This window comes from Elaeis guineensis, chromosome 2, assembly GCF_000442705.2.
Source record: "Elaeis guineensis isolate ETL-2024a chromosome 2, EG11, whole genome shotgun sequence".
NCBI lineage: Eukaryota > Viridiplantae > Streptophyta > Magnoliopsida > Arecales > Arecaceae > Elaeis > Elaeis guineensis.
Genome location: NC_025994.2, coordinates 107785802 through 107857890, shown reverse-complemented (window position 1 = coordinate 107857890; position 72089 = coordinate 107785802). Strand labels below are relative to the sequence as shown.

At 37.5% G+C, this 72089-nt stretch overlaps 3 protein-coding genes across 6 annotated transcripts in view; 1 reads left to right on the top strand and 2 right to left on the bottom strand.

The window, feature by feature from the left end:
- Positions 1–883, bottom strand: part of LOC105047616 (homeobox-leucine zipper protein HOX3) — a 3797-nt gene extending 2914 nt beyond the window's left edge. The window contains exons 1-2 of the mRNA XM_010926617.4: positions 657–883; positions 192–385 (exon numbers count right to left, since the gene is read on the bottom strand). Coding sequence (XP_010924919.1) covers positions 192–385; positions 657–819 — 357 coding nt within the window. The 5' untranslated portion in view covers positions 820–883. The remainder of the gene's footprint in view (positions 1–191; positions 386–656) is intronic.
- A 26332-nt stretch (positions 884–27215) lies between these two features.
- On the top strand, positions 27216–51971 carry LOC105047600 (protein transport protein SEC24 A). 3 transcript variants are annotated; one of them, XR_012139052.1, is made up of 15 exons: positions 31889–32103; positions 32834–32913; positions 37457–38609; positions 38694–38832; positions 42356–42546; positions 42710–42817; positions 42992–43195; positions 43337–43568; positions 43666–43815; positions 43936–44092; positions 45473–45600; positions 45686–46008; positions 46340–46525; positions 51107–51475; positions 51671–51971. XR_012139052.1 is itself a non-coding variant. In XM_010926603.4 (14 exons), exons 3-14 carry the CDS (start codon positions 37494–37496, stop codon positions 51335–51337), a joined length of 3165 nt encoding a protein of 1054 aa, XP_010924905.1. In that variant the 5' UTR covers positions 27216–27444; positions 32834–32913; positions 37457–37493; the 3' UTR covers positions 51338–51664. The 3 variants fall into 3 exon arrangements, 2 of the variants coding, with proteins under 2 accessions (XP_010924905.1, XP_010924896.1); XM_010926603.4 differs by lacking the exons at positions 31889–32103; positions 51671–51971 and adding an exon at positions 27216–27444 and having other exon boundaries at positions 51107–51664; XM_010926594.3 differs by lacking the exon at positions 51671–51971 and having other exon boundaries at positions 51107–51664.
- Positions 51972–57061: 5090 nt separating this feature from the next.
- On the bottom strand, positions 57062–62486 carry LOC105047592 (uncharacterized GPI-anchored protein At4g28100-like). Of its 2 annotated transcripts, XR_012139051.1 has the most exons (3): positions 61724–62486; positions 59398–59936; positions 57062–57472 (listed from the first exon to the last, which is right to left on the bottom strand). XR_012139051.1 is itself a non-coding variant. In XM_073252603.1 (2 exons), the coding sequence occupies exons 1-2, from the start codon at positions 62372–62374 to the stop codon at positions 59586–59588; spliced, it is 1002 nt and encodes a 333-aa protein (XP_073108704.1). In that variant the 5' UTR covers positions 62375–62486; the 3' UTR covers positions 58515–59585. The 2 variants fall into 2 exon arrangements, 1 of the variants encoding a protein (XP_073108704.1); XM_073252603.1 differs by lacking the exon at positions 57062–57472 and having other exon boundaries at positions 58515–59936.
- Positions 62487–72089: the final 9603 nt, after the last annotated feature.

Below are 72089 nucleotides of genomic sequence, written 5' to 3'. Positions count from 1 at the left end.
ATAAACATCATGAATAGATAGTCGATATAAAGTATACAAGGTATAAGAGATGTTGGACCACTGATTTAAAATAAAAATAAAACCACAAAGATTGTTTCATTGATTAAGGGGCTAAAAAGAAAACAAAAGAATACTAGGAATATAAGGGGGCTGATTATTTTATGGTGCAAAGTGGTAAGATAAGCACTCACAGGGTTGAGGGTGTGATTCTGCCTGAAGCTTTCTTCCAGCAACCGAGACTGCTCCTTTGAGAGCCGAAGCTTCTTTGGCCTGGGGGTCCCCCCCTCTTCCTCCTCCTCCTCTAAGCTTCCCATGGGGAACTCCTCCTCGGCTCCACTAGCAGGTAGATTTATGTCCAACTCCCTCATATTGCAGCCACCCCCTTCTACACATATGAGGTACAATAAGATCAACTACTTGTCCCAAAAGAGAGAGAGAGAGAGAGAGAGAGAGGGCGGTTTGGATTATATATGATCAAACCAAAAAGAAAATAAGAGACACGAGAGGTCTCATATATCATCAAGAAATGGAGGAAGTGAGGGTCCAAGGATCATCATCCATATATAATCATGCAACAGCACATAGATCAACAAAAAGCTCACAAAATCTCTCATGCATTCAACCAAAAACAGAAGAAATTTCCTTGTCGATCTTACCAGAGCCAGAAGAAGAGCTAAGTCCAGGCACGGCAATGGTCAACTCCAGCCCAGAAGGGCTCCCCCTAAAGTCCCCCATCCGAAAGAACTCCAGAGCACAAAGGAGAAAGAACAGAAGAACAAAAAGATCGAAAACTTTCACAATAAGAAAAAATAATACCATCAAGGTGAAAGAGAGAGGACGGGGTTGGATGGGGTTATATACAAGGGATAAGAAAAGTATCGAAAGGAAAGAGAGTAGTTAATAAAATTTAATGGAGGGAGGGGGGGCAACCATAAAGGAGAGACTGGGTGTGGTCCCCTAGGTAGGGGTATGAGTCGAGTCGTCACGTCAAAAGGGTAGGAGTAGGGGCATGGTGCAAGTGGGGGTGGAGGGCGACACGTGTCTCGACGCATGGTGGGTGTGCAGGGGAATAGCCGGCAGGTCCCCCCGTTCGGCGAAGGGGAGTCGGCTTGTCGGGGCTCAGGTCGGCTGCCGTAATCATTGACAGGAGAAAACCTCAGCAGTAATTGACTCCCCACCCACCTCTCTGCCTTCCGCCCTTTTTGTTGCACGCTTTGCACTCCGGGCCCTTCCCCCACCCCTCTATATTTCACATTGCTGTACTGCTGACCATGGTTATCCCAACGTCTTGGTATTTATTTATGGGTGTTGAATTTGTTGGATTTTTCGAGCTTGTTGCATCATCACCACCACCAGTCCAAATTGAATACTCCTGTTAGTCTTGTTTTATCTCGACGTCAAATAGATCGGATACGTTGATCAAGTCATGCATGTCAATTTGTACTAAATATAAGGAGACTGACATCCAACAACTATCATTTACACCACATGTCATGTTGATGCATTATGAAGGTGATGAAATCATCCAAGTTGGCACCGTCACCTAGGCATTATCTACTATATAATTGAAAAGCCTTGCGATGCTGGACTTGGCGCATGTAAACGTGGCATCGCATCGCCTCTTAAGTACGTGTTAAGTTTACATGACGTATGCCTTCTACCGAAATCGATCACAACCATTTGTACTTCCTCCAGATCTATTGGAATTGCCCTAATTGTTATTTGCATTATATTAAAATATACATAAAAGTATTTCGTTTATAGTATATATGCAGATGGGTTATAACTTAGATGTATAGTTCGAGACGTACGTATACTCTATACATTTTAATCCCAAGCCAAATCATTGATAGAAGGTCAAATGTTTGCGAAGATCAAGGGTACTGCTGATTCTGGACGTTTTGTTGATGGAGGGATATTTATAATATAAAATTTCATACTTTATGCAAGATATTTAAGGCATGATTCATCAACTATCGTCATGATATAAAAAATTTAATTCATTATTTTTTATTCTCATATTTATTTATTTATCTTTTTTTGACCGACAAAAGAATCATTTGTTTATTGTTATCCAAAAAAAAAGATATTTATATATTATTTTAATTACCTTATATCTGATCTACAGATTTGTATAGATGAGTCACCTTGCAGCAAAAGGAGTTACCTAACCTTGCAACGTCCACCGTCCTGTTATGTTTATGACATGATTCGAGCTAAAAAACACGTGATTACAAATAGTAAAGATAAACTTATTAGCTACTGTTATAAGATTATATATTATGACATAGATAGAAAATATTTTTAATCTTATATCTTTTAGAAATTTAAAAAATAATTTATATACATTAAAATATTTTTTTATTTTTTATTTATAATATTTTGTAAAAAATAAAATTATGAGACCCAGCGAAACTCATTGACGTTTAAGGTTCTTTTGGACTAGAGGGACCACATCTCAAATTCAATCACGCGTACACCGGCAACGACTCTAATTTGCTTTCTATCAAATTAAAAAAAAAAAAAAAAAAAAAAAAAGAAAAACAACTCTATTTTGCTGGTAAAAAGGCTACACACGTGGCATGACGAGATTCATTAATCTTTGTACTTCGCGTTACCACAAGAAATGCATTGACTTGTAAACTCAGGGAAAAAAAAAAAGAAAACATGCATTGACTGGATTAATGATGGCGTATTAGATTCTGGCCATTGGGCAGCTCGAAGTCAAGTCTCTCTCATGAATTGGAGGAGGGGTATTTCGGGGAAAAGAAGATGGTACCACCTCCCTAGGTCTTGTAACAAGGGAGACGACTTTTTCTGCTTTCCTATGGGTGGGGGGGACCAATTGGCGTTTTGTCGTTTCGGGTACCCATCAAATCGTATCAATGATCTCATTTATATGTTGGTCGTTTCATCTGGTTGCAGGTATATTTAAATCTTCATCTCTCCTTCCCTGCGGTCATGTAGTTTTTTTTTTTTTTTTTTGGTAGAAAGCGATCATGTAGTTTGATCAGATAGAAACTTACCTCGTCCTGTTCACCTGAAATACTTTATTCCGCTTATAACTTAGATTTAGATTATTAAATATTTTGATTCAAATCGGAAACAATAGCGAAAAAACTTAGTATGCCTCTTACAATTCTTCATAAAGTCCGCACAAAATTATTTACTTTATTAAAAATCTCATGTAGCTAATTAATCACTGGTCTATATTGTCAATCAAATCTTATTTGAAATGAATTATTGATAATATTTATTTATTATTTAATTATTTATTTTGTTTCAATGGATGTTTTTATAATTGACTAAATAATAAGAACGGCTTTGTTTGGTCATTTTTGGTGTCCTTCTGATCTCTCTAAATTTAAATAATTAAAAAAATTGATGCAGAAAAATTTAAATCCAATTACAATTAATGCATATGAGGATGAATGGTGCATGGATTAAAATTTTTAGAATCATTCAAAATTTTCAGTTATGCTACATTTATATCAAACCTAGTCTATTTGCGAACCTGTCCTTTAAGCTACTAATTCTCCTATGTCATTATTTAATATCAAAGACATTAGCCTCCTAAAAATTCATATTATTTCACTAAATCTTTTACCCTATCTCTTTGAAGATGGTAACCGGTTAGATTAGGATAACAATATACTGTTTGCCTCAAAAATAGTTTAGAAAATATTATTTGCAAGCTCATCTTGATATTGCCCAATCCAATCCGACATATGAAGTGTTGGTTTCATGTTGAACTATGAGAGTATCTAAGAGAAGAGAGTTATTTTCAGAATGAATGGCAAATATTTCATTTTTACAAGTTACATTATTAATCCACATAATTTGATCAAACTTCTGATTGCCAGTAATCTATAGCTTTGGAATTGAGCATCCAAACCAGTCTTTTTGGCATCATAATCTAAACTTGGTGACTAATAAAACCTAAGTCAACGTAAATTTTATCTCTTTAACACCCCCTCCCCCAACAAAAATTAAAAAAAAAAAAATTAAAAAAATCATAGCGTTATCAGATATTCTTGGTACCATATAATCATCACAAAAAACTAAAAGGACTTCCTCCAAACAAAATCAATATTTATCAACTTTATTTGGAATCTAACTTTTTATTTTTAAATATGACCCAACCCCATTGATTCCATTTAGGCCTAATTGGACCTCGGCCCCTTTCTACAAGGGAAAAAGAAAGGGAGTCATCAATCATGAGAGATATTCCAGGTAGGAGGATTTCAATCCGCAGTTTTGCCGGAGTTCAACGTCTCATCAATTTTAGCATGTTTTTGACAACAATTAAACAATAAAAAGCAAACTAATAAACCGACAATAACAAGATCTGAGACAACACCACCTGAATGACCTGACCTGATCCCGACCCATAAGATCCCAACCCCATCATCCTGACTTGATGGAGCTCCCACTCGTGCCTATCTCACTTAAAATCTACCCTCCACCATGCCCCGAAAAAGGGAAACAAGAACAAAAACTACCACCTTGGAGCCAACCCAGCCCGAGCAATGTGGTCTTACTCACCTACAGTCGGCCACCATGGGGAAGACATGCTGCTTTTTGTCCGATACCTGAGAATAAGGTGGGTCCCACGATGGCTCCCGAGGAGGGGGGAAGACATGGGACCCTGCAACCGGTCACGTGGAACGGCTTGCACCGTCGGTGGCGGACACGTGGACCCACCACGACCTTACTCTTAGCTTCTGCCCTGTAGGGCCCACAGCATCATGATTGATCAGACGCTGGGACCGCGTGGACCAAGGGTTCTGAAATGCAGCAGTCCAACGTGGCGCTCCCGCTGTCCAGCCGGAAGGCGGCCCCGACCGGATTAAACCCAGGTTCCGCGATCAGCCAGACTTTTTCGTACATCCAAAATGAAGGCAATAACCCGCTAGCTTAATCATAAATCGTTCAAAAAACTTCCTGCTATATTCGAGTGCAGTGGAACAAGGTACCGATGTAATGTGATCCACGAGAGGACAACAATAATTGATGACTGGCTAACCATCCTCCCCCTTAAACACCATACTAAACAATCCGTATGCCATCTTAAGTTCCCATTTATGGGAGGGCCTCTCATCTGAGAACGTAAAGGTTACGTATAAAATGCTGGTTTTGATTTGTTTTCTATAGATTTAGTGATTGTAAAGGTGGAGCACATGAGTTTTTGAAGGTTTATTTAGGGGAAGTGGTTTTGAAGTTTTAATAGCTCTGGTCCAGCATATATGTATGATGAGAAGGATGTCAATTTGTTGATTAATTGAATAATTAGGATAAATATAATTAGTGATTAATTGTCAATTTCTTAGCAAGACTCTATTTTAAATTTCTGTTTCCTTGTGCACGAGCCCGAGAGCTTCAGCCTAGGTGTGGTGGGCTGGGATTGGGTCATGAAAAGGTTTTTGGTGCGGTTGGTGGGTTGTGGTGTGGTTAGGAGGTGTAGGATTGTAATCAGGAGCCCACGGCTGGCTAATAAATTTTTTAGGAGTTTATTTAGAAAAATTTAAGAGGATTAGATTGAATTTTTTAAAGAAATCGGCTCTATTAGCCTGTCCGGCCATTTTCTTCCAAAGGCCCATCCTGGTTTTAGACTAAATTCTATCTATGGGTCTGCTGGACTAGGCTACAAAGAGATTGGGTTGATATGGCCTTTCCATAAATAAATTTTATAATTCATTGTCATATATGAAATGAAATCCAATTTTGCTAGATTTTTCAAATAGGCCATAATTAGAAATGAAAAACTAGACTGTGTATGGTTAAACGAATGAGCTTTGATGGATTTATATTTGGTTACGATGGGTCTTGGATCTTGGGCTTCACTCAATAGCTTTACGCTCGCAGATGGAGTTCGATAGTATTTGGATTTGAATTCCTGGTATTTGTTAGCTGGGTTCAAGTTTAGTTTGGTTTGTTAGGTTGGCTAATTAGATGGGATTTAGATTAATTTTTTTAAATTTAATGTTTGGTTACAAATTAAGTAGGTTTTATCTCAAGACTATACTTTAGGGTTTGGTTGTAAGTCAGAGAAACTTGAGCAGAGTAGCAAAGATTGATGCCATGGGCATGGAAGAGTTTAAGATAGCACATTTCAACTTAGATTTAGGATTGAAACATGAATAAATTCAAGACCTGCAGAATTGCCTACATTCCAAATAACATCTTCTGGAAGTACAAAATTTCTAGACTTAGAGGGATAGAGATCAAGTGATGCCACATTAAACATGAAATATTGTGATTACCAAAAAAAAAAAAAAGACATGAAATGTTGTTGTTGCAGCATGATGTTCCGTAGTGAAACTTCAATATATGGTGCAATAACCCTGAGTTAAAAATAAAAATAAAAAAACAACCAAAAGTTCTTTGGAATTTTATATCATGCTTTTTTTCTGCCATTTTCTTAGACAAAACATGCACATCTTGCAGATACTCTTATGTGTTTTAGCTGGATTTCCTTCTGTTTTCTCGTTGACACTCTATTACAGGTATTATGAATGAGGTTTGCAAAAGGGCTTGGCTAGACAGGAGCAGCATGATTAATCCGTTAAAAGTTTAGCAACTTATATATAATTTTATATCCTAGCTTTTCAAACACCTCATATAAATCCATTTCTAGTCTTGAGGGTGCCAACCAGCATAATTGGTAAAATCTTTCAAGGTTGTTCCAAGGGATTGCTATGGAGGATATAGGGCTGGTCCCGCCCTCAGCTATATTTCATGTACGATTTCTATTATACTTGTTCTCAGAAAAAAATTCAATTTCTAAACCACCCGCATTTTAGAATTGGGGCAAGGTAGGTTTATGTTTAGGTATTCCCGAGATAAGGGATAAGTGAAGGGAAAAAACTGCTTTTTTTCTTGTAGGATCTTCCAGATCTAATAAGATCTGAGATGGAATATTTCAAAAAAAAAATTATCCTACTTTATTTCAGATCTAAAGTCTATTAGATTTGATTCTTATTATCTGATATTTAATGTAAAATTAAATCTAAAACTTGAGAATTAGAGAAATACCTCTAGGATAACTAGATTACCCTGTAGATAACGCAGCAACGCCCGAGGTTCTAAAATAGCCACGCAGTCGCCTGGCCTCTACCGGTATCTACTCGAGCAGGATCTGGATCGTCTTCTCCTTGCAAATCTTTGCTCTAAAAATCAGATCTGGATCTGATCTGGAAGATTTTCAAAAGATCTTCTGAAGCTGGAGCAACAGCTTCTCGACAAATCCCTACAGCCTTCTGATTAGGGAGCCACCACGCCTTGGACAAGCACCAGATGGATGCCCAACTTCTTGGACGTGAAGAGGGGAGAGAGAAGATCAGAAGAGATGTAGAGAAGTGGAGGGATATCAGGATTTTGCTGGAGATTGAGCAGATTCACTAAATCCTAGGCACTAACAGGGTTTAAATAGACCCTGCTGCGCCATGCAGTGCCACATCATTCGACCAATCAGAAAATTTCAATTAATTCTGAAAAAATTTTGATTGATGGAGTGATATCATCTGATCATACCAGATAAGAACCCCACCAAACCCTCCTACTGTTGGCGCCAATACTGGATAAACACAGTGAGATTGGCACCCAACAGTTTGAGTCGATCAAGGCATAGAGTCCTCATCTCATGGGATCTATCCTTGTCCACTTGGGATGCACGTCCAATCTGATCTTGGCGTCCAATTTGAGGCCTAATTTAGCAGATGGACACTCCATAAAAACTCTCCAATGACCTCTTGCCAAGTGGCCTTCAGTTTAAGATCCATAAGTCAATATTTGACTGATATCCTAAAACGAAAATGGTAGGTGACAGAAATTGGCAAGTGTTGTCTTAAATTCATCTCATGAATTAAGACAAGACTTTTCTGAGCTGAACTGGCTCCAGTCAGACTAAGAGAAACCTTCTCAAGGTTCTCTGGGTGAGTCAAATCACATTTGGCTCAGTCGAGATGAAAAAAAATGTACGAAGAGAAAGTTAGGCTCAATCGTGTGCTAGCACGATTTTCTTGAACCTAATTGAATCTAATCCAAATCAATCGAACTGGACTAGCTCAATTGATGACATCTAGATCCTAACTCTTATTTGTGTGATCCAGTTAGGTTCATTTCCGTATGGTAATGAGACATATCGTAATCTCATCATCGACATCATCGAAACTCCTTTCAATGGACCAGAACTCTTCTGATTCAGACAATTAGAATGATCGATCATCAAGATCATTCTAATTACTTCCAAAATCCATCAGTGATACCTAGCAGTATATGGTGGCAACCCATCAGAAATGAAGACGAACCTCTCGGTGCAGCTACCTGTGTGATTGAGTTCTTCTATCATGAGTCTCGATTGAATTAGGATTAAGGTGAACTCATCAAACCCAACATCAGTCATATGAATCAATCGATTGATCCGAGTTCGATGTGAAACCCCAATGAAAATTTTTTTTTCATTATTTCACTCTGCCATGGCCATGGGCTTAAGGACTCGATCTTTCGATCATCATAGGACTACTCCTCTTATCTACCAAGATTGATAGATCCCATCTTGGTGCAATTTGGTTCCTACAATGAATATGCTATAGCCAACATACACCTCAGGATTTCGAATGGCTAGGAGACCGAGTTATGGTGTAGTCAAACTATAACACACTCAAGGTGAACTGTCGATGCACCTCAGGTCAAAGAACTAGACACACAACTACAGCATCGAGCTAGTCATCGACGAGAAGGTAGATTTTCTTATGACTGCTCGAGGTGGTCACGCTCAGTACTCTCATTCTCAACGAATACCTGTACTCTCGTTCTGATGTCTCTACACCGTAGACTCAAGACACATCTACCTTAAGGAAGCGATCGTACACCAACCTTCCGGATCGATCACCATCCTCACAATGATCCTATGGTCAGGAGCTGTTTATGAGTTAGTTATGTAAATTCATGTCTTAAATTTTCAACTCTTGAAAATATGAATTAACATTCCTACTAACTCAAAGGATGTATCACAGACATAATGTACACAATGTGATAGTAGAATAACCTTTTTATTTATTTATAGTCAAAATTATAAATTTGCTCTTACATTTGTACAGAAATGTGTCAGCCAATCTGGCATCTAGGACACACATTTAACAAACTTCCACTTGACCTAATGCCAATTGGCTACATATCTAAGTTTCATCTTCTCAAGGTGGGCTTCGATCTTCTGCTGGCCTAATGGCTTTATCAGCGGGTCTGCCACATTGTCTGTGGAGTCGACTCTCTTAACCTCGACATAATCTTTTTCAAGATAATCACGAATCAGATGGAATCACCACTCGATATGCTTGAACTTCTAATGAGATCTTGGCTCCTTAGCTAGGGCTATGGCACCATTGTTATCGCAGTAAAGAGGGATGGCATCCGATGACATCACTCCAAGCTCTGTGGTAAACTTCTTGTATCAGAATGCCTCCTTCACATCTTCCGATGCAGCAATATACTCTACCTCCATGGTGGAATCAGCAATCACCGTCTGCTTGGAACTCTTCCAGCTAACTGCACCACCATTGCAAATGAACAAACTTTCAGATGTCGACTTTCGATCATCTATATCAGACATAAAGTCTGAGTCTGTAAATCTCTGAACCTGGAGTTCTCCATTTTTAAAGACTAGAAACATATCCTTAGTCCTTATCAAGTACTTAAGGATACATTTCACAGAAGTCCAGTGCTCTTCGCCTGGATTTGACTGATATCTGCTTGTGATACTCACAGCATGGGCTATATCAGGTCGTGTACATAGCATGGCATACATGAGGCTTCCTATTGCCAAAGCATAAGGGATCTTGCTCATGCTTTCAATCTCCTCAGGTGTGCTAGGGCACATCTTCTTGGAGAGATGAATGCCATGTTTAAAAGGTACTAAACCTCTTTTGAAGTTTTTCATGCTAAACTTTTTTAGCACCTCCTCTATGTACATCTTCTGTGAGAGTCCCAGCATCCTATTTGGTCTATCTCTATAGACCTTAATACCCAGTATAAAGGATGCCCCTCCTAGATCTTTCATAGAGAACTCCTTAGACACCCATATTTTGACTGAGGTCAACATGAAAATATCATTTCCAATTAGGAGGATGTCATCTACGTACAGTACGAGGAGGACAACTGCACTCCCACTGACCTTCTTGAACACACATAGTTCCTCCTCATTCTTGATGAAACCAAATATTTTGATTACATCATTGAAACGAGTATTTCAGCTTCGAGATGCTTGCTTAAGTCCATAAATGGACCTTTGCAGCTTGCAGATCTTGTGATCATCATCACTGGATGTGAAACCAAGCGGCTGTTCCATATAGATATCTTCCTCAAGATATCCATTTAAGAACGTTGTTTTCATGTCCATCTGCCATATTTCATAATCGAAATAGGCTGCAACAGCAAGCAATGTGCGGATGGATTTTAGCATGGCTACGGGCGAGAAGGTATCCTGATAGTCAATGCTTTCGCGCTGACTATAACCTTTCGCTACGAGCCTAGCCTTGAATGTCTCCATATTTTCATCTGCACCTATCTTTCTCTTGAAGATCCATTTACACCTAATAGGTACAATACTTTCAGGTGGATCTACCAAGGTCTAGACTTAGTTTGAGTGCATCAAGTCAATTTCTGATCTCATTGCCTCTAACCATTTTTCGGAGTCGATATCTGATATCGCCTCGTCATAGGTCTTGGGTCATCACCATGAGTCCCATTTCTCGTGAGGAATATTTTCTCTACTTCCTCTTGTACAGTACCTAAGTACCTTTCAGGAGGACGGAAAATCTTAATCGATCTACGAGGTGGAAGAGGTTGTGTTAGGACTGATTTTAATTGATTGGGTTCCTCAGGTTCTTTAGCTCGTTGCTCTTGAGAGACATTCTCTTTGAGCTTAATTATTCTTCCGATACCACTATCTTGAATAAACTATTTTTCAAGAAAAATAGCATGTCGATTCACAATCACATTGTGATCTTCCAAAATATAAAAATAGTATCCTAATGACTCTTTAGGATATCCTATGAACCGAGCTCTTAAAGATCTGAACTCTAACTTGTCCGCCTGTTGTCTCTTGACATGAGCCGGACAATCCCAAACTCTGAGATGACTCAGACTTGGTTTCTTACCATGTCATATCTCATATGGTGTAGTAAGAACGGTTTTAGAGGGAACCCTATTCAATATATATTGCTGTCATGAGACAATATCCCCAAAGAAACTCAGGAAGGTCCGTGAAGCTCATCATGGAACGGACCATATCTAATAGGGTCCGATTTCTCCATTCTGAAACCCCATTGAGTTGTGGCATTCCAGGTGGAGTCCATTGAGAGACTATGCCATTGTCCTTAAAATAGTCTAGAAACTTCTGACTAAGGTATTTTCCTCCTCGATCTAATCGAAGAACCTTAATGGGCTTTCCTGTTTGTTTTTCTACCTCATGCCTGAATTTTTTGAACTTTTCAAAAGCTTTAGACTTATGTTTCATTAGAAACATATATCCGTACCTAGACATATCATCAGTAAAGGTAATGAAGTAGACATAGTTGCCTCTAGCTGGCACATCAAATGGACCACACACATCCGTATGTACTAGGGTAAGTAGGTCTGTGGCCCTTTTCCCATGTCCCACAAAAAGGAGCTTGGTCATTTTGTCTTGAAGGCATGATTCACAAACTGGATATGACTCGAAAGTCAACAGACTCAATAACTCGAATTTCTCTAATTTGTTAACCTTGTCTTCCGCTATATTACCTAGCCTTAGGTGCCACAAATACCTATCATTTAGACTATCTCTAGTCCTTTTAATTCCTATGGCATTCACATTTTGCTCGATATTAAATACAGGTACATCAATATGTAGCTGATAGAGACCATTAATAAGAAAACTATTTACAACTTTATTATTTTCATAAAATATATTACAATGGTCCTTATGAAAGCTAATCACATAGCCTTCTTGTGCTAAACATGAAACAGAAATCAAATTTCTGCTTGCTGCAGGCACATAATAACAGTCTCTAAGAACTAAATCTAATCCTAACGATAATCGCAGAGGGTAGATTTCCACGGCCACAGCAGCAACTCTTGCTCCATTCTCGATGCATAGGATCATATCCCCATCCCTCAGCCTCTTGCTCTCTTCAAGACCCTGCATAGAAGTGCACAAATGAGCACTAGAACCAGAGTCAAGTACCCAACTGGATGCAGAGGAAACCGTAAGATTAGATTCTATAACGAGCATACCTCCAGAAGGACCATCCTTCTTGTTCTTCAGAGTGGCCGGTACCGAGGACAATTTTGTTTCCAATGGCCATCTGAATTGTAGTGAAAATATTTTTTCTTTTCAGCAGCCTTCTTCTTCGGTTTCATCTTCTTCCTTTTTCCATCCACCTTCTGCTTCTTCGCAGACTTCTTCTTCTTTCCAAAAGACTTCTCTTGGAAGAAGTCCGCTCCACAGTAAAGACTGAGCCTTTTGAACCTTTCAAAGAAAGCTCAGCCGTAACCAACATATTCATTAACTCAGCCAAGGTACACTGCATCTTATGCATATGAAAGTTCATGATGAACTGACCATATACATCAGACAAGGACTGAAGGATCACATCAATTTAAAAATTTCTGTCTAAGATGACACCGAGCTTCTCAAGCTCCTCAATGTCCTTGATCATTGACAAATAATCATCTTGGACTGACTGCCCATCACGCATTTTAGTCTTAAAAAATCTTTGGCAAACTTGATACTTGGCTGCGCGACTTTGTTCACCAAACAACTCTTGTAGGTGAGCCAACATTTGATGGGTAGTCATAATGTTCTCATGCTGGCACTGTAAGTCATCAGACATGGCACCCAACATGTAGTACTTGGCTTTGTTATCGTCATCCATCCACTTTTTCATAGACGCTCTCTGTTCAGTAGTCGGACGTGCTGGCATGGCAAATGGATCCTGGTCCAAAACATGAGTCAATTTTTTGAAACCCAGAATAATTCTGTCGTTCCTCAACCAGTCCTTGAAATTAGGTCCAGTCAATCTGTGGGTGTCTAGTATTTTGATCAGGGGGTTGGACGCAGACATGTTTTCTGTAGAGAGTCAAAAATTTTTAGTTAGATTTTGTAATCAGACTTAACCAATTTATTTAGGAATTTCATTTTTAAACAAATTAGGCTCTCACTATTTTTTCAGATCTCTACACTCCCTAGGTAGAGATATGAAAATTTCTGTGATTAGTGATTTCTAGTGGATAGTGCGGTCTCACCGATTGGCTCACCACCTCACCTAACAGTTATTGGTGATGGGTCAACCGATGAGTGGATAACTCTTGTCCAATGATTCTCTAATTATGGTGCACCCAAAACTTGGTCTCTAATTCATGAAGCTCACCGTGTCCGGAATATTGCTCCAATCCTTAGTTAAGTCAGACCCACCATTTGCATGAACTAGATTTCTGATTGAGTCCCTCACCGTATCTAGAATATTGAGCACAACCCATCCTCTAATCCGTAGCATCCAATGCCTAATGGACATGGTTGCATCTTCTCGGTGCAACTGAACCACTGTAACCAACCGAGAACAATCAACCTCGGGAAGGGCCCGCACATCCACAATGGTGGGAGATCTTAGACTTAATATTTTTTTAGGAAGATTTAATTTAGGTCTCATTAAACTTGACTTGACATAGTCATAACAATTATGACTAATTTAGTGGCATGGGTTAGTTCAAATTGTTAGCCACCTCAAATCAGAACTAGGTCGACACATATGGTCAGATAAGTGAGACCGGTGGGAGAGATATGCCATTAACTTGACAAAAATGCATTCGAGTCGAGTAGCTCCCAATTAAAAATCATTCGATCGCATCTGCCCAACTTACCTTAGATACCAAATTGTCGAACCAGAACCAATTGGGTTAGTCTACAATTCAGGCTCTAACCACTGAGCCAAATTAGGTCTTAATTTGATTGAGTCACATATGAATGTGATTCGACCTTGACCTAGACTTAATCCTATTAGGCTGGTCATTTATTAGCTTTCTTGATTTCACCTAACCAACTTTTGATTCAGTTTGGTCAACCGCTAGACTTAATTGAGCTACCCATCCGAATTCAATTTTATGAAAATGACTTAGATATGAAATTCTCAATTTTAGACTTAATTAGATTTCATAAGCTTAATTTATTAATTAAGTCTTGAGTTCATAAACAAAACATGTAAAATAAATCTTAGGATTTCAGGATCTAGAATTTTGCAGAAAAGTAAATTTTGATTTCTGATTAAGGATGAACGCTCAACACCCCTACACGCCATAAGAACACCCCATTGAATGGGAGGAGAGGGTTTTAAACCCTACTTTATTCTTATGATTGGACGGCCATGAGGAACACCTTAATCAGAAATATTGATTTAACTACAAAACTATATCTAAGTTACATATCACATATATAATTTCAGATCTAACTTATACATGCTTTGCATACATCTCATGTATTAAAATCTGATCTAATTAGCATACTTTCAGATCTGATGCATTACATGTAACATCTAAAAAATAAGATTTAAATTGAACTATTCAATATAAAATTTATTCTAAACAGTTACTAGAACACTTCTACAACTAGTCTAGGCATGCAGCAGATCAATCTTATGAATTAATTAAATTTTATTTTTTATTTTTTGATCTGAATATAATATTTATAATATCAAAAAATTAGAGAATAAATTAGATCTAATTTATATTTTAATCATATTAAAACATAAAATATCAAGACTATTCATAGTTTAAACTATTCCTAGTCTAGTCATGTATCTCATACATATTAGATCTATTTAGATTTAATTTTAAATTTTTTGATTTCAGATCCAATCACATCTGATGTGACATCTAAAATTTATTAATATCAGATAAATAAAAATAAAAATTATATTTAAATTAGATCTGAAATAGAGCCATCAACCTGGCTTTGATACTAGTTGAAGAAAAAAAAACTACTTTTTTTCTTGTAGGATCTTCCAGATCTAATGAGATCTGGAGCGAAATATTTTTTTAAAAAAATTATTCTACTTTATTTCAGATCTAAGGTCTATTAGATCTGATTCTTATTATCTGATATTTAATCTAAAATTAAATCTAAAATTTGAGGATTAGAGGAATACCTCTAGGGTAACTAGATTACTCTGTAGATGATCGCAGCAACGTCCGAGGTTCTAAAATAGCCACGTAGTCGTCTGGCCTCTATCGGTATCCACTTGAGTAGGATCTGGATCACCTTCTCCTTGCAAATCTCTACTCTAAAAATCAGATCTGGATTTGATCTGGAAGATCTTCAAAAGATCTTCTGAAGCTGGAGCAGCAGCTTCTCGACAAATTCCTGCAGCCTTCTGATTAGGGAGCCACCACGCCTTGGACAAGCACCAGGCCCAACTTCTTGGATGTGAAGAGGGGAGAGAGAAGATCACAGGGGATGTGGAGAAGTGGAGGGATATCAGGCTTTTGCTGGGGATTGAGCAGATTCACTAAACCCTAGGCGTAGATAGGGTTTAAATAGACCCTGCTGCGTCATGCAGTGCCACATCATTCGACCAATCAAAAAATTTTAATTAATTCTGAAAAAATTTTGATTGGTGGAGTGATGTCATCTGATCATATCAGGTAAGAACCCCATCAAATCCTCTTACTGTTGGCATCAACACTGGATAAACACAGTGAGATTGGCGCCCAATAGTTTGAGTCGATCAAGGCATAGAGTCCTCATCTCATGGGACTTTATCCTTATCCACTTGGGGCGCACGCCCAATCTGATCTTGGCGCCCACTTTGAGGCCTAATTTAGCAGGTGGACACTCCACAAAAACTCTCCAATGATCTCTTGCCAAGTGGCCTTCAGTTTAAGATCCATAAGTCAACGTTTGATCGATGTTCTAAAATGAAAATGGCAGGTGACAGAAATTGATAGGTGTTGTCTTAAATTCATCTCATGAATTAAGACAAGATTTTTCTGAGCTGGACTGGCTCTAGTCAGACTGAGAGAAACCTTCTCAAGATTTTTTGGGTGAGTCAAATCACATTTGGCTCAGTCGAAATGAAAAAGATTACATGAGGAGAAAGTTAGGCTCAATTGTGTGCTAGCACGATTTTCTTGAACCTAATTGGATCTAATCGAAATTAATCAAACTAGGCTAGCTCAATTGATGACATCCAGACCCTAACTCTTGTTTGTGTGACCCAGTTAGGTTCATTTCCATATGGTAATGAGACATGTCGTGATCTCATCATCGACATCATCGAAACTCCTTTCAATGGATCAGAACTCTTCTAATTCAGACAATTAGAATGATCGATCATCAAGATCATTCTAATTGCTCTCAAAATCCATCAGTGACACCTAGCAGTATATGGTGGCAACCCATCAGAAATGAAGACGAATCTCTCGGTGTAGCTACCTGTGTGATTGAGTTCTTCAATCATGAGTCCCGACTGAATTAGGGTTAAGGTGAACTCGTCAAACTCAACATCACTCATATGAATCAATCGATCGATCCGAGTCCGATGTGAAACTCCAATGAAAAATTCTTTTCCATTATTTCACTCTGTCATGGCCATGGGCTTAAGGACTCGATCTTTCGATCATCATAGGACTACTCCTCTTATCTACCGAGGTTGATAGATCTCATCTTGGTGCAATCAGATTCCTACAATGAATATGCTACAGCCAACATACACCTCAGGGTTTCGAATGGCTAGGAGATCGAGTTATGGTGTAGTCAAACTATAACACACTCAAGGTGAACTGTCAATGTACCTCAGGTCAAAGAACTAGACACACAGCTGCAGCATCGAGCTAGTTATCGACGAGAAGGTAGACTTCTTTATGACTACTTGAGGTGGTCACGCTCAGTACTCTCGTTCTCAACGAATACCTGTACTCTTGCTCTGGTGTCTTCACACCGTAGATTCAAGATACATCTATCCTAAGAAAGCGATTGTACACCAATCTTTCGGATCGATCACCATCCTCGTGATGATCTTATGGTCAGGAGCTGTTTATGAGTTAGTTATGTAAATTCATGCCTTAAATTTTCAACTCTTGAAAATATGAATTAACATTCCTACTAACTCAAAGGATGTATCACAGACACAATATGATAGTAGAATAATTTTTTTATTTATTTATAGTCAAAATTATAAATTTGTCCTTAGATTTGTACGGAAATATGCCAGCCAATCTGACATCTAGGACACACATCTAACAATAAGGCCCTAACAAGGCTTCTAGCCTTCCCCACTTTCCCTCCTAGACTTTGGTCGAGCGACCTACCGATCGTGGATTGATTCCCGGGTGGGATAAGAACTTGAGTTAAATGGGATCGCTAGAAAAGGTGTGTGTCCGTGCGTGAGAGAGAGAGAGAGAGAGAGAGAGAGAGAGAGAGAGTTAATTCCAAAAATAATTTTACTACTCTTACATCTTTCTTTCTTGACTATAGCATAATTTTGTTATTTTATTATAACAATATATTTGTATAAACTTTACATTATATATTATAATAATACAATATATTATATGAATATATTAATATTAAATAATATTAGTTTTGTTAATATACCGATTCTCTATTTAATTGTTATATGTTTATATTAGTAATATATTTGAATGAATATATGGTGGACTAGATGGTGTCATTTGTTGCACATTACCCTGCTGGCGGGCTTTGGATGGGTATTTTTGATCTCTCGATGCAGTTTCGTGATATTTTAGATAGACACATTTGATAATTATCTCTGGAGGCTCATGTCATCTGCTTCTTTCTTCTTTTTAGATCATAGATCCAACATAATCTGCAGCTGACTTCATCTAAAACCAACATAATACACATCTTAGATAAACAAATGCAAACTGGCAAAAAATTGTTCAGATAGTTTTCAGTGCTCAAGACACAGGTCTGGCTCAAGACACAAGGCTGGCTCAAGTCTGCATACTCCCATATGAGATCCAGACAAACTGCAGTTACAATCAACAGTCAATATGCTCATACTTTGAGGAAATTTGCCTTTTAAGTAGCGATTGGCAGTGGCAGTGCTCCAGTTTCAATAAGCCAGATGGAGGAGTCGTACCAAGAGAGCTAAGTAGCAGCTCAGGGAATCTGTCATCTACTATGGTGTGCAACAACAGGGTAAATTGTAATAACCTGGTGTGCACGTGCTCAGCACGTGAGTGGAAAGGGGGAAGTAGACTTCTGATTGGAGTCTTCTTCTCTCCCAATTCTGATGAGATCAGAGAAAGGGATGATCAATTTAGATTGGGAAAATCCTAGAATTCAGTTTATAAGTAGTCGACCGCCTTTTTCCCTTGGATCTCCATTGTATTTTCTTGAGAAACTGCCGCCAGTCTTCTGAGTTCTTCTTCTCGGAGTTTCTTTTGGGATTTCACCGAGAAAGGCCACCGGATCCCTCCTTTTTAACGTCGCCGGACCGAGATAGTCCCTCCCCTTTGTTCTTTTTTCTTTTTCTAGCAATCTCCTCATCGTAGCTGCTCGGATTTGGCCTCGAGCCATTGGATTGGGTGTGACCAAGGCATTCTCTAGTTTGTCTTTTGCTTCGCCGACTACCTCCAGCCACGGCCATTGTTTCGGTTGCTACTTCACCATCGGGAATCGCTGTAGGTGGTCGGCCCCGAGCCTTCCACTGCCATGGCTGGGAGAGGAGGGAAGGGGAGGATGGCCTCTGTTTTCAAGAAGAAAAAACAAAAGGAATTGAGAGTTTTCCTCCTCTCCCTTCCTTCATTTCTCTTTTTTCTCTAATTTATTTATTTTTTCTCTTAGATGGGTTAGGGATCCCTGGGGAAAAGATTCAGAAGACTAAATGGTAGACTCCAGCGAACCTTACTATAGGATTCTAGACAAATAATTGTTATACTATAGATTTTATTTTTAATATTAATTTTGGATCCATAAGAAAATATTTTTTTAGACAAGAGAATACCGATAAGGTCCTTGATATCGAGATCGTAAATCTAGCAAGTTCAGTTTGACAATAATAAAGATTAAAATTCTTAAACATTGATTACATATTTATGTAAAAATTATTTTGTATATCAGTGAATTTGACCTATATACTTTTGATAGTAACAGGTTATATAAGTATATATTTATTGCTTGAATGATGTTATGTATTTTATGCCACTGATCATGAGTAGATTTGAAAATCATGTGCATCAAATTTTATAAAAAAGTATGATTTTGATATTTAATAAGCATGTAATTGAATTGTATGATTGAAAATTGAGTTGTGGTGCTCTACATTAGCCACATTGGTGTCATACTATGAGCTAAAAATATGATTGTAGTAGTTCAGAATTGAATACTCATGGTCCTCCAGACTAGCTACTATTAGTATCCCGTCACGGACTAAAAACGTGATTGTGATAGTTGGAATTATAATTGTGGTCCTTTGGACTAGCCACCATTAGTACCATGCCACATACTGAAAATATAGTTATGGCAGTTCACTGAACTAGTCACTGTGTTGTGCCTCTCGATGGGCTCAGAATGTAGTGGTGGTAGTCTATGAGACTAGCCGTTCTATTGATGCCTCACCATGAATTGAAAACGTGATTATAGTAGACTGTGGGACTAGCCATTATGTTGGGCTGGAAATATAGTTATAATAATCCAAAGTTGAGAACCCTAATGTTATTTATGTTGCATTACATTGAACAATATATGTCATGATGCACAATCGTATTATTTCTGGCATGAATGTTATTTAAATCAAAATCATATGATAATTTTTTATTTATTATTATCATATTGGTATGGATGTATTGGAATTCTTACTGAACTGAAAAGCTCATATCTTATGTTACTTTTTTTTAGAGATATAAGATGCTTAGTTTGGATAGATTGGACGAGCAGTTCGAGTACCAGAGTTACTAGTTTATTAGTTAGTTCAATTTTGGATATTGTGAAATATTTAAATAACTGTAATTGAATGAGTTAATTATTTGTTTGTGATGAAATCATTTAATTGACATATTTGATCAATTATTATTTTAAATAAATTTTAATTTTATTTGAAATTTTATGAATTTTATATGATTTTTAGGATTTCATTTTAAGATTTATGTGGCTGCATCGATTAATTTAGATGATATATTCGGAGCGTCGTATAAATAACCATGGATACATTCTCAGCTACTCACCAGGTTTGTCACAGTAAACGAGTCCGTGCCTCCTTGTGTTAATCTGCGGTGGTTCATGCCCACTGCACATGCACTAGCACTAGCACTTGGGGATATGAACAAATATGAAGTATAATGCACATGACGTAGGGATGCAAACCCCTGTACCATGTCTTTCTTTTGCCTACATCATATTTACCATACGTCATAGATTAGCATGGCATGATACCTTAATCCATGCTTTCAGCACAAGGTGCCCAAACTATAGAACCTGTTAAAATTGACCACAATATTTCTCTTTTTCTTTTTCTTTTTTGGTCAGTGATGCATCTATTTGTTTAGCCAACGAACACAACACAGGAAATACAGCGATGAGAGAAGGTTAAGGTCACAAATCGTTCTGATACCAAATTATGAAACCTCAACCGACCATTTTTCCAGTGGACCCTCCTTTTTTCTTTTTTTGAAAGAAGGCAGAATCTATATTAAAGTATAAAAGTAAGATGTTTACAGACCGATAGAAGGAAAAAAAAAACAGCAGTTACATTAAGATTTACAATAGGAACCAAAATACAAGACAAGATGAGCCCAGTGAAGCCGACCAGCTGAATGAAATCAAGCTCCATGGAAAATAACGGGCTAAGACAAAAGAGTAGTTATGAAGCCTATTAGATGAAATAGGAATCCATGAGTGCATGAATTGTCCATGAGTCCTGTAATGTGAAGAACTTGCACAGGTACGGCATGAAATAAGTGCTGTCTTACAATAACAGAAGTGAGCTTGTGCAGAAGAACCATGCTTTGTGCTGAACATCCTGTGATCATGGTTTCCTGAATACGAACCATGAAAGAGTTATAACACATTAACAGAAGAGAAACTATAAAAATTGGCTGTGAAGCGAAATATATATCCCATGAAAAATCCATGAGTGCAGACTGAATGTAAACCATGCTTAAGAACCACTGCAGATATGCCAGCTGTAACAGAGTGTTCAATATTGTAATGATACGCCATACAGAGGAACCAAGCTGATTTACTTCAGATGGCCAAATATGCCAATTGACGTATACGCCGGACCTGTAACCAGTATCCCACAGATGTTAGAAACCTGTAACACTGAGCCAACAAACCATTTTTGGTTGTGCCAAGAGGACCAAGATAGATGACATAGTTCTGATAAACAAAAGTGCTCTAAATTGCATTGATGAACCAATAACTTTATGTAATCCATAGAGACACTGCCGGTCCAACGGGCAAGCAATACGCCAGCAATTAAGAGCATATAAAAGAAATATGAAAACCCATAAGGCTACCATCCAAAAGCAAGATAAAGTCGTCCCACTTAAAATTAAACAATCCCATATTATTGCATATATAGACATAAGGATCCACTAGACTAAGTTCAGAGGTAAAAGGCATGAACACAGGCCTGTGCATGTGGAACATCTGATACATCCGACAGCATACAGAAATAAAACCTGATACTCAGTAATGGAGAATATTGGCCTCATAAAAGCAAACCTTTCTGAAACTATGTACCATAACCGAGAACATGTGAGAATATGAACCCTTAAGTCAGAATTCAGAAGAATAAAAGATTGAATGAAATGGTGAGGGACACCCATACAGCAGTGATAGGGTAGCCATACTGGTTTCAGCATCTCATACTGCAGGAACACAATACTAAACTTATCAGGCAAAAAAGGCCAGGACACACACACTACAAAGTCAACTAGACCGGGCGTGCCATGTCTCAGAAAACCAATAGAATAGGCATCAGCCTTTAAAATTCGTACCAGGTCAGGATGTTCATATAACGAAGAAGAAGTGAAAGAGAAATCTCCCGACAAGGCATATGTAGCCGCCCAGTCAGCTGCCTGATTACCTTCACGGTAAGTGTGGAAGATTTTAACAGAGTGAAATATAGATAGCCATGCTTAAATGTCTCGCATTCAAGGAGAAGGTGGCATTCGATTGTTCTGTAATTTTTGAAGCCAAGAGATGACAACAGAAGAATCTCCTTGAATCCAAAGCGCTTGAGAGCAATAATGGTTAATGAGATATTTAGTACCTGACCGGGCATCAATCAATTCTGCAAAAGGAACTGTTGAAGAAGGAAGCAATTTCCCCCCAATGACAAGCAGGGAGCCCTCATGATTGCGTATAACAAAACCACCTATAACTTATGAGGGAGGTCTAAGAAACCTATGAGACAGAAAGGCAAACTTGAATTCACACAGTGTAAGTTTAATTCACACAGTGTAAGTTTAACTTAAATCCCCTTGTTATATCTTGATTCAAATCTTGCATGCTTTCTAATTATATGGGCAGATGAGCCTTAAGAGAGGAATATGTGTTTAAACCAGAGATGGTAGGTATTTGATTGTCTTATATCTAACTCAGTAATTTATTGATTAAAGCTTGCACCATGAGAAAGGAACCAAGTCCCGATGACAACTTGTTATATATGATAGAAGCCACCTTTGAGAAAAGTTATCTTGGAAGAGTTCTATATCCAATCTCAAATATAAGAACCCTGTTTACTGGGGATACAATCAGTAAACTATTTCACCAAGTTGAGCAAATAAAGATCTATGGGATACATCAACCAAGCGAACTCTCATGGCGTACAGCAATAACTCTATTCTGGCGGCTTCTGTCTCATCTGTGCCAAGATATTTGCCCTGTTTGCCTTTCTGTTGCCTCACTAGCTTCCTTTCCAGTATGCTAGTTGTGCAAGGAATCTACTGCCTGACCATTCTGCGGTAGATCGTGCCCCTCGCAAAGCTTATTTTCTATGTTTCGCTCCTTATATTTCACTATCTGCTGTTCCTTTTTACTTAGATATATCTGGTTTCCGGAAGAATATGACTGTGTGCCTGACCCTCCATGTTATGGAGTTGTTCCCTAATTTTTTTGCCGTTTATTCATTGAACAATGATGATATGGGACTCATTTCTGTTAGTAACATTCTTCGATGCCTCGTCACTTGCCTCCCTTATTTAAACTATCATATGCACGAGTTCTCTTCGCATGGGAGTGCACCTTTTGTCTGTGCTCATGCCTGCCACGAATCTGAGTTCAATGCACCATGGTTATTCCCAGATTACGACTTAGTTGCAAGGTTTTTGTAGCACCCGACTCATTTGGGCCTTAGACCTAGCCCAAAGGCCCACAAAGCCCAACAAAAAAAAAAAAGAAAAAGACTTCCGAGAGTCTTCTTCTTCCTCCCGACCGGCTCCTAATCGAAGTCAGCAAATATCTCGGAGAAAAGTTAAACTCCTCCCCTCCGACCCTATTTAAAGGGGAGACTCTTCTCTCTCCCCCCACCAAAGAAACCAAGAGCCAAAATGGCGAGAATTACCAGAAATCGCTTGCAGAAGCCGTCACCATGCTCGTCTCGATTTCTCGTCGGAGAGGTCACCGGAGCTCAAGATAAGCTCCGGCTTCTCTTTCTCTTTTCTCCCCCTTCCTTCCTTTGCCTGTGTGCACGATCGCCGGCGATCGAACTCGTCGAATTTTATTGGAGAAAAAGTCTCCTATTTCCGCCTCTCTTTTCTTTGGTTTTTCGGTGCCGATGGTCACCACCGACCGCCGGTCTGACTTCTTCCGAGCTGCACCGTCACAGCCCCTCCTGCCGTCGGCCACCGTCGTGCCGGCCATGCTTCTAATCGGTCGAACAAGGGGGGACCACACGATCTCTTGTTTCGCCCAAAAGAAACCACGGGAAGAAAAAGAAAAAAAGAAAAAGAGAGAGAATTTTTTCTCTCCTCTCTCTCTCTTCAGCCTGAACCCTATTTTCTCTCTCTAGAATTGAATTTTCTCTCTCTAGATTGTTTTTCCCTCTTCATGGATTTTTCTCTCTCAAGTTATCTTTCTAAGATTAGCATAGTGAAAGATTTTCTTTTGATGATTTTGATCGAGTTTAGTGAAGAGTCCAATTCTAAGTAGAATTTTGATTTGAGATTTGTTAGATTTAATTTTGAATTAAAATTAATATAAAAATATAATTTTAGATAATAGGCACTAAAGAATCTCTTAGAAGTTAATCGATCTATTCGTTCAGTGGTCTGTGAAAGGTAAGTAATGAATCATCTTCTCGAGATATTTCATATTTATTCTGAAGTTAAATAATTATTTTTTAAAATTATACATAATTTATGAAAATATATTTTGAACGAAAAGTGATTTTGAAATACTATGAATTATTGATTATGCATATATTCAGTGAAAATTATGATATGTTATGATACAAAAGTGTTTTGATACAGATCGGATTTATGCTTTCAGCCTAACTATATTTCAGTGGGCCCCATCAATGGGGATTATACGTTGGTACTCAGTGGATCCTGCTAGTGGAGATTGTACGCTAATGTTCAGTGGATCCTGCCAGTGGAGGTTGTGCATTGGTATTCAGTGGACCCCGCCAATGGGAGTTAAATATTAATCATAGTCGAGGCCGTTGAGTTACAAGTATTTTGATTCGAATCAGATTTATGATTATATTACATGTGAATATTTAAAAATGTTGAATTTGCATTGAATTAGCATAAAATATATTTTTATATTTATTCACAGTATTTGTTTTTGAATATCATATAATTATCTGAAATGTCTAGTTGAGAAATTTTTGTTACTTACTGGACTGTTAGCTCATTACTTTTTTTTTTAATTTTTTAGATTCAGATAATTAATTGCGAGCATGAAAAATAATATTAGGACAGAGCTTTTAGAGGTGAGATTTAGCATTGTTAACTTCATTAAAATTAGATCTATTATTTTATTTTTAATAAAATTTTATTGGATGTAAGATATTTGATTTAATTATTTAAATTAAAATTGAATAATAATTATTTGATTTTATTCCGCTGTGATGCATTAATATCGTGATGAGATACCTTGCATGCTTGTGGAGAGAGTTTTTCATAAATATGCGGTGGTTGCTGCGACTTTAGACTCATGATCTCGGATCAGAGATGTAATAATTTTGTTATTTTATAAAGTTATTCCGGATGTTCTCCAATCTTCTGTTCACCTTTCTTCAATTGCTGCTGACCTGGTTTCATTTTGTTGGATCTTATATTCATTTTGTTGCCTATTGGGTCTCTATTGAGAGGTTGGGGCATTGCCACAGATACTTCATCATATGCCCATGCAATTTCCTTCAAACAGATGTTTGCTGCTATACTTTCATGTTTCCTCCAGTCATTTTTTCAGGATGCTACGAATATCAGTCTGAATTTGCTACATCTTATTGATTCCAATGTTCTGCCACATAACTTGGACTGGGGCCCTATAGTCTGTGCTCAAGTGATATTCGCTTTTATGTTTACTGTTGCTGTCAGTGCAACCAGCAGCAAGGTTCTTGAATGTGGGAAGCAGCTGTGGAAGGAATTGGATATTCAATGGGTTTTAAAGATTCTTAATGTTTTGCTACAAAAGCACTTGATGGTCCAGCACAACCTGCTCCATAGCCGTAGTTTGCAGTTTGTGTGTTGGGCTCCTGCTGCTTTCAGGCAGATCTTAAAGGCTACAGAATTGCTTCCACGCAAGTTACTTTTTTTGTCTACACTCCTTCGGCTTGGGCTCAGCTCCTGTTATTCTCTGCACTCTCTCCTTCAGTTAACGCGCTATTACTTCTCAGTTATGGCTTCTATTTTGTATTCCTATCTACCACACTGTTCATGCTATTGTAAATTTCCTCTGTGTACAATTTTCCTGCTGTTATGTGAAATTACTCTACATCTAATATAGCTTTTGGCTCACTTTATTACCAAAAACCAAGTGAACTCTCAAGTGGACTCACTCAATGTGGTCACCTTGATAATGAGCATAAGCAGCATGATAAAGAATTTAAAGACAAAGGCCATGATGATGCACTTCAAAATTATGAGAATGGAGGTCTCATCACATGATAGTTGATTTTTTTTCAACATGAAATCCAGAATTTGTTGTCACATTTAGTTAATCCAAAAAATTATGAGATGAGATGAGATGATATTACAGTTCATGATCACCCATACAAAGTTCCAGCCATGATATCAGTGTGTCAGAAGAATTTAATCAATGAATAGATTACCCTATTCAATGTTCAATTCTGGCTTGTGGAAAGACATAAGATCCTTGCTTGAAAATCTTCATATACGTAGAGAAGTGGAATAACAAGATTTATAGGTATGCGATTGGGTGATAATCGAGCTCAATCACTTCATCGAACCTTTAGTTTTAGTCATGTCTTCATATTGGTCCTCATCAAAAATCTGATAGGGTCTTCTCGTTTGAGACATTGAACTTTGCTTTGAAATGGGCACTGATCCTCACCTAGCTCACAAACCATATGGAATCCATTCCATAGCAAGAGGCTCCAATTGTGAGTATTATTTTTTAAAAATCTGAAACTAATTAGGGGAACAAAAAAGGTAGAACTTTTCTTGGCATATTCGAACGTAATGAGAGGTCTCATTATGTCGATGAAAAGGAAGGCAGATCCATATAATTCAAAGAATACTCGAAAACTTAATCGGGTAAAATTTGATACTGCTGAAAGTATTTGCTTGTTTTGCTATGTTTAGCATGTTCCTAGTGGCTAGTTTGATTACTAATTCTAAGTTCGAGAAACATTTCCGCTTCCAGTTATCTTAGACACAGATAAGACAGTAGTTAAACTAAAAGTTCTTCATATGACATGACTGGAATGAATGCTTTAACCAAATACTTAGCGAAATCTAACAGGTCATATATACTGCAACGACCAGGTTTGGTACATGAGCCAAGTGAAAATTGGCCAAACAACTCCAATGTTTCTGATCAGGTATACATTAACTGAGTGAAAATTAATGGGCAAATGATGAGAAAAAAAATGATGTTGTCACATTTCTTCCTTTCGAAATTGACAGATGTGCATCTCTAATTATAAAGTTTTATGCCTATGGCTACAAATATTAAATAAATCAAGCACACTAATTGTGATAGCCCAGTTAATTTGGGCCTTTAGACCCGGCCTAAAGGAAGAGAGCCCAAAGACTCACGATGGAAAGGAGGAAGGAGACTCCCAACCGGAGTCTTCTTTCCTCCCGATTTCGTCGAGATCGGCGCGGAGAGAAGTCCCAAATAGTTTAGGAAAGCTTCCCTATAAAAGCCCTCTTCCTTCCCTTAGGTCTTCACCTGGAATTTCTCAAGGTATTCTCCGTGGTTGCTGCCGGGAAAAAGGGCCGCCGGAGTTTTTCTTTGGCCGCTGGAGCAAGGTAGCCTCCTTTCACCTTTGTTTTCTTTATTTTGGTTGATTGCTCGCCGCCGGCATGCGAAGGGAAGCCGCTGGTTTGGGTTCAAACAGAACCGTCCCTGTTTTCATTTTTGTTCCCCGCTAGCCACCGGCAATAGCCGCCGTTGGGGGCCATCGCTGGGGCCGCGGCTTCGCCGCACCGGGAGCGGCCATGGTGGCCGGCCCTCGGTCTTCCATGGCTGCGCGTGGAAGAAGGAAGAGGGGGGACAAACCCCTGTTTCGGAAGAGAAGAAGGGTTCTTCTCTCTCTTCTTTGATTTATAATAATTAAATGAATTATTGAATTAGTTATTTATTTATTTATTTATTTATTTATGGATTATGAAGAATCCAAAAAAAAAATTTGAGACCAGGATGAATCCGGTAAACCTCGATAGAGGATCCTAAAGATTTAAATTAATTTAATTGATATATTTTGAAATATTAATTTAGATGTACGAAAGAATAACTCATCAGACAAGAGGACATCGAATAGGATTTTGACATTTGGATCATAATCCAGTGACTATAGATTATTTTTAATTGAGATAAAAATTTTTGTATATGATCATTATTATTATTATTATCATCATCATCATCATTATTATTATTTATTGATGGATTATACTATTAGTTTTATATCGTTGAACTCCGTTGATGAATTTATCGTATTTGATATGTCATTATTTATTAATTTTTAACGTGAACGTGGACTATATATATATATATATATCAATGATTGATGTAGATATGATATCCTTAATTTGGTCAACTATAAATTGAAAATTGATATAATGGAAGCAATCTAAATAATTAGATGGAAAAGATATGGTTTGGACTAGTTTCATCACGTGGACAGCCGGTTAGGAGCTTATGTTTGAGGCAGTCTCTAGGAGCCTGTGCCTAAGATAACTCGCCAGAAGCTTATGCCTGGGATAACTTCTAGAAACTTATGTCTGGGATAGCTTCCATTAGCTTACGCATGGAATTTTAATCAGACAGCTATTGAGGCATGATCTTAATTAGTCCAAAGTCGAAAAGAAAAAGACTAAGAATTATATGATTATGAAAAAGAGAAATAGAGAACAAGACATGAAACTAATACTAAATAAAATATTTTGCCTGTTAGTTTATGATGATACATCTCTTTTGATTAAACAGATATTTGATACTTAATTATATGGTTATTTGAGTTATTTTGGATATTTGATATGAGATATTATGTTTTATTATTTATTGTTATTTTCAAATTGTATTATAATTTTGGTATAAATGTACAATGATTCTTACTGAACTGGAAAAGCTCGTATCTCTTTTTTTATTTTTTTCAAAGACACAGGATGATTAGTTCAGATAGATTAGGCGAGAGACTCGAGAATTGGAACTTTTAGTACTTTAGCTAGTTTAGTTTCTGATACCATTGGATATTTGAATAATTGTAATTGAATAAGTTACTATTTAATTTGGAGGATTGACTCTGTTGTACATGCTTGATATTTTTTTAGTTATTTGAAAATATTTAAATTTATATTTATTTAAGTCTTACATGATCTCTAGGATATCGCTCTAGGATTCGTGTGGCTGTGTCATATGATTGATCTAAGTATTAGGTTCGGGGCGTGACACTAATTTGGTTTTAGAATTAGGTTAGGAGTACGAGAGGTTTGGATTCTCCCAGCCCAAACACAGCATGCTAACAGCCCTACCTTGATTGTACATGTTTTTCCTTTATGGTTTAAAGACTTGGATAATAAATTTATCACCAATATTCCTAGTATGTAAATCATAAGTGCAACCATTGATTCAGCAATTACCATCAACAAATTGTCAATCAATATTTTGTAACCTTATTACTAACTACATATGTGACTTTGTAATTAAGTGTGACAAGCTTCCCTAAGTTCTAGTATCATGTAATCCATGATTCCTTATCTTCTTCATCTTCCCTAAATGACTCAGCGGCATAACTAGTAGATTTCAATAAATTTTTTGATGAAGCCTAATTTGATAGTATCAAGCATGCTCTGTTCATTACCTGATGATACCATGAGAATATTGAGAGCCTTTACTTTTTTTTAACCTTTCTTATCTTCTATAAGATGTAGAGAAATTTATGATGAAGGAAAGATAATAACTGATCAAGTTTCACATTTATGAGTTAAAAGTATCATAGATAAACAAACTCAATATGATCAAGTTTACCTATAATATTGGCAAGGCAAAGGTATGGCAATGTTACATAGTACTCACTCTAAAGGTTTTAAGGCTCGATGGAACGGGGGGCTTCCCAGCCATCCAAACGGAATGAGGATTGGGTTGGAACTTCGAAATCCATTCACATAGAATAGGAAAGAAGAAGAAAGATGAAAAAAAAAAAGAAAAGATGAAAAAAAGAAAAATTAAAAAAAGAAAGGAAAGAAGAATAAAAGAAAGAAAGCGACGAAAGAAAGAAGAATAGAAATAGAAAGAAGGAAGAAGGAAAAAGGAAAACAAAAATAAAAAAAGGGATACAAGGAATAAAAACAAAATGATAAAAAAGAAAGTAGAAGAAAAATTATAAAAAAAAATAAAAGAAATGAAAAATGAATGGGAGAAAGATGGAAAGTACCTATCAGAATACATAATCGAGACTGCTGTCGGGATAGGACAGAACAACTGAATGTCTTCTTGCATAGAGAAATTGAGACATCTTGTCTATTTAGAACTTTGCTCTCACCTATGATGACGGAGCCATTCTAACTTTCAAAATGCAACTGCTCACTCCCCTCATTGATGTTTATTTATGGTTAGAAAATCCCTATGTTATAGGCTAGTCAGATGGAACCAAATATGCAAGAAAAAGAGCAGCAATCAATATCTAATAGCCTGATTTTAGATTAACATGAGGACAACCAATTGAAAAGCCATATAAACTAACTACTGAAAGACCACAAACAATAGGCAATAGCTAAAAAAAAAAAAAAGTCCAGCTCTTTAAGACATGAAAGGCATATATTACCCTATTATAGATTATCTTCGCATCAGAAAAAACTCAGCTATCCTGAAACGAAACTGAACAAATGGTCATCTCAAGCTTGAGAGGAATCATGAAGATACCGCTCCACTCTCTCGTTATTTCCATTTTCCATAATTTTGGTGAATAAAAACATTCCCTTCCACTAGAGAAAACATTCTGTGAGTGCCGCATCAGATAGAGAGAGAGAGCAAGCCAAAGAGGTGGAGAAGGTCGTCGGAGTTGGCTCCAATGAGCAGTCGAAGAAGGACACTATCGAGGTGAGTGGAGTTAAGGCGGAAGCTGAAGCACGGGGGAGGGCCGATTCTTCCAGGGGGAACATTATGTCGGGTTAGACTATGATTCGTTTGGGAATATGATCGTAACTGGATTGGATCTTAAATCAGTATATATCTTTATATTTATTATCTATATATATATTTATATATATAATAATTTTTTTAATATTTTAATCTTACATACATTACGAATCTATCGGTTAAAAAAAAATTTATATAATTGATATATATAAATTTTTATTAAAAATAATAATTTTTTTAAAAAATAATTATTTATTTATTTTTTAATTATTCTTCAACTTTTAATGTAGAAGAAATTATTGAGATTTTTATACAAATCAAAATCATTTTTTAGATGATATAAGATAATATTTTTTACTTATCTTTATTTATATATAAAATTAAATATTTATTTATATTTTTATAATATTTTTTAATATATATATTTTTTTATTTTATTATTTATTATAAAAATATTTTATTTAAAAAATTATTAATAAATTATTATTTTGTCTTCTCAATATTTGATGTCACGCTCCGCCGCCACTGTCCATATAGATATAGCAAATATATTAAAAATATAGATACAAATCGGATAATTAATTTTTTTGAGCATAAATTCAACTATATTACTAAAGAGGTGTTGAGTAAAATTAGTAATTTGTTAATATAGTTATATATTTTTTAAATTTTTTTTTACTGATATATAAATTATAAATATAATTGAATATTCAGATAAGAAATTATCTACCCCCCCCCCCCCCCACACACACACACACATATATATATATATATATATATATATATATATATATATATATATATATATATATATCTATTAATATATATATATATATATATATATATATATATATATATATATATATATCTATTAATATATATATATATATATATATATATATATATATATTAATAGATATATATATATATATATATATATATATATATATATATATATATATATATATATATATATATATATATATATATATTAATTGAATGTTTAAATTATTCGGCCCACTTTCACCCACTGGGCCAACTATTTGATGGGTCGGTCCGATCATGATATCAGACTCGAGCGGTTCAAGAAACATCCAGGACTCATCCCACTCCCACCTCGTCAAGCTCCTCCTCTGGTGTCTGGACCCCTGCTCTCTCTCCTCTCCTCTCCTCTCCTCCTCCCGGGTTCTTGCCCTCCGACCCGCGGCCGCCAGTCTCTGCCGATCGACGGGGCTCCGATCTCCGCCGCCCACCACTCCGGCCGACCGCCCCCGTTTGTCGACGACGCTATCGCCGCCCCTCGGATCTCCGCCGGCCCGCTCTCCTCTCTGGTGATTTTCCAATTCCTCTCCCTCCAGTTTCCTTTTCCTTTTAGTCTCATCTTTCTTTGGTTCTTTTCGCCCCTTTCTTTCCTCTTCACTTCTTGAAGCCCTAATCCTAACGGAGATCTCCAAGCTGTTGGACCGATAGCCTGCCGATCTCCCACATCTCCTTCGGGCCCTAATCGTAATTCAAGATGCAGATCTCCGACCTTTCTTTCAAGTCCGAACCCTAAATCCAGTTGCTGATCGCCATTTTCTGTTTCATGCCCAAGCTTACTGAATTCTCTTTGAAGCCCTAACCCACTCCCACTGTGGATCTGTGTGCTTGGATTTGTAACGTTTTCTTTCTTTTTAATTGTGAAGTTGTTTTTGTCCAAATACTAGCTCGCTTTGATGCTCACTTCGCTTGTTTCTTGCTATGAATACTTTTGCCGGGATCCAAGTTTTTTTGCTTATACCTATGTGACGGTCCTTTTCTATATGGTGTGCATTATATTCGTTGTGCTCTGACCGTTATGTGAAATTCTTGTCTTTGATGTGGCAATTCATGCTTAGATCTTCAATTTATGCCTTGTTTTGGTATTTTGCTATGATCTTTTTATTTTCTGGTTATGGAATATTCATGCATTTTTCATCTTTGTGGGGGGCAGGGTTGTGTTCTTCTCAAATTATTTGTTTTCGATTTTATGTATCTTCTGTCCTTTGCTTATGATGTCAAGGTTATGATATGTTCCTGTAGATATCAAGTAAGGAAAATAGACTGGCTTTGTGGTGTCTAAGGCAGTGTCGGTGCTTGTGGAAGCGGGCTTTTAGTATAAGGTGAGTTTTTTTCCTCTAACTTTTATGTTTTCTGTATTATCAAATGATTGTTAACCAAGTCCCTTTTTATACTTAAGGTACTTGAAAGTAATGCACGCTACATAAGGGTTGCCCTCTGGTATTTGAAACAAGGACTGTTGTTGTTTTATTTTAACTTTTCTAATTTTCTGGTTATCTGGAATAATGCTTGGGATTTAATGACGGATGCAGTTGGTCTAAAAGGGAGTAAATGATGGATTGCTTGTAACCATGATATAGTGATTTTTCTGGAGTTTGGCATTTTGACACGAGAACATTTTGTGTTAAGTCTGTTAGTACATAAAGTTTTGGTTGACATAGATGTATTCGTTTGCTTAAAATATTATCTATGGAGAATCAGCAGTGGCTTTGATGAAGAATAAAGTGCAGTTTTCTATCCATGAGTTGGGATTGCAACATATATGGTGAAGATGTTAAGAATGCAAGAGTTCCATGAAGAAATTATTTCGATATTCTCACATGTAGGATATTAACAATCATCGTCTTTTTCTAACTATTTAGAGTTGACTTTGATTCTTGTTTTCTAAGTCCTTTGATGTTATTTCAAGATTTTCCATTTATCTAAGACATGAGATGCCCAAATATTTATGAATATCGAATTTGTGCCCAAAGGTTAAAGTGTCTTCATGCTGTTTTGCATGGACTAGCACATATTGTGTCAACATTTAATTATGGGCATGCAGCATAGCTGCCTGGCAATGCATATCTGTCAGTGCATACCAATCTATTTGAGCATGTATTAGGTACAACCCAAGAGGATTCAACACTGCATATGCCGTGCTAGTGTTGGGTCAGCATATGGCAATTTTATCCTTATTTTGATCCAATAGTGTGCGGTCTCTCTCTCTCTCTCTCTTTTTTGTCAGTTGGCTGTCAGCTGAGCATCAACACTCCTTTTCCATCTAGGTTTTGAATTGAGTAAGGCAGTATTATTCTTGGATAATAAGATGCAAGATGACAAAAAAAAAAAAAAAGGAGCCTTAACTTTAAGGAAAGCATTATAGTTTTTATGTTTAAATTCAGCTGTAATTATTATATTTCATAGCAAACTCTTTAGAGACACTGCATGATGATGAAATAATTAAAATTCAAATTAAGCATAAAATAATATTAATAACAATATTCTGATAGAAAAATTCAATTATATAAGATGCTAAAGGATACCCACAATTTTAAGTATTAGAAGAAATCTTGGTTTGACCTGAGCATAGGAGTTTCAGTTTTGGATTCAATCCTGGTCAAAATATAATAAGTCAAAACATTAGAGAAAAATTAAAAATAAAATAATAGTAGAATAATTTGAAAAAGATAACCCAGCCATCATTTTAATTTATTATTGAAGTTGGGATTTTTGGTTGAATCATTTTGGTAATTTTTTTTCAAAAATTAACTTTAATTTTTTTGAAAAATGTTTCACATCATTTGAAGGTGTAACTTATCAATTCATTGTTTGATTGCATTTAACACATGCCTTTATGTATCTTTGAGAATTGAGCTTTGGTATACCCGAACTTATGTCAAACATTTTAGACTTCCCCGATGTTTTTTTTGGGAATTTTATATCAGCTGCTTTCAGATATCTCATATGATTCACATACTATAATCTAATCTTGAAACAAAATGCTTTGTAGAAATTGGAAAAAATGAAGAATTGACAAAAATAATATGAAGAAATTATCTGTATAGCAAAGTTCTGTCTAAGAAATAAGATCAACCTCGTTTTATGAGAGATCTGACCGTGTCAAATTTTTTTCATAGTTTCAAGCAAAATTGAGGACATGATTATATGCATATCTTAGCACTAAGAGAGATGTGATACTAATGATGGAATTTCTGAAAAATGCTAAGCCTTAAACAGAGTAAGTTAAATCTTACCAAAAAAAACAGAGTAAGTTAAATCTTGCATCAGAAAACTTTTGCAGAAGGGGAAAGAAAGTATTAATAACAAAGATTAGCTTATAGAGAAAGTAATTTAGAGTACAAGCAGACTTTCTACAGTCAAAAATAAAAAAGGATGATAATAAGAAAAATGTTATATCCATAAGTTACAGGCTTTAACAAAATCTTGGCCTAATATGAGACTATTCTTATGTAAGATTCGGTTAAACTTACATTAATAATTCCAAAGGATGTACAGAAAAAGAAGCCCCTTCCTGTTTATTCTGGCTTTTGCAACCATATACAACATTCATCATCACCTTTTATGCTTTTTTTTTTCATGATTGAAGTTCTGTGCAAGGTTTGCCTGATCGGTATCAAGGCTTGCATCGGCTAGCTGCCGGTTTGGTACGGTATGAGTCTATATTTGTACTGTTCTAAGGCATGCAAAACAGGGAGAGGGAGAAGGAGAGGGGGGGAAGAGAGGGGGGGGGGGGGGAGAGGGACTTTATTGACTAACAGCATCATGGTTTCAAAGAGGGGGGGAGTGTGAGCATCTGGTGAAGAAAGAGGGAGGGGGAAGAGTGGAGAGGCTCAGCAATGACAGTGTCATGATGTTGAGGAGGGGGGATCAAAGAAGCATCTGGCTAAGAGAGAGAGTGTAGATGCGAGAGCCTTTGAAGGCTCTCGAAGCATCAAACCAGGTTGCGCGCATGCATGTTTTATTTATTTATTTATTTTTGTTGGGGGGGGGGGGGCGCCAGTCGAGTGGATTTTGCTTGCAAACTGACCCCTTGGCTGGACTGTCCTGACTTGGCATTGGTTCGGTTTGGTTCGGGCCGAACCATCTGGTTTGGGCTGGTTTCATTATCACTGGTTTTGTGTTTGTGCTTCCATTCCGAATCCTATGCACAATTTGAGCATTCTAAAGAAGATCATGTTTTGTATTTAGAGAAAGAGAGAGTACTAATGTAAAACATTGAGAGGAAGATATCTACAGAAAATGAATAAAAGGTGCAATGTGAAATGATATCTAGGATGGAGGTTGGTGGATTGAGTTAATGTGTTTATTTCTTTCAATTATTTATTATTTAGTTATATTTTGTAAGATTAACATAGTTACCTATAATTATAGAAGGGGAATTTACAGTAAATGGTGCATAAATCAATTGTAGGAATAAACTTTAGAGATCTTATATAGTTCGGTCTAATGATATTAACTAATAGAGCTATATAAATTTAACTCATCAACCAGTTGCAGAAGTTGGGAGAAATGTTACAATAATGTTATCCAAATCTCAAGAATTTTCTTTTAAGAAGGCACGGATGTAGCAGCTTAGATATAAATAGCGATGATAAGCAATCATGTAAAATTAGTATTTCTTTCTACTATATTCATTTTTATACTGGTGGGAGAGTGGGATGAGACACCATCTTGAGTGTTGGGATGGAACGAGTCAGGAATGGAGCAGGATGGGATTGGACCATGTTGTGGTAAGTCTGAGTTTGACACAGAGTTGAATCAAAGTAGTGATTTGCCAGCACAAAGATCTTATTTTTCTGCATCCGCATACCAAGAATGTGTGCCAAAACTTTCTTGGAGAACATGCGATATATCTGTGATAGAATCCTGGATATTATATCGGATGCAACTAAACTTTGAAACTGGCATAGCTTCCTTAATCCCAGCAATGACTATATTTGCTTATAGTTAGATGTGTATCTGCAAGTGTGTTGAGTGTAAGCACAAGCCCTGCTCTTCCAAGAATACCTTTTCACTGTGATCTGTTATAACCCCTCCAATGCTGGGATGGCCCAGATTACTGAAAGAATTTACTGTTGGAGTTCAACCTGAAGGCAGCCTTTCATGGGAATGGTGGCTGCCTGCCTACAGACACATCTTAATTTGTCTTAGAGATAAAATACCATTTCCCACTTAAGAGTAAGAAAATATCTGCAAATTAGTCTGGATTGTTGCACTAATTGCTTTTGAGCATGAATGGAAGATTTGAGAGGATATTAAGATGCTACTGATTGTTTCTGAATCATCCAAATTACTTAGCTGTGCATGTGGATCATGTGACATATAGTTTTGATTGGTGAGGTAATATGCATTTGAAGATATTTTTGTCAAAAATGGTCCCTGACATGATGTCTGAGTTTTGTTAGGGGTCCCTTGTTGAGCATTCAGCAAAGAGTTGAGATCAGATGATGAATATATTGTGAGAATCTTATGCTTCATATTATCACGGATTATTCAGCTTTACAATGAGGGATTCAATAGCAATTGTATGGAATCACCTTTCTCACCTTCCATTTCTGATTACTCAAACATGTTATTCATGGTGTTGAAAGTAGAGTGCAATCATATCTTGTAGTTTTTCTATTGGATTCATCTACTAATTTACCTAGGTGGTGATAATTGATGGAAATGTAAATGCACAGAGCTTGCATCCTGAAATTAATTTGATGTCTCCCCCATTTATTCGCTATATATTTATTTCATATAAGATGGTTAATTTATTAATATATTGTAAAATGTATTACATTCGATGCACTCAAATATTTTATGTTAATCAGACTTCATATATGTTAAGCTTTAAATGTTTATGTTGTGATGTATCAGGTCATTCCTGCCATAAGCTGAATACTATCAACAAAATATGCAGCCCATGGGAAATGATAAGCCGACCATTGTTCCTGGAAGACCTTTGTCTTCCTTTCCGGCAGCTCCACAGTCTTCTTCACCTTTCATATCTTCGGGTCCTGTTGTTGGCTTGGAGGCATCTGGTGCTTCTCGAGCCACAACCCCCTTTTTATCTTTGGGGCCTAGGACCAGCTTGGGGACATCAGCCCCACCGCAAACCACAGCACCATTTTTATCTCCAGGGCCCATTACTGGCACTCAGATGTCCAATTATAGATCACCACCACAACCACCACCAGTTAGGTATAATGGTCCATCCAGTCCACCCCCTCCAACATCTTACCCTGCCCAAGATGCAACTACATATCAGCAAACACAAGCTCCTAGGTTTCCTCCTCCTGGTCAACCTGTAACTCCTTTACGGGGTCCTGTCGGTCCACCCGGTTCATCCCCTGTTGGATCTCTTCATCCTCAGCCCCAGATTCCCTCAGTGCCCATGGGCCCTCCACTCCAAATTGCAACCCAAATGTCATCTAGAAGTAATATGCCCCCTCCGCTGTCAGAGTCATCATTCTCTGCGACCAGACCACCTCCTCAGCCATCTTTGCAAGGATATTCCTATGTGCTCCCAAAAGGTAACATGCCCCCCTCTCCTGCAGAGTCGCAGTTGCCTGCTCCTAGATCAGTTTTTCAACCACCATTGCAGCAGGCTTTTCCAGCTTCCCATGTTCCTCCAGTTCATGGTTCTTATCATGCTCACCAAGGAGGTGTTGTACCACCGCCACCACCTATAGGAGGTCCTCTGGGTTATAATTCAAGAGAACAAATGCAATATGCTAACATAGGACCTCCTATGGGAGGTAATCTTCAGGGTCTGGTTGAAGAGTTCCAGTCATTGTCTGTTGGATCAGCTCCTGGGTCACTTGATCATGGAGTTGATGCCCAATCACTGCCAAGGCCACTAAATGGCGATGAAGAGCCTGTTAAAGTTCTTGAGACATACCCTTTAAATTGCCACCCAAGGTTTTTGAGACTGACAACTCATGCAATACCGAATTCTCAGTCATTGCTTGCTAGGTGGCATTTGCCTCTTGGAGCAGTGGTTCATCCTCTAGCAGAAGTTCCCGATGGGGTAAATTTATGATTTCTTTTGCTCATGGTAGTGATACTCTTGTTATTTTCATGCAAACTACTTGTTAACAATTCTGTCTTTCAGGAGGACGTACCAATTGTCAATTTTGGACCAGCTGGCATTATTCGGTGTCGAAGATGTCGAACATATGTGAATCCATATGTGACTTTCACGGATGCAGGAAGGAAGTGGCGTTGCAACATCTGTTCTCTGCTCAATGATGGTAATAACCAAGCCAATTTTTTTTCCTTTTGCTCAGTGATTATAACTCTGTTTACTGAAATTTCAGTCTCTGAGTCATGCATTTGCTTATTTCTTAATTCCATTATAAAGATATCATGGTTGCCAATTGATAAAGATTTCTATCATATGACTGATTAGTTTCCATATTATTATCACCTTTGTTTCAGTAATATTTCCTGCTTGCTTAGAGCAGTTTATTGTAATGATTAAGACTGCAAAATCACATGGAGTGGACCATTTTGACAACTTAAGAGTAAATGAAGATGGTCTGTTTTGTTATAAGGAATACCATCATGACTGCATTTATTGATATATCAAACGACGGCATTCTACTTGTGTTGAAGTAAACCTGGCTAATGTTTATCTCAATAATGGTGAAATTGGGGAAAAGAAGGAATCTTAATGAAAAAAGTTTCCCTAATAGGTTTAGATTCAGGACAGGCACAGCAAGAACCAATCAAATATGTTGATGGCCTTCAAGTGCTTACAGATCTACCGCATAGGACAAGTTTGCTAGTGCCATATTATGTGGTCTTGCCAAGTGGTAGACATGCTTATCTTGGTATCACACAGCACATTTACGTGTATAGTATGTGTGGATTCCACATGGAGCTTGGCAAATGGACCATATCTCCTGAGACAATTGGAATTTGGGTCAAGAGAAGTGATGGTGGTGGAAGGATAAGATCTGATGGAGGCAATTATAAGTTTTGTTTGATGATAATTTAGGACTCGTTTGGTTTGCGGGAAGAACTTTTCTTCCCAAAAAGTAATTTCCTGAAAAGTTAGAAGTAACTTCCCAGGAAGTTACTTCCTAGAAATAGGATTTTGATATGTTTGGTTGATCATGGGAAGATGACTTATTATAAAGTAGCTTATATTTGGATGAGCACCTATTTTTCTAGAAAAACTATGTAAAATACCTATTATACCCTTAGTAGATATAAAACGATATATTTTTACTCATAAACTTTATATAAATATTAATATTATATTTATATTAATATAAATATAACGGTAATATATGATAATATAACATTAGATCATAATAATTTATTGTATTAATATAATACTAATATATTAATATTATATTAGTATAATATGAATATTTTTATATACTAAATTTATTAATATAGATATAAATATAATATTATATTTATATAAATATTAAGATAATATTAATATAATATTATATTACTATTCAGTATTTAATCTTCACCATCCATTGATATTTTACTAAATTTTAGCTATGGATCTTAAAAGGGTATTTTAGGAAAGAAAAAAGTACTATCACTTCTCATGTTACGGGAAGTACCAAAACCTACTTCTCCCATGGGTTTTCACTTCTCATGAAATGTGGGAAGTGACTTCCCATGGGAAGCACTTTTTTCACTCTCTCTCCTCTTAAAATTCCAACCAAACAAGAAGCTCTTTCTTCACTTTCCAGAAAGTGCCTCTTCCCTCCACTTCCCATCAACCAAATGAGTTCTTAAAGTGGTATGGTTGATGGGATCAAGAGAGGCAACTAGATAATACTTTTTGAATTGGTTCAACACAATTGATCAGCAAGTTGCTTCAAAGGTTTAGAAAATCAAAGGCCTTGTTAACATTATAATCTGGTAGCAGATCATTTCTCTAATCTGATGTCACTTTGAATGGTATAGAAACTTTTGGAATGTCTTAATTGTATTGCAGAAGATGTGGCATTAGATCTAATCCATTAGGGTTTGAATATAATTATGTGTAAGAGGAAGGTGAGTGGTCTGGAATCTAGAAGAATAGATGTATGAGCTGGGGGTCTCAAAACAGCATGCACACTATAAAGGATCCCAAAATCAACAAGATATGAATTGCCTTGTTCTGGAAAGGTGTGATTATGAGCATAGAGACTGGAGAGTGCAAGGACCATTGGAAATAAAATGATAGACTTCAACTTGACCCAAAAGCTATGTGAACATTAAACTTAATAATTCATAATTTGAAATAGCCATAGAATGACAAAATATACTCTACATTGATGTTATGCACCAACAGGTGAAATTTTAATTAATGAAGTAAAAACATGCAGGTTACAGTGGTTTGAATTGCTCGAAGTGTCTCTGCAGGGTGCACGTGTGTGCACGCACACAGAGTGATGGAACTTACCCAGAGCTTATTGTGATGCCACAAACTGAAAATATGCTTTATTGGTAGAGAACTCATCCGTAAGAGTCTTGAAAATTAGCATAGGAGTGTCTTATTACAATAGGACATTCAAAGAATTGCGGTTAGTTCTTTTTTCCACCAGAAGGAGAAAAGGAGGGGTGACTTGCTGATGGAAGAGCAATCAGTAATGGTCAGGTCCCAGCATGAACTTGTTAATAATGGTCCTTGACACAGTTTCCATAATGATGGGCGGTCGACCAATTAGTTTTCTTTGATACATTGACGAAACTGTGAAGATAAGATTAGGGATGCAAATGAGCTGATATTTAGTGAACTTGGGGCAGCTTGAATCATGAGTTGGCTAGGCCAAAGCTCAAGCTCTGTTCATATATGTTTGTGCTTGGCTTGAGCTTGGCTTGATTAGGCACGGTAATGAATACGGAGGGCATAATGGTGAGGGAGTGCTAAATAGAGATGGGAAGAGGCCTTCTCCATTAGTTCATCTAATTACCAGGATTTAACTTGTCACTTAAAACAAAAGATATTTATCAATCATGTTGTTACAAAATGTGATTAGAAAGGTAAAAAGATAATATCGCATGTGAGTGTTACATGAATGTTATTATATATTTATATTAGAGAACTTAGTTGAGCTGAACGGGAGCAGACCAGTCATAGCTTCTGTTCAGCTTGTTTATATTTGGAGCTCAAAATTTTATCTCAAGCTTGGTTTGTATAGAGCTGAATACTAGCTGCTGACTAGCAGCTCAGCTGGTTGACATCCCAAGGTAGGAGGCAGTATAGCAACATAGCTCCTCTCATGAAAATTGATGTGACTAATAGTTAATGCAGGTCTATACAACTTAACTATATGTAATCTTGTATACAATCTTTCCATCAAAATACTTAACAGCTGATATGGTTCTCCTATATAGCGAGCATTTTAACTAACTCATGTCTCTTGTTATGTAGATGTTAATGTGTATGTTTGCATCATTCAGTAAAATATTCTTGCGGACCTGAGCGATGAGTTGATCATACCAATTATTATTGGCATTTTACAATCTCTGTGGGTAGGATTTGATAATATGGCTTTCCGGTGACATTATCATTGCCCTTATTCCATCATTTTGCTGCCAAGCTTTATGATAATACTTGCATAGTCTCTACTAAAAGCATTATTTAGAGAATTATTAATTTGTACTAATAAAATTATACTAATACTTAGTTATAGTCATTCTACAATCTCTGTGGGCAGCATTTGAGAACATGGCTTTCGGATGATGTCATTTTTGCCCTTATTTCCATAATTTTGTTGCCAAGCTTTGTGCTAATAAATGCATATTTGACTCAATTAGTTCCTGGGGAGTATTATTGTGCCTTGGATGCTAGTGGCAGAAGATGTGATCTAGATCAACGACCTGAGCTTTCTAAGGGAAGTGTGGAATTTGTTGCTCCAACTGAATATATGGTGCGACCACCAATGCCACCACTATATTTTTTCCTTATTGATGTATCAGTATCTGCAGTTCGGTGTGGTTTTCTTGAGGTAACCACTTCAGACTCTGCAAAGCTTGTCTTTATTTCTAAAGTTTTCTGCTTCTTTCATTCCCCTTACAGTTATATTAGCTTTGTGATCAATTTTTGTAATTTACTCTATATCTTTCATCTGAATCATGGAATTCATATCCATGTTTGACATATTTATGCAGGTTGTGGCAAAGACCATAAAGTCATGTCTTGATGAACTACCTGGCTTCCCTAGGACACAGATTGGCTTCTTAACTTTTGATAGCACATTGCATTTCCATAATTTAAAGGCACGTATGATTACCCTCCAATGATCTAAATGTTGAACATAGTTAAACTGTTCATCTTGTGGCAATTTCCTGCTACCATATTTCCACTTTTACAACTTGTTACTTTTTTCCTATTCTTTTGATGATTCTTTAAGATGGGCAACCTTAATGTCCTTTTTTTTCTTTTTGTTCCAGTCTTCTTTGATGCAGCCTCAAATGTTGGTGGTGGCAGATCTGGATGATATATTTTTACCATTGCCTGATGATCTTCTTGTCAATTTAGCTGATTCTAGACATGTAGTGGATGCATTACTGGATAGCTTGCCTAGTATGTTTCAGGACAATGCAAACATAGAATCTGCCTTGGGCCCTGCTCTTAAAGCAGCATTAATGGTTATGGTAAGATGATAATATCTGCTGGTGACTTGTTCTTGATTTTGTCAGTGCTTCTAAGGGGCGGATACAATAATTATATATGTTAATTATGTTATGCATCCTGAACACCCCCCCCCCCCCCACACCACATTTTGTTCTGGACAGAGTCAACTTGGAGGGAAGTTGTTGGTGTTTCAGAGTACATTACCTTCTATCGGTGTCGGGCGCCTAAGATTACGCGGAGATGATCTTCGTATTTATGGAACAGATAAAGAACATACTTTACGGATACCTGAAGATCCATTTTATAAGCAGATGGCCGCTGAATTTACAAAGCATCAGATTGCGGTGGATGTATATGCTTTCAGTGAAAAGTACACTGATATAGCTTCCTTAGGTAGTAATGGAGCAAAAATATTTTTATAATGGTCAATTAGAATATCAGCATTCCTTTTTTGACACATCTCTCTCTCTCTCTCTCTCATTCATGTCAGGATCTCTTGCGAAATACACTGGTGGCCAGGTGTATCATTATCCATCAATTCAGGCACCTACCCACCATGAGAAACTTGGTTATGAATTGGCCAGGGATCTCACCAGGGAAACTGCCTGGGAATCTGTGATGCGCATTAGATGTGGAAAAGGTAAGTAAATGGAGTAGGTTTTTTCTTCAGCCCCCGCCCCCCCACCTCTCTAATACAAACCTCTTGGACATCTGTGAAGAATGCTATTTGATATTCTAAGGATTTTTTTGGGTTCTTCAGGGGTGCGTTTTACAACGTATCATGGCCATTTTATGCTAAGATCAGCAGATTTATTAGCCCTTCCTGCTGTGGATTGTGATAAAGCCTTTGCAATGCAATTATCTTTGGAAGACACCTTGATGACAACTCAGACTGTATACTTTCAAGTTGCGCTGCTGTATCCTTTCTCTCCTAGGTGCTTGTTGAGTGCTCTTTTTTTTTCTCCTAATTATTCTGTTTTTTTCTTTATGTCTTTCTTCTCCTTGTAAATATAAGCTCACAAACAAGTTGATTCTCCAAATGCAGCAATTTGGATGCAAGAAAGGGGATGGTGTGAAAAATATATATGAAACAACCTCATAATGTGCTTGCATGCCCCTTGTGCATGTGCAAAACACACAAGACACGGTGGGAAAGTTTACTGGCACAAACATGTTAACTTGTGAATGCATGTGGAAGTGTGAATATGTCTTTACACGGAACCATGCAAGAGAGCAGTAAAGAGATGGAGAGACGAGTTCTTGTCCAATTACTTTCATAGATATAAACCTGTGAACTTATGGATAAAAGATGAACATCAATACCAGCAGCCAGAGATGCAGTCGGAATGTGGCTCTTTGCCTTTTGATGATACGTGTTAAAGAGATTATTATAACTTTATATAAAAACTATTTTTTTATAAACTACAAGTTTTTCAGAATTCATCATTCCTTCCAACTTCTTGCAAGTGTATGAACTTTGAAGCATTTGGAGGTTGCTTGCTACTTCTTGTAACTTTTCTTTATAAGATCCGAGGATGTCATGAAAATTTACGCCATAAATGAGTTATTATTATGAAATTTATCTATGATTGGCCATCAGTTTGAGGGGAAATTCATGCTAGGGATAAATTATGCCATACATATAATTGTGGTACATCAATTCTTTTTTATTTTAATCTGTGTCTGTTGCAAGTGAAGGCTGTTATCTGTGGCCCTTATTACTGATTCATTTCATTTCTTGTCAATTTGTGGGTGACATGCTGCATGTTGTGTGCACAGGAGAAGGTCAACTTATAGAGTTACACAATACAACAGACTTTGTTTCGTACTTTTAACTGTCCTTACCTTTTCTATGAGAAACAAAGTCAATGCTTCTTTCCTTTCAATGTTTTTGAATATCGTCCTAATTTATTTGCATAGCTGAGATAGCTAGAACATGGCTTCCTTATTACTGATTTTTGATTGTATATGGCATTTGTTGTTCTGTTTTTGGACTTGTTAATTATTATGTCATTTTTTCTTCCATGCCTTCCATTCAATTTTTTTAGTCTAGTGGTAGTAAGCTAAGTTGGAATGTTAATGTCCAGGCACTTAATAACCTTTGCTGGATTTCAAGGACCTGTTTTCTGGTCTTCATCATGATTTCAACTGGCAGCTGTGTTTTTCAGATTTCTTTTATGTGCAATTTGTGCTGTGCTTTTGTCGAATGAATGTGAAACATGTTGGCATCTTTAGGTATGCTTGAGAGTTTTATGATGCCAGTTTAAATGCAAATGTGTATCCTTAGCAAGCATAAGATATACTTCCTCTTCAGGTGAAAGACGAATTAGAGTCCATACAGCAGCTGCACCTGTTGTAGCTGATCTTGGAGAAATGTACGGCCGGGCAGATACTGGGGCCATTATCTCGTTATTGAGCAGGCTCGGTAAGCTATGCATTTTGTGGGTTGTCTCAGAATTATCACATCCTACTATACTTTTCTACTAATTACTATTCTGAAAAACCTACAGCCATTGAAAACACATTGTCTCATAAGCTGGAAGATGCTCGCCAGTTAATGCAGTTAAAGCTTGTGAAAAGCCTTAAAGAGTATCGGAATCTCTATGTTGTGCAGCATCGGTTGGGTGGGAGGCTGATATTTCCAGAAACTTTGAGATTCTTGCCATTATATGTATTGGCTCTTTGCAAGTCTGTAGCTCTTCGTGGAGGTTATGCTGATGTTCCTCTCGATGAGCGCTGTGCGGCTGGTTACAATATGATGATATTATCTATAAGAAGGATGCTTAAACTTCTGTATCCTGGTTTATATAGGATAGATGAGAACCTCATAAAGGTATTATTCCATCCATTATCATTTCTTGTTTTAGTCAATTTATGCTACTTTCAGTAAGATACTTGTAGGAAATTTATTTGGACATTACAGTGTTTAGTTTATTTAATTGTAAAGAACAATAAAAAGAATTGCATTATTGTTGTTCTCTAGAAATTTCTGATTCTACAAAATGAGATTTTAAATTTAAAATAATGTCATGTTGCTATCATTTAGTTGGCACAATTTTTAACTTTCTGAAATTCTTCAATGGAAACTGTTTCATCAGGACATAAGCTACCTCTTTAAAATTAGTCTGGTGGCTAGTCATTAATTATGAATTTCATTTTTGCAGGGTTCCGAGGAATTTAATGAGTCATCTAAACAGTTAGCCTTGAGTGCACAAAGCTTAGATCCCAGAGCACTATATATTTATGATGATGGATTCAGCTTCATTATTTGGTTAGGCAGGATGCTGTCACCTGATTTAGTTAATAATACACTTGGGGTCGACTTATCTGGGTTTCCTGATCTATCCAGGGTATGATTCTTTCCTTAGATCAGTCTCGTGCTTGTTATTTATGTGTACTTTATAACTTAAACCACTGTATGCTTGTTGCATGGTACGTATACTTCATCTGATTAAATTATAAATTTCAAATTTAAACTCTCCTATGAAATACATATTATAACATGTTATTGAAATGATAAATAAAAATCTGTTTGAATCACTTGCACTAGATTAGAGCATGTTATTTATGCCTACCATATGAATTAGACCACTGTATGCTTATTTTGTTGTATGATGCCAGTTAATATTTCAGATCAACATTCCCTCCAGAATTGCACATTGTGACAATTTGTTGAAACTATAAATAAGCAACTTTTGAAACTCGAGGCAATGATCTGCAATCTTGTTCTTAAATGCATTATCTCACCAAATTTATGCTTGAATAGCTGGACTCCTGCCATTATCAAATACCCTAAGATCTAGAATGTCCTCGGGACTTTCATTGTCTACCATGCCGTTAAACCCGGAGGCTGTAGTTCCCAGTTTAGTGGTCCAAATTGCTTGACTAAGGCATAAAGCAGGTCTCCATTTATCAACTCCATCCAAATAGGGCATTTAGCATCCTCATACACCGGGATATCTATTCTTATTTCCAGACTGGTTCTCTGGGAGCTATGTAAACAGACTCCCAGACTCTGCAATATATACCATAACTGGTTCTTCTTGCAAAGGAGAAGCAGAACCATGCACCCCTACCTGCCCTCTTTTCTATTCTGACCACCCTTTGCTTCTCCCTCCTCTAGTATCTGCTCTATGTGAGGCATGAAGAAACTACCTGACAAAAGGCAAAGTCTCATTACTTCCTCATCTCATTGGAGGTATTAGTGTTGGCTAGACCTATATTCCACAGACCTGATTTAAGTCCAAAAGACACCGATTCTCTAGATACTGGGTTTGGATTGAAGTGTTGAAACTTATGATAGAACTTCAACCAAGTTTTTTGGGTCTATCTGGCCCAAGCTAGACCAAACTTGCCTGATAAGATGGTTGACTTTGAGTTCAAATGTTGAACTGAAATCTACATTAAGCAAGAACTGAATCCAATCAAAATCTTCACCAGTAGGACAAAGACTTGTATGTTACCAGAAGCCAATTGTATAAACAAGATATTATTGTTGAAGAACTTGTACGAGTTGATTTAGTTCAAGTTTAAATTGGATTCTATATGTTCTTTTTGGTAGAAGATTAGGCTTTTCTTTTTTCCCCCTTGTATCTTCTGTATTTATTTAGGACTAAACTTCTAGTGGGTTTTTGAGTTCTGTTTTTTGTGGCATTGGTATCTAGATGTCCTATGTTGTATCTAGGTTGGGTTAGGAGAGGGTTGAGCCATGGGGATTGTGGCTTTTAATTGACTTGGTTGGTTTTTGGCTTTTGCAAAGATACAGACTTGGCTTTGTAGAAAGCTTGAAAGTGTTGTATCTGCTTTCCCTTTTTTTTCTTTCTTTCTATTTTTCCTTCTGAAAATGTGTAGAAATGTTGTAGTTACTTAAGTCTTATTTAGTGAACTTATTATATTTTTAGATGCATTAAGGGAGGGGATGGTGTAAAAGATAATTTTTTGTGATGAGTGAAGGAGATTAATTTCTATTCTTCTGTCCTTCTCTCATCATTTTTATTCTCAAATGTTCTTTCGGGGTTGGAAATACGATTATGTTGGGAGCATATATTTGTTTTCATTAAATCTTTTCTGCACTAATCTGAATTTATTTTCAGATTTTTAAATATTGGTACTGATCTGGTTTAAAGGTGCTTAGGAATGACTAGAAAACATAGGAGATCCATAGAAGTACCAACAGTCTGACTTCATCTCTCATCTATCTACTGATGTTTGTCATTTATTATATACAAAAATTTCAGTGGGAGAATTGTGGTCTATGTTGGAATAAATTTGCACACCCCCTATAATGCCCCAATCTGTGGCTTGAGCCGGTCGCGACAAATGGCTGCACGTCCTAGGGTTTAACCCTTTAGACATGCAAGGCCTGCCTTCACTTTCAAAATTTCATAACAAACCATGCTCAGATAGTGGTAGTAAAAGTAGGCTTAATAAGTTATCAATATCTCTAAAGGATTAAGTATAATCAAAGTTTTACATTTCGACGGGATAAGGGGCATCCCGGCCGTTCTGTCCCATCCCGTTCCTGTAAGAAAATGTGATCGGGGTGGGATCGGAACTCCAAAACCCATCCATGCTAGAAAAAAAGAAGAAAGAGGAAAGAAAGGCAGATAAAAAAAGAGAAAAGTGAATGGAAAAATGAAGAAGAAAAATGAAAGAATGAAGGGAAGGGAGAAAAAAAAAAGAAAGGAAGGAAAGAAGGAAGAAAGAAAAGAAAAAAAAGAAAAGAAAAAAGGAACAAAGAAAGGAATGACAAAGGAAGAAAAAAAGAAAGGAATGTAGAAGAAAAAGAAAGAAAAGAAGGAAAGAAAGGAAAAAAGAAGGGGAGAGAGATGGAGAATATCTACTAGGATGCATGATCGGGACGGCTGTCGAAACGGGATAGGATAGTGGAGCGTCTCATTCCATGGAGATATCGGAACACCTCTATCCCACGAGATTTAAAACCTTGAGCAAAATTTAACTTTTTTTTTTTCAAATATAGCAATTTACAATAATAGATGTATAAAGTAATATACTTTTAATTTTCTAAACATGTTATGCATAATAATAAAACTTAAAATCCTCTCTTAGTCTTTAGTGACTATGGTCATGATTAGCCTCGTGACAAGGCTCAGAAGAGACCATCTCTTAAATACAGAATACGCAATCCATCAGCATGTACTAATGATCGCTCCATTGGTTAGGCCTAGAAGAGAACTAGTTTTGATTCACAGGGTCACGATTAGTCTCATGACATGGCAAAGAGATTAGTCCTGAAAATAAACACATGACGCATCAGTGTGTCAGCAATTAGCCCTAACTGGCTAGATCTAGAAGGACTAACTTTGCCATCGATTAGCCTCGACGGATTAGGTTCAGGAGAAACTAGTTTCTGACATGTAACCAACGATCAATTCTGTTAGCTAGATCAGATCATAGTCTAATTAGAGAGTTTTTCTCACAGTTTCACCATAACCAAATAATTATATTTATTTTCATGATAATATCAAATCAGGTTTTTCATATTTCAATTCCAAAAGCAAGAGGACAATTTTTATTCAAAATTCGTGCAAGGATAAATATGTATAATCTTGTTTTTAAAGATCATGCAACATTAAAATAAAAAAAATCATCTCATTTCAAATTTTGTAATCATGCTAAGGTGACACTATGCTTGATGCATAATTTTGAATTACTTTTCATCCATAAAATACATACATCCAAACTTGAGAATTTCTAAATATTTGAATAATTTATATACAAAATTTAATTTTTAAACATATGAATATGCACTAAAAATTCAGAGATAAAAGGAAACTTACTGTCAGTTGAATCCAAAAGTCATGATCTTCGACACGTGATCTGATCCTTAGATCCGTGCTTCTTCTGATCTAGATCAAACTCTTGGATCAGATCAATTTTATTAATCAAAGAAAATTAGACAAACTAGATTTGATTCGGTCAACTAGTAGAGCTACAAAAGAAAGAGTAATCAAGGTATGATCTATTTGATCTGACTCAACTAACATGAAAAGGAGAGAGATGCTCGATCTAAGTCAGTTGGATTTTTGGATTGGATCTACTTGATTTATGTCCAAATCAGGGGCCTAGCCTATTTGGACTGGGTCAACCAATAGAGGTTTCGGTCTTGAGCTCATTCAGATTATGGACCCAATCCAAGGAGGTGAGAGTACAACTGAAAATGGGTTCTCTCTTCATCATTTTTTTCTTTTCTTCTTCTTTTTTTTTTTTTTCTTTTTTCCTCTCTCCCCCTTGGCCACTAATGGATCCTGGAACAGGGGTTTGCGGTGGCCTTTTTAAGGGAGAAAGGAGGGAACGAAAAAGGGGAATTGCAGCACTTCAGTGGCTGTTGGAGGTTGAGGGAAAAGGGAGAGGAAGGGGGGGTGGGTGGGGAGGCTTTGACAGTGGAGTCGGCCGAGAGAGGTGGAGTTTAACAAGAAGAGGGCAGAAAGGGGTAATCTCGATCGTCCTCGGATAAAACCGGACTCCACTAGCATATCCTATCCAAACGGCCTTTGGCCGCCCCTCACCAGCGCACGACGCTCATCCAGCTGCTCTTGCGGTCTTATCTTCTTCCACGGCACGGGATCAAGCAGGAGTTAAGATTCTCCTTTTCCAATCAAAAAAATTTGAATGCATTACGATGAAGTCGGCAAGCCTTGCTGACTTCATCTCGAACCGGGTGCAATTGGACCGGTTCTCAACCCCCCCCCTTCCCCCACCAAAAAAAAAAAAGAAAAAAGAAAAAGGGAATGAAAAACCGACCCCACCCGAAACAAAAGAAAAAGAGAACAGAAAAAGGAAAAGAAGAAGAAAGAGACGGTCAAATGTTTCTCCAGCTGGCATATTTGGTTGTACATATTGTTCTAGTGAAATGGGTGACTTGGTATTTTTGTTGTTTTATACTGATATTTTCTCTTGTTGATCTGCAGCTTGCATTGCTTGAACATGACAATGAGTATTCAAGAAAACTGATGAGGATAATAAGAAGATTGAGGGAGAAGGATCCATCCTGTTTTCAATTATGCCGTGTGGTGAGGCAAGGTGAACAACCAAGAGAAGGTTCCTTGCTGCTTTCCAACCTTGTCGAGGATCAGACTGCTGGAACCAGTGGCTACATTGATTGGATTCTCCAAATATACCGCCAATCACAGAGTTCATGAAGAGGGTAACACCAACTTCAGTCTACCTTTTTAGTGTCCTAGTGGTCCTCGTTTAATGGCATGAAGCAGAATAGGTATTCAGTTCCGAGTTGTGAGGCTTTTCATGTTCTGAGGGAAGCACTGAGCCTGAATCAAGAGGTGACGAGCAATCAAGTTCCGCTATTTGGTTTGAGTTCCATTTGTAATATGATGTGCTGCTAGTTTTATTATTTATATTATATTTATCTGCTTAACTTTTTTTTTTTTTTCCGATTGTGGCAAGTAAAATTTGTTCTTGTATCACAATAAGAATTTTACTAGTGCTTCATGAAGTTGTTTTTCTGTTCATTGTAGGTTATACAACTGTTGGAATCGGAAACGGGATTACATATATTCACTTTTTTTGGTTATAAGATGGTTCTTTTGATAGCGGTAGAGCTTTGCTTTGCCTATTCTTTTCACAGATTCTACGTTACTGGAAGCCTAACACAATGTGGATTCCATGTCTGAACCATAAGCCAAATGCACCGTAAAATTAGCCAGTTTTATTCTGTTTTTCTTTTTTTCGCTTCTAAAAGCTTTTGGAAGCTGCAGTGTATTTGAGCTCCTGGATCGGTTAAATATGGTGCATATATGCTCTTGAATCTTTTGTCAAGCTCTCCAATTTTATCCAATTTATCTATTTGCTGAATGATTCACTACAATGTTCCATAACAATGAAAAGGTGAACTTATGAAATAGTTTGAGATGATATTATTTGCTGAGGATTTCTATCGGCATGCATTTCTATGCAGCTATTTATTCATTCTCCTTTTTAGTTTATTTTGAACTATTTTCTATTTTCAAAATTTTCTCTGAATCTGTAGGTACATTCAGCAATACGTATATGTAGCCCCAGTTGGATTTGACTTTTGCTTTAGCAATACATATATGATACCCTAGTGCCTGGGATGGTATCTGACCTTCGGTTTTGCTTTGTCATCGCATCGGCCTGGTACAGCATTGGTTTAAGGAAAATTACTCTTCCATCCTTCCCTGTCCTTGGTGAAAGCTTCCTTTTTGCAAACCATTCGATGCGTAACTTTAAACTGATATGTGGTCTGTTTCTACTCTTGCAAATCCTGGAGACAAAGGTGTTTTGGGCAGAAAGGGGTTCATTGGACCAGTGCTTTTTGACCCAAATTAGCGTGGACTCGGCAGGGATTTGAGCCTGTCCCTGGCACTTATGCGGACTCGCTTGGAGTCGTTGGAAATAAACAAAAATAAGAATAAGAATAAAATCATGTGGACTGGTTTGATATAATCCCGGCCAGCCACTTCAGGTGAGAGGTGCGGTCCGCATTTCGCAATCTAATGGTGCTAGCCACGCTTTCAAGTCTTCAGGGATTCAAAATCCAAGCAACATTTTTGCACGGGAGTGACGATTTTCCCGTGAAAGATCTCTCTATTTCTGGCCTTAACAAATTTGCTATTAAATACAATATAGAAAAAATTACAGTAATATTTTTTGAACTTTGATCTATTTATATTTGGATCTAAAAAAAAAGTTTCAAATAGACTGTAAAATTTAAAAAAAGTTATGAAGAGATCCAACTCTGTCTTTGTTAGGCAACGCTGTGATGTGAGGAACATTTGGAAGGTTAAATTTAATGGAATATCATATATGTCTTTCTTAGAAGTTTTTTTATTTTGGTACGATCAAAATTTGATACGTGGTCCGATTGAGATTTTTGAGAATAGAAAAAGAATAAAGAAAAAATGAAGAAAAAACATAGAAAAAATCGATGAAAACAAAGGAAACGTGGAAAAATTAAAAGGTAGGATCTTTTTTCGAGTAGATTGGTCTATTTTATTCTTTTAACCTTTCTTTTCTTCTCGTTTCTTTCTCCCTCTCTTTTTTTTTTGATAACACTCATTTCTTTCTTTTTCGAAGATCTATGGGAAGTAAAGCACCTAAGAGAGATCAGAGGGGAAGGCTGATGCTGGTGATGATGAGAAGAAAGGTGACGGTGGAGACTAGCTAGAGATGGCGGTGAGGAGAGCAGGGAGAAGGTTGGTGTTCTCTTTTTTGGAGATCTGTAAGAAAGAAAGCAACTAAAAAAGATTGGAGGGGAAAGGCCAATGCCAGTGATGATGGAGAGGAAGGTGACAGTGAAGATTGGTGGGAAGTAGTGATGAGGAGAGTCGAGAGAAGGTTGTTGTTCTCTTTTTTGAAGATTCTGTGGGAAAAAAATACTTGAGAAAGATTGGAGAAGGAAAGCTAATGCCAATGACAATGGAGAGGAAGGCGATGGTCAAGAACAATGAGACGTGACAGTAAGGAGAGTAGGAATGAGGTCGGCATTGTTTGTTTCGGAGATCTATGGGAAGAAAAGCATCGAAGGGAGATTGGAGCGGAAAGACCGACACCAATGACAATAAAGAGGAAGACGATGGTGGAGACTGGTGGGAGATGGCGGTGAGAAGATCGGAGAGGAGATGGATGTCAGCGAGGGCTCAAAAAGAGTATGAGAGGGCTTGGGAAGGGTTCAAAGGAAAAAAAGAAAAAAAATGTTATCGAAAAAACCAATGAATGATGAACTAAGCATATTTTGGTAATTTCATTTTTTCTGTTAATATTGTTGGGCCGGAGATAGATGGCTGGACTTCTTCACAATATTTTTAAAGTTTTAAAATCTATTTAAAATTTTTTTTTTTGAGATCCAAATATAAATGGACCAAAAGTTAAAAGGCATCACTCTAATTTTTCAAATATCACTTCATTGGGATTTTACGTGAGCCATTCCTCCATCCTCTCGAGCATTCATGTTAGGATCTCATTTTTCATTCCGAAAAATCCGCCCTCTGATCAACATGACGTGCGGCAAATCAAACAGCAGGCGATCATATCTTGAAAGTCAATCCTAAGCCTCTGATACGACAATAAAGAGGTATTTGGTGCATTACATTGGTAATATTGCTATGATAATATGATTATCTGATAAAATAACAGAAAATCCTATATTCCAGTGTTTGGTATGTGCAGTAATATTGTTGTAAAATAACAAGAAATCCTATATTACAGTATTTGGTATATAATTTAAATTACATGAAATATAAGCTAATTTTTTTAAAATACCCCCATCCTTGCTTATTGATTATTGTCTATTTTTTAAAGGGATATCTTAATTTCGGAACCAACTATTTTCAGTGACATGACTAGCCAGAACCATCCATTATGTTTTTTTTTTGCACCAACTGAAACTACCCATAATTTATTTACTATAGACTTTAATTTATTTTGATAGGATATTTTGGTCCTGAAGTTATCTTGTTGCAAGATTGCAGGATTGCAAGATTATATGTAATCACATAGCCACCTCCTTCTAAACAATTATATTACCTTTTTTTGAGGTAACGCTGTATTACATATAATGCAGCATTATCTATAAAAATGACGAAATAAATAATATAATCTGATTATTTATTATAAAATTATATATAATTCTCTCAGAATTACATGCTACCAAGCACCCCCTAACTTCCAAATAAATAATGAGATGCGACGGTGGGCTTCTTTCAAGCACAACCAACATCCATCTATGTGGTCGATGCCCTCGCTTTAATAGCTTGCATGTGCACCTTTCATTGATGTCTAAAAATTTCTGCCCCGCAAAAATTAATCAGCTCAGTTCCCTCTGATTTTCATATTTGTTTTGTTTGACGAATACAAATACGGATACAAATATTATTTAGATTCAAAAATTCATATTCATATTTATTTTAAACGGATACGGACAAAATTCGGATACCGAAAGTATGGATATAATTACATATATTATTTAGATAATTAAATTTTATGACTACATAATCAAAAATATTACTAAGTAGATAATAAATCAAGCTAATAACATATTTATATAGTTGTATATTTTTTTTAAAAATTAATAAGTACTATATAAAATTATATAGGATTACATATAGTTTCAGATATTCGGATGCAGATCGGATAGTGGTCTATTCATATTCATATCTATTTTTTTTTAACGGATGTGGATATGGATACAGATATTATTTGAATTTTAAAAATTTTATCTATATTCGAATTGATTTGAATATAAAAATAAATTTGGATAGATAATATTCATACTATTTTTACGTGATCACAGCTCAAGCCCCTCGACGCCCGAAGAAAACAACAAATTCTTAACAAAACAAAAAAGCAGGCATAAAGCTACAAACTTTGGACTGTGGGTAAGCTGATGAATCTGAAGACAATAGGGAAAGACTAGGACTAAAATGAGGGGATTGAGAACTTTAGAATTAGATCGCTGAGGACAAGAGATTGATTCCATTTGATGTCAGGTTGGCAGAGAACATGTGGTCGATTTCAAAGGAACAAGCGAGCGGACATTATAGCTCTTTGGCGGTTTCAATGATTCTTCTGCTCTTTGTTTTCAGTGACCGGAGGGCAATGCCTTAAATTAAAAAAAAAAAAGTGGGGGGGCGGGGGGCGTAAGACAATAAAAAAAGTCTAAGAACAAGGACAAAGAGGACTTGGAGGTGGGACCGGCTCCGTTTAGGGCTAGCATTATCGTTTGCTTACAGCCTAAATCCGTGTCGGAGCTGATGGTTTATGAAAAATCAAATGAAACCCAATCGAGAAATTTCATTTGGATTCGGTTCAATCTATCGGATTGAGGAGATGCCATTTTCGGACCAGATTGGATCCGGTTAGAACATAACCCGAACCATGTATCGTCAATTTTCATAACACTTGTAATTTTGTTTGGGTTTACACTTGTACCTAGCTAATATTAAAACAAATAAATTAGGTGTGCAAGCTTACGCTAAGTGGTATTCTATTCTCACATAATATATAGATAGGTTTTTTGTTTGGATGATTTTTTTTAAAAAACTCAATCTGAAATCGAACCTCTTTTCCAATTTGAATACTTTTAAACCGAAACCAAACCAATGATAGAAAATAACTGACTAAATCGAAGCGAAGCAACTGGTTTGATTCAAGCTCGTATTTTTGTTGCGTTTTTGCATTTCTCTGAGAACTATATAAATCCCGAGTAGCATAAGATCTTATATACTATAAATATCCAAGGGAGAAGGCATATAAGTTGCCACTAGATGTTGTGCTGCCATGAGGCTGGATCACCATCAATGATTCCCCTCCACCCAAAACCTAGCTAGCAATACGAAGCTTATGAACAGCAATCAGCATCCCTTCCCAAGCGGCTCGCAGTTCAGCAAGGGAACAAACTTACTGGAGAATTGTTCAGCACCACCACAAACGAGGATCCCATCCTGGCTTACGATGATCCGTCAAAACATGAAGCAATGCTATCCGGCTTGTGAAGATAAGGACGGTACTGCATGCAACAATTCGCCAAACATCCCTGGCAATTAATGGAACGGAACGTGGTCTTCATCGTCTATAGGATCCCCCAATGTATCACAAGAAATCGAATGTTGAGTCGCAAGGTGCCAGCTAAAGTTGCCTAGCGAGGTAATCTACCCCATGCGACCTGCCACAAAAATAATTTGACCTAGATGCTGCTGGCAACTTCTAAATCCAAGAGGACGCTAATCGATGTATTAAAATTTCTACGTATCAGAAACTTTGATTTTGGTTCTTCCAGCCTCATCCAACACAGAACATCAGGTCAACTCCTTTGAGAGATAGCTACGTACTTGTAAAATTTTACTGGCAATTTCGGATGGCAACATGGGATTTAGCTTTCGAATGTCCCAGCACCTTTCAGAATTAATGAAACTATTTGGTCTTTATATTACCATATCAACCATCCTTGTCAATCAAGGTTGCCCATATCCGATTAATTGCACTCCCACAGATCCATGGATCGTTAGAAATAGAAAAAGAAAAGAAAAAAAGATGTGCTCCCATCATCTCCCAATTGCCATGAATTGGCCTGGTGTGTCTGGCAGCTTGTGAAATAGCCTTCTATGCATGGAAGACCACTGTTCCTCCCCATACTATAAGCGTCCCAACTGTCTCTAAATCTATACTTTGATAATCGATAGAGCACCGCAACTGGTTCTGATCAAATGCCTGCTGCCCTGCTACGCTTGCCATAAAGGTACTTTTTTGCTGCTCTTAAAACAGACACAATATTGTGACATGCACTGGGGGCAGCTAGCATACTATGTCATGTGATACAATGTGGATGTGTACATGAAAAAAAAATATTGGTTAGAGCTGTCCTACCACAAGAATTTTGAACCCTTCAATAAAATATTATCATATTATTATGTAATTCAAAATTATAATTTTTTTTTGCTTGATTGAAAAGGATGAATAGAAATAAAGTGCACAGTAACGTAGCTAACGATGGTTAGCCATTTTCAATCCAATTTTTTTTGGATTTTTTTTTTACTCTAATTGAATAATATGATGATGTTTTATTGAATGGTGCAATGTGAATGTGGTAAAATAATTCTAACCAATAATTTTTCATATACATGGGATATATGCCGCATGATGTGAGATGGATGTCGCCGGATATTGATACTAAAGGATGAACTCATTAACCATTATTGATGTTAAGGATAAAGTCGAAATCCCATTCTTTCCATAAAATCAAAGTACAAAAACTAGGAAGAATAAACTATGATGCTAACAATTAATCCTTCTCCATTCCACCAGAGGCCTTACGTACCTCTAAAAAGAAGTGGATCCAAAATGGGGTTCTCGCCCCTCTGATTTCGCCTAGAAATAGAGGAGGAGGGAGAGGGCTCCATTACCCATGCTAGAGCAAAGATGAGGCACTCTAACCATGCTAGAGCTTAACCCGATCTTGTGACAGGGCTTGTAGGGGGAGATCGGGGCAGGTTGGGGTTTTAGAATTTTTGAAAGGGAAGGAAGATAACAATGCGAATGGTTAGTTTGTGTTAAAGGCCAAATGAGACCGTGCTGGGCTGGATTGATTTTCAACTTGTCCATAATTTTTTCAGAAATAACAAATTAAATATTGATTTTATATAAAAAGCATTAAAAACTAATAAACAAATTCTATGTCCATCAAGTTAGTTGCAAATTTATGTTATAAATACCAAAAAAGTCAAGAGAGAGAGTCTATAAAATTATTAAGGAGAGGAGACGAGAGTGATCATTGTCCAACTATTCAAAAAGTACAAGTACAAATAGATATTTAATTACACTTAACACTATATATGTTGTATGCACTAGATGCATGGATCAATTCAAGATGGGTTGGGTTATCTCGACCCTCTAACCTAAGTCTGAACCAATCTAATTGAATTTTGAAGAATTGGAGCCGGACTAACCCTATTCACTTTAGGATTTGAGCCAAACTAAAGAAAAAGTCTTGGGCACTTGAGCCAAGCTAATGCTATTAATAATGTCAGTTCAATTTAGCTGTTAGTTGACCAAACTCATGTGCACATTTAGCTACAACTCGTTGGGTTGCATTCAGTTGAGATTTGTGTGTGTGTGTGGTTGAATGAAAATACTAGTTGGGATGGGTTGCTACAAGGAGGCAAAGAATCTTTCAGACTCTAACAAAATTAGTTAAATTTTTCTTATAATTCTAATCCAGGTATAGAAATTAAATGATGGTAGTGCATCTACATTGTGGTAGCTCCTTTAGATCTAATGAACCATTTTGTGATATATATGATCATCTTAGCTAATCATCACTTGTTGCTACAGTTCAATGATAGACTAACTACACATGCTTATCGTGTCAAGCTAGTTCAAAAGTTGCCTACCATTTTGATCCATACAGTCTGGGGCAGGATTGAGCAAATTTAGGTTAAAAGGAAGCTGGAAAGGCCATTTGTGACCCCTACATATTAATGGGGTCCAACTTTAGATCCACCATAACCCATGATCATACATGAATTTGGTTGGACTGAGTTCTATTAGACCAAGTCCAAGTTGGATTTGAGAGGCCGGATTCATCTGCTGCTCTAATCTACATTGAAACATTGCAGACTGTCCATCTCAAGGGCTTCCTATTCATACTCCTATAAGAAAGATGCACCAAAACTACTTTTTAGCTTATTATTTGAAGGAGAAAAACAACGGCAAGCAAACTGTGCTTCACCTTGCATGCACCGTTTTGGAACAATAGAATAGCTGGCAAATGCGTACGTGCCTGCAGGTCGCCTTGTCTTGTATTTATTATTGGCCACGAAAATCCTGGAACAAACTGGAGCGAGGTCTCCGTCCAATGGACCACCCCCTTGCCATCCTCCCTAAAATCCTGTGGTCGCCTGAGCTTCATTAGTGGCATTAGAATAGGGAGAGAAGAAGAGAGAAGAGGCCTAGATGGAACGATAACGGCGGCAACGGTGATCGGACCGCGGAAGATGCACCGTCGCCGTCGACCAGGCCGAGGTCGACGGAGAGGGGGGCGTCATCTTCTCCGCCGCCGGAGCCAGGGAGGGAGCAGGATGTGGGGTCCACGTCGGGGGACATCATAAATGCGCGGAGGACGAAGGCGGCGGTGCGGAGATAGCGGGTCCGGTCCTTCGCCAGGAGCCACGTCAGCCCCATCAGCTGGCATTCCCTGTCGCGTTCTCTACCATCCCGCGTGCCGGGCCCGGTAACATTGTCGCCTCCCGCTTTCTCCTCGCCTCCCAGCTGTTCCACAGCGAAGTGTAGAACAACAAATCATTAGCTGACAAAAAGCGGGGCACAAGACTACAAACTTAGAGCTGTTGATGAGTTCATGAGACTGACGACAATGAAGAGAGGGGGGAGAAGTAAAAAAAAAAATAAGCGCAGGTATTTGGATCCTTTGAATTAGGCTGTTTGACGCCGAGGATTCCACTTCATGTCTGGTTGGCAGGGAACCTGCATGTGGTTAACTGGGCTATGTATGGCTAAGAGATGCCAGCGAATTGTGATAGTCATCCATGATTCTTCTGCTCTCGATGTGTGTGTTCGATGACGGGATGGCAATAATGGCTTTGACAAAAATAGACGGAGAGAAAATAGAGAAAAATGAGAGGACTCAACGGCGAGGGGGTGAATGATGCCTTACTCTCACAACGCTGCACGGGTTGAAGAGTACCTCCCTCGTCTTGGAAAGAATACAGTATGTACCTGATTTCCTCGGATCCCCTGCGGTGCATGCGCATGGTTCGTACCGCAGAGGAGGTAAACTCTGAATGGCCGTCACATCATTTAATTACGAAGACGAATATTGTGTATGTGCATTATGTGTGCTATATACAGTGCCCTAATTGATAGCTGCTCGTTATGACGTGGCAGCTATATATCCAGAGCTCACATCTAGGCCGCTGATTGCTTTATCTCCACGTGAGAATGATTGAAGCGTATGATATTCGAATTCGTGGAAGGGACGGTTTAAGACAGCTGGGACTTCAATTTTATAAATGGCATTAGATTAACAAATATAAAATTGCACCCGGGGGCATGGCTATTTCCTGGCTTTATCTCCTTTTAAAATTTTTTTTTTTTTTTTTTCAGATTTGTTACTATAAAAAATATATTTGGCTCATTTTATAATAAACTGCAAGGCCATGATGAAAGTCGGAAGTATAGAATAGAGAAAGCATCGAGGGGATAGGAATCGAGTGACGGCAACCAAAGACGACAAGTTGAGAGCTGCTCGAACAGAAGCACACTTGATCGGAGCACCGAATCTCAGGAACAAACAGACACTACCAGTTTCAAAAGAATGAAAAAACGGATGACAATGGAAGATAGGTACTGAAAATAAACGAATGGACACCAAGAACAAAAAAATGAAAGATAAACACTAAAAATGAATGAACAGATGGATGGAAGAGATAGTGGGATTGAGGTGGCAAAGAAACTCATTCAAGAGGTAGGTAGCGGTAAGGAGGAGGAGAAGTATGAAGACCTCAAGAAGGCAGCCAAGATCGGGAGGTGGGCGGAGAGGATGATAGAGAGGCAAAAATTTATTTTCAAAAAATAAAAAATAAAAAAATATATATTTTTTTTTTTACTTCTATCCTTTTTAGAAATAATAATAAAAATTATTTAAATAAATAAATGATCCAAATAAAGTAATCAAATTAACATGCTTTCTGCATCGGATTCTGTAATTTTATTTGAAAAATAAATTGAAAAATATGTTACCAAATAGAGCTAGATCATCCATTCCGATATGTGAATCAAGCCAGTAACATTTTGGCCTTCCAAGTGATCATTTGAGCGCGCATTTGACAGTTCAGAACAGGGGAAATGTTCTTACGCTTATTATCCCAGCCGCAGCTTATATCAGCTCACAAGTTGATGGGATCATCTCCGTTCGTGAGCCATGAACGGACGGGATGATGGCTAAAAGTGGGGGAAGTGGAGATGGATGTGGATCCGAAAACCACATACAAGTCTGTTGCGGGCGGGACCAGAGAAAGGGCACCCAACGACTCACTCACCTGGTAAAGGGTTTTGAGGCAACGGGCGCACCCGCGGAGGCCGGGGCGGGCGCAGTCCCTTTCGAGGCTCCTCGCAGTATCCTCCCTAGCGACCACCCACCGCCCCTCCGACGCGGACGCCGCGAAGGATCCCGGGCAGCGGAGCGGACCGAGGCGGATGCCGCAGTAGCAGTAGGCCACGTCGCAGGTGTCGTTGGGGCGCGGGAGCACGACTCCCTGGGCGCGGAGGGCGGCCTCGGCCGCTGCAGCGCAGGACTCGGAGTCGTCCGGGAGGATGGGGAGGTCCGGGGTGGAGGCGGAGGAGGAAAGAGGGGGGGGGCGGGTGGCGAGGCCGGCGGCGGAGTGGGCGGAGAAGAGCCAGGCGGCGAGGGCGGGGCAGCAGCGGGGGCGGGAGGGGAGTGAGGAGGAATCGAGGGCTGAGCAAGCGGCAGAGACGCTGTGGAGGAGGGCTGGGGGGAGGTCGAGGGGGCAGGGGACGGCGGCGGCGGACTGCTCCGGGAAAGCAGGGACGGTGGCGGAGTTAGGGGAGGAAATGGACAGCACGAAGGAGGGAGGGATCAGGGCAGGTTGAGGGTCCAAGCTGGGCACGGCGGGCAGGAGGGAGATTTGAGAGAAGAGGATGACGAAGAGGAGGAATGAGATTTGGAGCATTTTCCTTTTCGTCGTTTGTTTTGCTGCTTCTCTTTGCTTTGGATACAAGGTTGGTACCTGTTCTCTTGGCTGAATTCTTGTGCTTCAAGGTAAGAGGATCTGGAGGGGAGAGGAAGGGCCAAAAGGAACAGACTGAGCTTTATGATTTATATATGGTTGGGTTACCAGACGCGTTTGAGGGCCAAACGTATTAGCTTTTGTTTAACCACTTGTTTAATGTATGCCGATCTGAGAACAAACATGTTTAGTACTGTAAATGCAAATTAATCGTTGAATTCTCGAGGGAATGATAAGATTAAAAACTGCCCACCTTGTGTTCTGTATGGCACCGCCATCAGGGATGGCAAATTCGATCCAATCCAATGAGTATACATTTTATCCAAATCCGATCAAATTCAAAAAATAGAATTTGATTGAGTTTGGATTCGGATACAGATAAAATCCAAAAACTGTAACATCGGTATGGATAGAGTATGGATAGTGATGTTTTCTATCCAAATCCGAACCCAAATTTGAATCCGATTTAAACCTATAGGTATGGATAATATTCGAATTCATATCCGAATCCATATCTGAATATATATGTTTATAATTTTATTTTGATAATTCTATTTTGATTAATAATATATATATAATTATTTTGGTTGTTTATATATTCTATGCTGAATTGTAATTCTATTTCTATGTTTGATTTCTATAAATCTGAAATTATAAATTATATTTTATGTTGAATTGGTAATTCTGTTTTGATTGATAATATGCATAAAATTATTTTGATTATTTATTTTTTTAGGTATGAGATGGATATGGGGCCAATATGAGTTGGATATGGAGAAATAAGTTATCCGTAGGTATCTCCGAATCCATTGGATATGGGGATGGGTATCTCTTTTCTTATCCGATCGAGTATCAGATAGGATTTGAGTGAAGAATATTAAGTTTGAGTTTGGAGATGAGTAATACATTATCCGATCTAAACTCTATCCGTTGCCATCTCTAACTACCATGATGACATAAAGTATTTTTTATAGTTATGTTACATTGTGGCATTTTACAGGTTAATCAATAGCAAAATTATTGCAGATTGAAAGCATTTTAATCGTTATAGTTTCATTTGAAAACATGCCTTCCAGTTATGGTTGAATGAAATTTAAGGTTCCACCAAAATAAAATAAAATATAAGGTTAGTTCTTGTTTGGGTTGTAACATGCTTGAAACTAAATATCCTTCTCTCTGGACTAGAGTGTTAAAATATTTGCAGACTAAAGAGGAAAATAGGAGATAAAGAGATGGAAAAGATTTTATATTTCTCTTCCATCGCATTTGGTATATTTTAAAATTATATATATAAGTATACAAACCCCATACAAAAAAAATAATATAGGTTAATATGAGATCATGCTACCAAAAAAATATTATGGATGGATACAGGTTACTACATGACCTCTAAAATTAGCCTAAAATCCTCCTTAAACTCAAAATGATATTATAGATATCAACTTGAGTTTGAAAACTATAACAAGATGTATTCAAATAATGACATGGCAGATCAAAAGTTGAAGTAGCAGTTCAAAAACTGACCTGATAGAGATCATAAGCTGACACAATAGCTCAGAAGTTGGCACAGTGATATATCAAAAGCTAATGTGGCAGGCTGGCAGCTCAGAGATTAAAATGATAGATCAAGAGCTAAATGGTAGCAAAGTCTGATGTGATAGATTATGGGCTGTCATAACAGCTCAAAAGTTAATGTGATAGATCAAGACCTGACGTAGAAGCTTACAAACCAATATGGTAAACTGATGTGCTAAGTTGATGTAATTGTACAGAATCTCTGGTATGGCAAATCAGGAGCTAGTATGGCAGCTATAAAACTAATATGGCAAATTAAAAGTTGATAAAACAGCTCAAAAGCCGATATAATAAATCAAAAGCTAACTTAATAGCTCAAAAGCCGACATAATGGCATATCAGGAGATGACGTGGTAGATCAAGAGCTGATGCGCGTGACAACTCAGAGGATGAAGTGACAAATTAAAAACTGATGTGATGGTTTAAAAATTGATGTCATAGACTAATATGTCAAATTAATGTGATAGCATAGAATTTGTATTAATCTGTGTTGCGGAAGAAATGCGGATTTTAATTCCACATCGATCGTTCAGTCAGACAACAATATCTTATTAGGTTCGGATAGTTTCCTCCTATGTGGAGGCATCTTTTGGATTCGACCGTTTTGGCACGATCTAAGAGGGCAAAATTACGAGGGATCACCCACGCCGCACGAGGTTCATTCCAGTAAGCCTCCAAAGCGGATAATATCATCAAGTCGGACTGAACATGGATTCCGACCTCATGCACTTGGTTTGACTCGACCGTAATACTGATAGCCCATGCGAGTCCTTGCTAATATGCAATGGTTCCCTGACTAGAAGATGCTACTGTTGTAGAGAAGGTGCAGATTTTAGTCTCACATCGATTGTTCAGTCAAATAATATGTTTTATTAGGCTCGGACACTTTCCTCCCACGTGGAGGAGCCTTTTGGATCCGATCGTTTTGGCACGATCTAAGTGGGCAAAGCTGTAAGGGATCGCCCACGCCGCACAAAATTCATTCCGATAGACCTCCAAAGCGGATAATACCAGTCATATCAGGCTGGACATGGTTCCGACCATATGAATTTGGCTTGACTCAACTGCAACAGTTTGCATTAGTCCATAATAGTTTTCTTAGTTACGTGGCATCTAAAACTATGCTAACATAAAGAACTCTATCTAATGATGTCCAGAGTGTACATGGATTCTAAAGGATTCTAACATACAGAATTTGCCTGATAATTTCATGTCGGTGGAATTTTGTAGGTTATACGCTTCAAAACATTTTTCTCCCGTGACTAAAAATTTGGACCACTGCTTGTTTGTACGTAGTTGCAATTTTTCTTTTGTGATACTTTATATTAAATTTATTGTAATTATAAAGGCAAGCAGCCATTGGGGGCCATGACGAGCTGGACTCTTGTCTCATGTTATCAGTAACTTTGACCATTTGAAGCAAATGGCCGATCTATTCTCTGTCATGAATACCTCCTCAACGCAACAACACGTGGACCGTACTTCAATAAAATTTGGATTTTCCCAAGTGCATAAACCAAATGAAGACGTAATGCCTGAGACCAAGAAAACAAATAAATAAGTAAATAAATACAGCACATCATGAGACAATGAGATGCAATGCTTAATTGCAAATATAATAAACATAAGACCGATTGATGTTTTAAACCAAAAGCATGTTCATATTTGTCCCAAATTTTTGATTTCACGCCTTTCAGAACCCTAGTTCTAATGCAAATTTGGAGCTTCACAATTGATCCATATTATGCTCGTATGGCATTCTCAAGAATAGTGTATTATTTTCAGTGACCAAATTTAGGCCATACTAGAATCCAAACCGAGTGCAGGCCTGATAATTTTTTTTGGTAAGTGAATGCTGAACATTAACGAAGAAAAGCAGTCTAATATATAGAGTGATGCACACCAAAACGGACTTGCCGCCCAAGAGTAAAAAGGAAAATCACAGCAGAAACAAAAAAATGATATACAAAACCCTGAACACCATTGTGTGTTATTAGAGTATAACAAAAAGTACCGCCCAACTAGTGCTGTGTAGTCTCTGCGAGTAGCATAATTTGTAGCCAAGGTATTAGAAGAGTAAAGTATAGTATCCACCTTGAGACATCTGAATAAAATATAGAGGCTATAGCATAGCTGGGAATTAGGCAGGAAGTTGAAGGTGGCCAATGTGATACTTCATAAGATAATCAGCATCATCTGGTAAGGAGGTGAGTAACAGAATACTTTGAGATAGAAGCTTTATTCATTATTCTTAAGTTGGTTTCTTACCAAAAATAAAGTCCAAATCTCCACTTTATTGTAGGTTTTCAATTTGATAACATGCAAGGCCAATGGGATCCATTTTACAAAGATAGGCTGCATGTGCGGACAGGAATTATTACAATTACTTGTAACATTCTTATATGAATTTAATCGAGGGAGTTTCTTTCTCTTTCATCTACTAATACTAGTACTAATTTGACTTCAGTTGTTTAGACATAGAGAGGTTACCACGCGCTGCTTGGCATTCCTTTTTCCATTTTAACCAATGAAAAAGAAAGCAACCAATTTATTCCATAGGCCAAACAAACATTTTAGAATATGCATGAAGTTTCCTTCATTCCGTCCTACAGAATAAAATAGTTTATTTGAAAAAAAAAAAAAAAAAAAAAGAGGACGCTGGAAGTTAACCTATTTATTGAGGGGTAGCATTTGGGTTAGGTTGGACTAGAGACGGATCAAGTAGAGTGTCGAATAGATCAAAAATCTATCAATCTAAATCCAAGCTATTCATTAAATGAGTCAAAATTTCAGAATCAAATTTGACCATTTTATTAAGTAGATAAGGTAGCTAACTCGGCTTACAATTGATTGAATCCAATTAAAAACTAAACATCGAAGCATTGCCATCTGCTCCACCGATATATTCATTGCATATTATTCTTATTCTGCAACCAAATAAAAAAGTTCCAGGGAACAAGAAGTTAGCCATGCCATCTTGTTACCAAATCGTTGCATATCTTCTCAGGTCGCTCTCTGGCTATCATTTCAATGGATAAGATGGCTAAACAAGAGTTTCAGCTCGATCGAAAGCTCATTTCCAGACATACCATCCAATTCATTTGCTAGTAGTAACTTCATATTAACTTGTGATCTAATTCGTGGTTCGTAGCAAAGTTTGTGGGGATCTGTTTTCAGGAAACATTGACTTCATTGTAGCCCAAGGATCTATTATGAGTGTATGCGTGAGAGAGATTGTTATCCTCTCACCATCTGCGAGAATTCTATAAAACCCAAAAATATATGACAAGATTGAAAACATTTTTAATTATTTGGAGGTGCATCGAGAGAGCTAGCTATTTCTGGTTTTGCGGTCATCAAACTGACATTTTGAACCCGTATATGTTTTCGAGCCTGCAAGTTGTTTTATACGTGGCATTACGAGGTTTCACGGACTTGAAAATATTTGCGCTGCAACTCACTGCAAATTGAATCCATTACCAAAAAAATGAAAAGACCCCAATGTCCCTTTTATCTCCATCTGTTGTGCACTCCCAACTTTCCAAGTCTCAACATCCGGCCAGCACGATAAAAAGGGGCCGTGTCCGTCATCCGGCCGGCAACCGACTACTATCGATAACTATGTTCGTCGCTATCAAAATGACGTGCCTGGGGCCGCGATGAGCCTAGACGCTTGGCACACTGGTGCACTCATCTCCTTTTTTTTTTTTCAGAAACTTGAGATCCCTTTGGCTTTTGCTCTCGCACGGAGACCCGGCCAAACTATTCTGGGCATTGGATTCCAACACCGGGACCCTCCCTCTCTTGGCTTTCTTCAACGCTACGACGGCATAATTCAGCTTGCGATTTCTGCTTACCTGCGAAACCTTCCAGCCGCTCAGTCTATTGTAAACTGTGCTGCCTTGACTTGCGTGGCCGGCAGGCTGAGCCGCATGCGAGTTGACAGGCCATTGCAACGAATCATGTGTTCCCTTATTTCTTGATTGTGTAATACCATCCGACCGAGTCCACGGTACCTTCACCGCCATGACCTGAGACTCGCTGCATTGGATTATTTATTTAGATTGAGATTGTGGGGCGGTGGACTTACCTGAGGGACGTGCTAGAATTTGCCAGCCCAAATTCCGTTACTTGAACCTGGGCGGGGGTTTGGTAGTCCAAACTCAAAACCCATATTTAGGATTGAGAACCGATCGAATTCAATTAAATTAAAAAATAATTTCATCTGATCAAATCTAATTAGATTAAAAAAAATCCAATCCACTGCTAGTTCGGATGGATTGTATTGGTTTGGATTTCAATGTTGATGCAATATTGATTTTAAGTCTAATGTTGGTTCATTTAAGTTTATTTATTTTTTTATTAATTTAATATAAAAATTTTTTAAATCTTATAAGTTATAAATTTTAAATTTATTTTTGAATCTGTATAAAATAAAATAAAAAAATAAAAATTTTATTCATCTGAAAGCAATTACATTTGAAAACTTTCACTTTAAAATTATCTCAAATTGATGTTCTTCCATCAACAATTCAACATTAATATTCTCATGAATCCAAATAGATGATGCGTTGTTGTTTAGAATGAAGTATTGAAGTATAAACGATGTCGTTCTAAAATAAAAATAAGTTTGTATAATACTACATCGATTTGGTTCGATTTCATACAATTTAAAAATATAAGAATCGAATTCGATCATAAATAATTAATTTTTTATAAATTTCGATCTAATTTTATCTAATTTATATTTTTTAATCAGTTAAAATCGATGTTTATTGAGTCGGATTGAGTAGTTTTTTTTAGGTTTCAATTGTTTGCTCAGTCCCACCTGTACTTAAATTGAAAACATATATACTCCTGGCTGACCTATGAATGGGACTAGATCGGGTTCAAATATAATGATTTAAGCCTTTAGATTGAGTCGGATTTTTAACGTACATCATGACATCTTCCCAACGAAAAAATGCGCCAATCTAGCCCCTTTTCTTCATCTTTTGAACCAAATGAACTTGGTCCACCGGATCGTTAGGTGGACCTGTGACAAGGAAATCTCCACATGTCGCCAATCAATATGAGATCCATCGATCAGATGGTCCTTATTACTGTAATTTTTTTCTTCTCTTTTTCTGTCTTTTGTGCATTCTTTTCTCCGTAGGTAGTAGAACCCTGTGGCCTAGCGTTAGCTGAATCTTGGGCGGCCGGCTCGTGAGTGGTGACAGATCATGTCACGTGGACTGTCTACATCACAGTCGTCCATACTATTGAACTACCAGTTGGAATTTGGCCGTCCAATTGTACTTGACCATCACGCCACACGAACGGCCCTGATGGAATGATGGACTCCCCGTTTTAATTTAAATTCGGCATAAATGCCTTGTTATGTCCGCAAAACCGGTAGAGACGAAGGAGAGAGGGAGTATGCTTGAGTTCTCGGGCTGTCCACTCTAGGGTTAATTTTCTCGCTGCTCTCTCGAGCTCGCTTGGTGCAGGTCGGGAACCGCCTTGGGACCGTCCGATCTCCGGGAGACCCGATCAGGTACGTTCGTTCGATGGGGCCGGTTCCCGACTTGCATCAACTGAATTCGAGAACCCTCAGCGAAAGGCCGCGCCTCTCTTCCCCTCCTCTTCTCGGAGATCGAATCTTCTGCAATTTATGTAAGCCATCCTCTTGATTTATTGAGAATTTTAATTCCTTGCCGTTCAAAATTATTTTAACTCAGTTTAAAATTTTGTGCTTTCATTTCGATTCATGGTTTAGAGCGACGGCCGTTGTAATGGTTTAGGAGGGGGTGCGTTATATTATGTGCATATTAAATTATTCATTGCAAACATTTAAATAACGGCCATTACTTAACAAACAGCCATGCTGTTCCCGGAATTAAATCATAGTCATGCCTCCATTCCCTTAAAATAATATAATCTATTTGCCGCTATCAGTCTATAGAGTAAACCAGGTTTTTCTGAATTTTATTTTCTGATAATTTATTAGTTTAGAGAGATTTCTTGTTTGAATGCAACCAACTTGTTCGAGCGAGATTGGAACATTTTTTTCTTTTCTTCTTTTTCTTTTTAATTGTTGTGGAGGGCGGGGGTTAATGAAAACTTATGTCTTCATGGCTAAGAATTCACACTTATCTAAATCCATGTCAGTTCTTTGTTTTTGTAACCGTTGTGAAAGAGAGAGAAGGTCAATTTACCAACAATTTGAATCATATGAGTTAGTAAAATTAGAAGTATGCAAGTACTTGTTGGCCCTATCATTGCTATGATGATGAAAACCACCATGCCTAGTTTACCTTATTGATAGGGAGACTATTTTTTTGATTGAGTTTTGGTGCTAAATCATCGCAAATCCAACGCCGCAGTCTTCTCTCTTATAAAAGTTGGCATGGGGCACCATTTGTTCACTGTGTAGCATCAGAATAACAGTACACGTGGCAGGTCTTTCCTCTGGAATTTCATGGACAAACAGCAACCCTATCTCGATGCATTTGATTGCTTCATCTGTTGTATATGAATCACCAAACTACGGATCCATCAACTCTGCTTCTCTGCCTTCTCCACAATTGCCATTCCAGTTGCAATGGAAGATATAGTAGTAAAGTATTATTATTTTTGTATTTTGTAAGATGAGAGGCAAGTGCGTTTTAACATCATTTGAAGATACTGATAGCTTACTTAACTGGCGATGGTCTGCCCTTGTTGCTTAAAATTTGAATGGCCGATCCTTTCCCTGCTTAAAATGTTTAGTACTCTATAGCTATAAGCATCAGATTTTACAGAGGGAACAACATCCATGGTACTCTAGAGCCATCTAACACTGTCTAGCACGATAGTAAAGATTAAAACCAAGTCTTGAGGCGTAACCAATTATATGGCTATGTGCATGTACAGGTAGAACCTATTGGTGCTGCTATATGACTAAGAAAGACTAAAACAATATAACTACTTACGAGGTTCCAACAGCTCCATTAGAATTAGTCTCACTCTCTTTTGCTTCAAAAATCTTTGCCATGCCAAAATCTGATATTTTTTGATTCATCTCATTTTCTAAAAACATGTTGCTAGTTTTGAGGACCCTGTTAATGATTTTTAGTAGCGAATTCTCAGAAAGATAGAGAAGGCCCTTTGCAATTCCTGCAACTATATGATGATGTCTCCTCCAGCTGAGAACATTTGTTTGGATCTGGCAGTTGTATTGTTGGCAGTGGATTGTCAGGTAAGCGTGCCAATCAAAAAAGATTTACAGTTGGCATAGTTTGCCAACATATGCATGTTTGAAAATTTATGTATGAATTCTTATGTATGTCCATGCTTTGGTGCTATAGAACTTAAGAAGTTTGTTTAAAATTTAGAAAGGAACATTAAGAACTGACCACATTGAAGGGCATCAAGGCTTTTATTTGCTAGGTGTTCATAGACCGGCGGCTTTTCTTACCTTTTGATGCAACAAACCAACATTCTAACAAGATTCCTGTGCTGAAGTTTTGCAGTTAGTTTCGTCTTGTTCTTTAACTCAGCAGCTCCTTGTTTGGATTTTGCTGATAGGCTTTTAACTGCAGTTTCTTTTCCATTATTCGATGTACCTGAAAGATTATTCACAAATAATCCTCTTATCAGAATATATGGAAAGTTCCTCAAATTAAAAGGATGTCCATATACCTTGTAAACTGGGTCAAATCCATCTTCACCAAGCTCATTTACGCTAGAGAAGTTACTGGGCTGCTTGGATGACAGCCATATCCATAGAAGGTAGTAAGTCTTTGCTAGCTAGAGGCCTGAAATCATCTAGCATGGCTTTTCTCCAGTATGAAGAAACATGGATGCACATTATATATTTTCAAACAGAAACTTATCAATATTAAACACATGAGCAATTGCTTACTGCTTCTCTTTCTCTGTCTCCATTTAAAGCAAAGAAAAAGAACCAAGAGATTTGCCCCTAAAGTTGGTGTAACAATAAAACCAACATGAACTTCTGATGATTTCCCTTTTTCCTCTGCTGTTCAATACATAGCTTCTCATGGGTCTTGAATTAAATTTTCCAACACAATACTTTGTATTAATTTATAGATTATGCTAT

Excerpts from the sequence above, each read along its gene's own strand:
- LOC105047600 (XM_010926603.4), top strand. The coding sequence starts at position 37,494 with ATGCAGCCCATGGGAAATGATAAGCCGACCATTGTTCCTGGAAGACCT. Across the intron at positions 46,009-46,339 it reads TAGATGAGAACCTCATAAAG|GGTTCCGAGGAATTTAATGA; the intron begins GTATTATTCCAT and ends TCATTTTTGCAG. Across the intron at positions 46,526-51,106 it reads GGTTTCCTGATCTATCCAGG|CTTGCATTGCTTGAACATGA; the intron begins GTATGATTCTTT and ends GTTGATCTGCAG.
- LOC105047592 (XM_073252603.1), bottom strand. The coding sequence starts at position 62,374 with ATGCTCCAAATCTCATTCCTCCTCTTCGTCATCCTCTTCTCTCAAATC. Across the intron at positions 59,937-61,723 it reads GCCTCAAAACCCTTTACCAG|CTGGGAGGCGAGGAGAAAGC; the intron begins GTGAGTGAGTCG and ends GCTGTGGAACAG.